We start from the raw sequence: 72,089 nt of genomic DNA, 5'->3' as shown, positions 1-72,089 counted from the left end.
AACAGAAACTTTTGCGCTCAGAAAAACAATTGTTAAAAATCACAGGAGCGTGATAAAATACCCATTCTTTTTGCAGAAGATTAATATACAAATTTCTCACGTGGTCCTAAGTTTTTCAGAATTTTTGGAGTTACAGAAGTATTAGAAATATCCAGATTACTACAGACTGTTCTGTTTTTGACAGATTCTGTTTTCTTTCGTTGTGTGCTTGTTTTGGTGATTCTATGGTTTTCTTTGATGAGTTTTTGCCATAGAAAAGTTGGAATACAGTAGAAATAATGCAAGAATAAAATATGAATTGGTTTGCCACAGTACTTATAGTACTGATTTGCTTTCTTATACTAACGGATCTCACGAAGGTTTTCTTGGAGTTTTGTGTGATTGAATTTTTCAAGTTTTGGGTTATCTTACGATGGATGAAGGAATAAGGAGTAAGAAGAGCCAAAGCTTGGGGATGCCCATGGAACCCCAAGTTATTATCCAAAGAGAAGCAAGCAACTAAGCTTGGGGATGCCCCGAGTGGCATCCCCTCTTTCTTCTAACGACCATTGGTATTTTATTCGAAGCAATATTTTTATCCGTCACATACTATGAGTTTTGCTTGGAGCGTCTTGTATGATATGAGTCTTTGCTTGTTTTGTCTTGCTTTTTGAGTCTTGAATGCTTGCTGGACACACCTATTTGAGAGAGCCAAAATTATGCCATGACTTGTTAGAATTGCTCTCTATTCTTCACTTAAAATTTTATGAGCTATGGATTTGCTCTAGTGCTTCACTTATATCTTTTTGAGCACGGTGTACTTAGTCATTTTTGAAGAAATTCTCTCTTGCTTCACTTAAATTAATTTGAGAGAAATAAATATTATGTTCATGATCTTCACTTATATTTGTTTGAGCTTATCAAAAGCAACACATGAAAATTAGTCCCAAAGTGATAGATATCCAAGAAGGATATAATAAAAACTTTCTTTAAGATCATTGGACAAAATAAACTTGATTCCTTGTAATAGTTTTGAGATATGATGATGTGATATGTGAGTCATGTTGATGAGTAATTATGCTTTAGTAAGAATATTGGTGTTAAGGATTGTGATTCCCTCTGCAAGCACGAAAGTCAATAGTCATGAAATGAAATTACATCCTACTTATGGTGCAGTATTGGGTGTTAATTATGCTTAATGCTTGCTTATGAGATTATTCGTTTCTTGGTTGGTCGCTTCTCAATCTTTTGCTAGCCTTCATTTTGCACTAAGTATGATCACTACTTGTGCACCCAAAAACCTTTAAACCAGTTTTGCCACATGAGTCTACTATATCTACCTATATGCAGTATTCTTTTGCCGTTCTAAGCAAATTTGTATGTACCATCTCTAATTTTCAAAATAAACTTCTCTTTTGTGTGTTTCTACCGCTCGCGAGGCTGTGAGGGTGGCTAATATTTTCCATGCTAGATGTGTTATTCTCACGATGAGTGTTTATTCACTTGTCTTGCACGAGAGTAAGGCAAAGGTATTAGGGATGCCCAGTCCCGAAATGAAAAATGAATTTACTTTATGTTGTCAAATAATAAATTCCTTGGAAAGTGTTGGTATGGAGGGCACCCGTGGATACGGTTAGCCATGGAAAGTGAAAGTATGGTGGAAAAAGGAATAAACTTTATTTTCTGTTTGGGAACCGCCTATGATATATCTAGCATGGAAAGTGTTGGGAACACTAAGTCGTTTTCGTTGGTGGGAAAGGAACACCACCCAAAATGGTTTTATGTCTAAGTTTTTCGCTTTGAGCTCTGGCACCTCTACAAATCCCTACTTCGCTCCGCGAAGGGCCTTTCTTTACTTTATGCAATTTTTATTTTGAATTTGAGTCTCCATCTTCTCTTATAAAAGCACCAACTAGGAGGCACTATGATCGTACTTGAGTATTGGGTGTAGTTAATATGCGAGTGTGTTTCATGAATGGATCAATGATTGAGCATGATGGGCTAGGGATAACTTATTTTGGCGTTGATATTTTGAAAGACATGGTTGCTTGTTGATATGCTTGAGTATTTAAGTCATCATGTCAAAACTAGACTATTGCTTTGAATCATATAAAAGTCCAAATGTCCATCCTATAAAGAAAAGAATATGAGATGACATGTTAGGCAGCATTCCACATCAAAAATTCTGTTTTTATCATTTACCTACTCGAGGACGCGCAGGAATTAAGCTTGGGGATGCTAATACGTCTCCAATGTATCTATAATTTTTTATTGTTCCATGATGTTATGTTATCATTATTGGGTGGTTTATAATCATTTTATAGTCATTTTATATCATTTTTTGGTACTAACCTATTGACATAGTGCCAAGTGCCAGTTGTTATTTTCTGCATTTTTTTTACACCGCAGGAAATCAATACCAAACGGAGTCCAAACGGAGCGAAACTTTTTGGAGATTTCTTTTGGACCAGAAGACATCCAGTGGGCCGGAGAAGCGCCTGGGGGTGCTCCGAGGGGAGCACAACCCACCAGGGTGCGCCTGGGGGCCCAGGTGCGCCCAGGTGGGTTGGGCCCACCTCAGGTGCCCCCTGGACCGCCTCTTTGCTCTATAAATACCCCAATATTCCAGAAACCCTAGGGGAGTCGACGAAAATCAATTCCAGCCGCCGCAGAGTCCGGAACCACTAGATCCAATCTAGACACCATTACAGAGGGGTTCACCACTTCCATTTGTGCCTCTCTGATGATGCGTGAGTAGTTCTTTGTAGACCTATGGGTCCGTAGTTAGTAGCTAGATGGCTTCCTCTCTCTCGTTTGATTCTCAATACAATGGTCTCTTGGAGATACATATGATGTGACCCTTTTTGCGGTGTGTTTGTTGGGATCGGATGAACTTTGAGTTTATGATCAGATCTATCTTTTTATCCATGAAAGTTATTTGAGTCTTCTTTGATCTCTTATATGCATGATTGCTTATAGCCTCGTATTTCTTCTCCGATAATTGTGTTTGGTTTGGCCAACTTTATCTATTTATCTTGCATTGGGAAGAGGTGCTTTGTAGTGGGTTCGATCTTACGGTGCTTGATCCCAGTGCCAGAAGGGCAACCGACACGTATGTATCGTTGCTACTAAATGATGGGGTCTATTTCTACATAAATGGATCTTTTCGACATCATGTCATCGTTCTTATTGCATTACTCCGTTTCTCCATGAACTTAATACACTAGATGCATGCTGGATAGCAGTCGATGTGTGGAGTAATAGTAGTAGATGCAGGCAGGAGTCGGTCTACTAATCTTGGACGTGATGCCTATATAATGATCATTGCCTGGTTATCGTCATGATTATTTGAAGTTCTATCAATTTCCCAACAGTAATTTGTTCACCCACCGTTTGCTATTTTTCTCGAGAGAAGCCACTAGTGAAACCTACGGCCCCCGAGTCTCTTCTTTAATATATTTGCCTTTGCGATATACTTTTCCATTCCTTTTATTTTCAGATCTATTAAACCAAAAATAAAAAATACCTTGCTACAATTTATTTTATTTGGCGTTCGACTATCAATATTTACTAGTCTCTCACGTCTGTTTGCCAATTTCTACAGCCATTACCCAAAAGGGATTGACAACCCCTTTTACACGTCGGGTTGCGAGTATTTGTTATTTGTGTGGAGGTGTTGTTTGCGTAGTGTTGCTTGGTTCTCCTACTGGTTTGATAACCTTGGTTTCATCAGTGAGGGAAATACCTACCGCTGCTGTGCTGCATCATCCCTTCCTCTTTGGGGAAATACCGACGTAGCTTCAAGACGCCATCAACCAGCTGCTTCAAGCTTCTTCATCTCCTCTGCAATAAACTGCTGCCTCTCCAAGGCCTACTTCCGGACTTTCTGCTTGACGGGTCGGGCATGTGGGCAGACAGCAAGGTGGTGCACTATTACCTCCCTGGGAACACCGGGGATATCAGATGATTGCCAGGCAAACATATCGATATTCGCCCGCAGGAAGGCAATGAGCGGGCTTTCCTATTTGTCATCGAGGGTGGCGCTGATGGTGAAAGTGCCATCAACGCCAGCCAGCCCTGCCGGGACCTTCTTCACTTGTGGAGCAGCAACCTTGGACCTTTTGTTGTTGGAACTCTCCGGCAAGTCATCAACGGGCGTAGCATACTCCGGAGAAGCATGCTTCGCGAATTCTTTGCCAGCATCCTTACTATCCTTCTTCTTTCCTCTATTCTCCTTGGCGGGAACTGCTGCTGCTGCTTCCACTGCCGCGACTGCGTCCCGGTACATCTTGTCCATGCAAATGATTGCGTCCTTCTCATCTGATGGGATGGAAATGACTCCCACTGGCCCAGGCATCTTCAAGGTGTTGTAGGCGTTGTGGGATTCCGCCATGAACTTAGCCAAGGCCGGGCGCCCAAGGATCCCATTGTACGGCAGGGGGAGGTCGACCCCATCGAACACAATCTTCTTAGTCCCATAGTTCAACTCCCCTCCAAACGTCACAGGCAACGTGATCTTTCCCTTAGGATGACTCCTGCCGGGATTAATTCCTTGAAACGTGCCAGTGACCTTCAATTGATCCTCTTCCATCTAGAGTTTGCTGAGAACCTTTGGGGAAATCAGATTCAACCCGGCCCCGCTGTCCAGCCACATTTTTGTGACCTTGAGGTTGCGAATTGTCGGAGAGACCAACAATGGCAAACATCCCACCGCAGTGGTGCGGTCAGGATGGTCCTCTTCGTCAAAGATGATGGGCGTGCGTGACCATTTGAGTGGTTTCCGGGCCTCTAGCACTGGTTCCACGGCATTGATCTCACGCGCCCACCATTTGAGTTGGCGGTGAGAGGTGTGCAGAGATGCACCCCCGCCAATGCACAGGGTGTCAGTGGCCTTCTGAAACTCCTGCTCTCTGGTTTCCTCTTCATCTCCTCCATCGCTCTCATCATCACAGGCTTCCTTCTCTCGATCTCTGGCGGGTTTTCCTTTGTTCTGGAAAGGTTTTCAGGGGCGATTTACTTCACCGCCTCGACCCTTACCTCCACTGACATTCTGACCCTTTTCCTTGTCATGCTTTTCATACTCTGCTCTCTGCCTCTTGATGAGCTGCTCAACCTGATAAACACTCTTGAAGGTCGTGGCCCTTGGTCCGATGAATCTTGCAGTATGGCACATCACCTTTCCCGGCCTTCTCGGCAGCCGCAGCCTCACGGTAGTCAGCGCACACGGCAGCTTCCTTGCCGGGGGCTTCGTTCTTAGCCTTCTTGCCGATACTAGGTGTACCCAATCCTTCAACAGACATTACTGTCTTATCCTTGCATCTCTTATTGTGCTTCTTGCTCTTCTTCTGACTGGTGGATTCATCATCATCCTCTGAATCGACATTGATGCAGTCCTCCTCCATCCGAGCAGCCTTATCCACCAAGGTGTAAAGCTCCTTCACAGTCTTGGGCAACCGCACGTTCATCTTAGAATGAATCTTGCGATTGCGCACATTGGATTGGAAGGCAGCTATCACAGCTGCTGGATGGATGTTCGGGATGTCCCTATGGACTCTGCTGAATCTCTGCAAATACTTCCGGAGAGTCTCTCGTTCTTTCTATTGGAGGAGCTGCAAATCGCTAGGCCGACCAGGTTCTTGATGGCCGCCAGTGAAGGCCCCAATGAACTCATGGCACAGGTCAGCCCATGATGAAATGGAGTTCTCCGGCAGGTGCATCAGCTAGGACCTCACATTGGACTTGAGGGCCAAAGGGAAGTAGTTGGCGAACACCTTCTCATCTCTTCCCCCGGCAGCTTGAACAGTGATGGTGTAGATGCTCAGAAACTCTGCCGGGTTTAGCCTCCCATCATACTTCTTAGGTATCTCTGGCTTGAACGTGCGGACGGACGGCCAACGGACTTGTCGCAGCTCACGAGTAAAGGCAGGGCATCCAACCCCGAAAGGTAGGCACCTCCCAATACCGAGCGCAGGCTCGTCGATGTCGGGACTGTCGCACCCATTGTTCCAGTGGTGGTCGTCGTGGCGTCGTTCAATGATAACGCACGTGTCTCCCCTCCGCCTGTCCTCTGGGGCACACTGTCAGCTTGGACGCGCTCGAGGGCCAGAAGAGGCCATCGAGGCGTCACTAGGTTCTTGATTGTGCTGCGCTCGCGCTGGCTACCGTGGCGGGGACTGCACCATGGGGGTGTCCCCTTCCGTACAACCAGCAACGCAAGCTGTCATTGTCGCTTGCGGAGGCCGTGGCGGTCTAGCTCGCTGCGAGCCCCCAGCCTCGGTGAAACCGAGCAGACTCTGGATGGTGGCACAGCACTCGTCCATCTGCTCGGCCCTGGTGGAAACCTCAGCAATAGTTGAGCCCACGCCATGGCCTCTGTAGTGGCACTTCGCATAGGTAAGGATGATGTAGATCGCACCGTCGCTCGGCTCCTGATGGTGCCAGCAGCGAGAGTGCCATGCCCTCGCTGTTGCGGGGCGGCCACCTGAATGGCGGGGTGGCGTGGCAAAGGTGCTTGAGGACCAGCGGCTACGTTGGGCGCAGTGGCATGGTCGACTTGCTCTGGGGGAGGTGCTCACGCTGCGGTCGCTCCCGTGATAGGGGCGGCTGGAGGGCGGCCATTCGCCCCGGACCGAGCGCCATCGCTGCGGCTGTGCCCGTCGACGAGAGGAAGGGGTGTGGACGGAGTGACCCCTTCACCCGTACCTCGTGGAGCGCGGCCGTCCAGGGGTTGCTAATGTTGTTCTCCTCCGGTGTCTCCCGCTCCTACTTCGGCTGTGGGAGAAGTGGTAACGGTGCCGCCCGCTCCAACCACATCCCCAGCAGCGTCCACATCCTCGCGCACCTCCGCCCCTCCCGTAGCATCGGTGGCTGTGGGTGGCGGAGCCTTCGAGGTGGACGGGTGAGCTGAAGCACTGGATTTCTTCTTGGGCGCCATGGTCGACGGTGTCGTCGAAGACGAAGATGGTGATAAAGATGATGTGTTGCACATGCTTTCAGGTTCGCGCAAGTGAGTCCCCCTACCTGGCGCGCCAAAGATGTTGTGGGAAACCACGGCCACCTATGGGACCAAGGGCCGCTTTGTTGGTTCGGCAGGGGGGATGTCACGTTGCACAAAGAGTAAAAGAACGTGGGGCAACACGGCAGAGATCACGCAGGCAATTTTACCAATGTTTGGGCCGCCGTGAGGCATAAAAGCCTACTCCTGCTTTGGTGGATTGATGGTGGAAGAATAGTGGTGGAGCGTAGTACACCTGCCCAGCAGGGACGGTAGTGGCTAGGCGCATATGAGTGTGTGGGTGTCCAATCTTCTAACCCTTTCTATGGTTGCCATGGGCTTCCTTTTATAGATTAAGGGGTCACCACGATGGCAGAACAGTCATTATGCACTGATAAGATAGCAAATAGTGCTATCATACCTAACTCTGCAAGCTGACAGGGCGCATTAAATGCACCGCTCAACGTCACATCTTTGCTTGCCCGGCAAGCCTTACCAGGCTTGTCTTGCCAGCTCCACGCCTACTTGCTTGACACGTCGTAGGACGGGTGTCACCTATAGGTATTCCTTGTAGAAAGAGGCCTCCATGTGGCGAATGGCTGCCACTTAATCACTTTGTGTCTTGACACCGCACTGATTGATAACGTGGGTCGTGGCGGAGTGGTTGGGTGAGGTGGTTTTGCCACCGCGAGTCCTGGCAGGCCTTGGCGGGATGTCTTGGACGTTTTCTTCTAGGGGTGACCCCGTCCTCGCCGAGCTCGCCTGCCCAGCAAGGGAGGCTTCCTAGTGGTATCTTGCTTCTCTTGCTTGATCTTGGTCCTCTTGATCTGCATGTTGGCTCTTCAAAGATCTTGGTCTCTTGCATTATGGCACTGCCTGGTGCTGTAATGTTGTTCCCATGCCTGTGCACGGTCTGGGCAACAGACCCAGGGTTTGTTGCACTGACAGAAACGTTTTCCTTGGAGCAACCGTGTGGGATGTATATACAAACGGAAACGTACTTCTTGGATTAGCTATGTGGGATGTATGTACTAACGGAAACATATTCCTTGGATTGACTGTGTGGAATGTGCATACGAACGGAAACGTTTAGCGGGGACTGACTGTGTGGGATGTACTTATGACCGGAAACGATTTCGCCTGTATAATTGTATTTTTAAGCACTATTGTATCTACAACTGTATTTGATCGCTCACGGGTCGCACATGACCTCATTTTGCCGAGTGTGTGTGCTAGGAGGGTATATCCCCGACGGTTTCTGGGTCGTGTGGGAAGGACCCCCTATCGCATTCACTCACTAGACGGCGGTTCAGTATGATGTCGCAGAAAGGGGTTAAAAACTGTTTGTATAGCACCTCGCTATACCAGTGCATTGATCTCTACCTTTTCGAGGGAATTGGATACACTGTTGATGCACTTCCGAACAACCCTTGGGTTGTTGGTGATGGTGGTAGCTATGCTCAATGAGCTTTTGCTAAAGACATGTTTGACATTAAGACTCTACACAGAGCTAGAACCGCAAGCGACTCCAGCAGGCCTAGACTTCATCAGCAGCCTCCCCGATGATATGTTGACAACCATCATCTCCCTCCTCCCAATCAAATATGGGCAGTCACCTTGCCCCAACCAGAGGCCTTAGAATGGGCATGTTCCGTTCCAACGACAAGGACCTAGCCAAGCTTGACGACTGGTTCCGATCCCCCGCCCTAGATCAGCTCGAGGAGCTCACTTTTGATGATGGGCATATGCAGTCGCAGCCAAAGTCCACACTCTGCCTCGCGCCCACGCTACACGTCGCCAAGTTCAGGAACTGCCATCCCCCCATTAATGATGTGCCCGCTCTTATTCTACCACGACTGAAGCACCTCGAGCTCGTCGTCGTCTGCCTCTAAAACGGTGACATGGAGCACCTACTCCGTGAATGTACTACACTTGAGTACCTTCGTCTTTAGGCGATCAATGGGTTGAGTACCTTCCACATCACATCCATGACTCTCCGGACTATTTATGTGTGTTCCTGGTGCGGCGAGAAGACATCACAAGATGTGTACCACGGTATGGTCATTGAGGACACACCTGCACTTGAGAGATTACTTGTAGTTGATCAAGAAGGTCCAACAAGTATCAATGTCATTTCTACGCCAAAATTGACAGTGGTGGGCTACTCGTCTAAAAAATACTCCGAACTTGTTATTGGATCCACACCCGTTCAGGTACAACAGCCGCCTTCTACCTCTCCTTCTACAAATTAACATTATTTCTATTTTTGAAGATGTTTGTTCGTCTGTCATTCAGAAAATGATTCCGAAAAGCTTCACCCTGAACCTGTGCACAGTGAAGGTCTTGGCACTAGAATCTATCGGCCCCAACCTGGAGCAAGTTGTCAGTTTCCTGAGATGCTTTCCGTGCCTGGAGAAGCTATATATCGAGGTGATGTTCCTTTCTTGTTAAATGTTAACCATAAGGGAGTTCAATTTGTGAGACCTTTTTCCAAGTTTACAATGACAATGTACTATGATTTCTGAAGGATTCTTTTGGAGGATTTCGTTACATACATGTCCCCCCCCCCCAATATTGGTTGCTTGATCCATATGGTTACAATCAATAAGCATTTCTCATTTGGATTCATCTGTACTAGTTTTCTTAGGGAACTTTTCATCCACTCCAACCTCTTGTGAAGAAGGCTACATTTTTCTAGAATGTAATCAAATGCCCATTGTAATCATGTCAGATCAAAGATGGCATGTTGGTGCATTTTACAAATCTTGCAGACCAAATAGGCCTGTAGTAATGTTCAAAACTGCATGTAGGCACTAACACGTTTTCTTGTTTTGCAGATAAGATTAGGCCCAGTGGTGGATAATGTGCTACAATATAACAATCACGTCGAATGCCTAGATTTGCATCTCTCAGAAATTACTTTGAACTCCTACCGAGGGACCTTACCGGAGATTATATTTGCCGGGTTCGTTGTTCTCAGAGCAAGGGTGCTGAAGGAAATGAGGTTTGCCCTACATTTATTTCGCAAAAATGAATGGTTTGTTGATCAGCGCCAGCGCCTGTGGCGGAATGGAATAGGCTCCAAAAATGCTGAATTTCATTTTGGAACTTCAGATGATAGAGTAATCGGAAGTCATCGTGTCAACCCCATACATGACTTCCCAGTGGCTGACCCCTTTGCAAAAATTGTGAGGTTTCGAAACCAGACTTAGAAGTGGTAATATTAGTTTGAACCTCTCTGATATCCATGTTCAGCGGATCAGCGCGAGCGTTTGCAGCTGATGAGCTGAATTTGATTTCTAATATCAGTTTGAACCTTGTAATCTTCAAATTTGAGCCATATAACTCTGGAATTTCAACCTTGTAATATTTCAAGCTTTTGTGGTACAATTGTTGAAATGGCATCGTATGAGACTCGTATATTTCAACCTTGTAATATTTCGAGCTATTTTGACCTTAATATGCAATGGTCTTAGATTTTATTAACCATTCTTGAATTTGTTTACCTTATCGATCTCACAGCACGCGAACTGTATAGCTAACTCGACTGCGATCTTCAACATTATTGCACACAGTTGGTTTCTTCCACCATGTGCCATGTAGAGCGTAGAATTAATTATCGCTCTCGAGTGTCCATCATCACCCTTCTGTGTAACTTTGACCTCATCACCCACGGGTAAACTTATGACCGAGGTCATTCACACACTTCGTTTTTACAAAGCTTTTTGCCAATAAACGCCCACGATTTGTCCCTCCTCTAGCCGACGCGTGGCCAAACTAGTCGGGCAGGAAGCTTGCGCTGTAAACAGCGTGGCGGCGCGGGAACAGGCTCACCGACGATACATTTGGCGCCTCTTCGAGCCCACGCGTGCTGTGCGGTGTTGTCAAACGTGCACTGGAATCCTCCGCTATGAACGCCGTGACAAGACGTGACGATTCCAGGCCGGCCGGCCCCCATTTATTACAGCGGCCATTTAACCCTTGTGTCTCTTCAACCTTTCGATCGCGCCCCACCATTGCAAGAAGCACACCCACCACGAGAAATTCTTAGAGGGTATCCTGCGCGGCTCTAATGGCGCTCCGAGAGGCTGCTGACGACGAGTAGCAGTTCACCATGCCTGCCGTGGTGGACACCCACAGAAGGTTCATGGACCTCTCGGTGGTGTACACCAACGACCCAGTCTGGGTGGAGCACTCCATCCACATCATGGAGCTGTTGCTTGCCGAGGAGAAGTACAAGGTGGTCGGGTTCGACCTCGACTACACCCGCGCTCGTGCCGGGTCTCGTCCCAAGGTCGCCGTCGCCCAGACGTGCGTGCGCCACCACGTCCTTGTCTACCACTACTGCCTGGCCACAGGCCTTGCAAGAATTTTGCCAGGTTTGTCAACAACCCCCACTACATGTTCGCTACAGTGGACATCACCAACAATGTAATGTCGCTCGAGAATTCGGGCATTGCCTGCCAGAATCCTATCGACATCCAGGGCCAATACAAGATCTGGGGCAACAAGGAGCATGAGAAGGACTCACTGGTTTACCCCGCTGAGGCCATCATCGACCCCTACTATAGAGACATGAAGGATTTGTGCAACAAGGAAAAGCGTGCCTGGCACTCGGCCTGGATGGAGAAACTCGACAGATCTCACGTCGTGTACGCGTCCAAGGAGGCGTACACGAGCTACGACATGTACAGGAGGATCGTTGACATGAGGAAGTGCCTCCTTCCCCAAAACGGCCAGGGATCCAGCCAGAAGTAGAGCAATGGCTAGCGTCGTCGCAACAATAAGTAGATGATTAGATCCTCGTTTCTCCTATTTTAGTATGCATGTAATTGCTTACTTTGGTGTGTGGAAATGTTATGGGTGTAGTCACTTGTGTAATTGTATGCTTAATTTGGTTATGCAATGCTATCTTTTTAAGTATATATGTTGATGCTCTGTAGACAGAGCGTAGATCTTGTGCGGACAAAGAAAATCACATCGCACACAGACTAAACAATGGAACCCGTCGGTGATGTTTTCATCAATCACTCACAATTGTATACCAGCAATCGTTTGCTCACAACACACACGGCTTGTTAGCAGCAATCATCTGTGTTGTTATCGGTCTTCGCACATGTTTATGATTACAAACCTGTTTGCCGCGTATCACACACATCTTGTTAAGTTGAACCATTTCTGTTCTCTTATCCTAAAGCAAACAGTTCAACCCAGTGAACCGCATGTCGTATATCGCACACACCTTGATCTGGTTGACCGTTTATTTTGTGTTGCCTAATCACAAACAGTTCATCCGAGTGAACCGTATGATGTACATCGCACACATCTTCATCTAGCTGCCCGTTTCTTTTGTTCCTCCTCATCACAAACAGTTAATTGAACTGAACCGTATGCCCTGCATCGCACACGCAACTAAAATCTGAACCATGTTTGATGCATCCTCCATCGCAAACAATTTTCACCTTTTTACGGGTTTTTTACACCACCGTTTGCGATTATTGCATCGCACACAGTTTCGTCAAAGGGTCTCTCGTCGTAGTGTCGCGTTAGCAGCATCCTGCAGTAGTGACATCATCATCTTCAAACTCATTCTAGCTAGCTAATCAGTCCTACTGCTCTCTCTCTCTCAGGTAAAATAGCATAAAACATGTGTAGCACTCCTGCTTCATCATATTGGAGAATGCAGATGAACCTGTCTCCTAATTGTGGGCCCCGCTTCTGATTGCTGCCCCTAGTGCTTCTCTGCTGCGATCCTTCACAATTTTGCTCCAATCTTTGACTATTAAGACTTGCTCGCTTCGAGAAATCCTGAATGCACTCATGTGCAATGTAGGATGGCTTGGCCATAAGCTAACCATTGTCATGCGACCTTTAGGCTCGATCCAATGAGGCACAACATTCATCGGGAGTCCCTATTGAAGAACATCGTAGTAACATACTTAGCAATGAAGTTTAGCTTAAAAAATAATGTATGCAAAAGATACACTGAGGATAAATAGTAAAAATCCTACCATCTTTCCTAAATAGATTTGACCGTAGTTCAATACGCACACTAGCTGTCGCACGTTTTGAGTACTAATATTTCGAAGTCCAGGAAAATAGCCTGTCTTAACAGTATCAAGATCCTCAAGCCATGAAACATAATGACTTATCTCCTCACAGTTTAGTTCAGCCCTAGGACAGTAGTAGGTGATGTCTACCAAGCGCCAGACATGTTTGCTTGAATGGAAATAAGCTGTCAATAGAAATTAGTTGTCAAGTATTTTTAAATAAACAATATTCAAGAGATAAATATGGTTGAGAAACTCACATAATGGTAGAACTGGAGGCGTCTGCACATCGACCCAGATGTCGATATTACCTTCAATTTCATCTTCCGAGCGAATATCAAAGGTGATAAGCATATCAGGATCAAATGCATAAGCCTTGCATAGTGCTCTCCAATTTTTGCATTCAAAATAGGTGTAGGTGTCTCCATTGTATAATTTTACGGCAAAAGTATAACCATGCTCGGTCCTCAAGTGAACTCTCTTTACCTCCATACTCTCCATAGTACTGAAACCAATCTTATCCAAAACATAAATTCTTGCATGGCAGGGGATACGCTAGTAGAATAGTAAAAAATTAAAATTATAAGTTGAAGCAAAAGAAGCAGAAGTCATGCTTAATTATGAAAAAATACTTGCCGTTGTGACTTACTGTATCCACTTCTAAGTTCTCATCCAGCATGATGCTGAAGCGCCTACCACCAGCTAGGTGAGGCCTGTCGCACAGGCTGCGCTCGTTTTTGCGAATTCCTTTTTGTCGTCAGACATTTCCTACGTTCATAGTAGAAACATTAATTGAAAATCGATTGAAGGCAACTACTAGGAAACTCAACACAAGCACTCGATATGCCCTACACTGTAGCACAAGTCATGCTAAAATTCATGAAAAAATTCGGCATGACCTTTGCTAAAGGTAGGACATATCGAGCGCCTGAAATTTGTCGGGACGGAAATGAGTCAACATTCCGGCAAAACATAGGCCACTCAAAGGCACATTGCAAACAAGAACACCAAGACATCCTCTATATTCAGAATGCATCATCATCAACATCAATGACATGGCAACTAGCACTAGCATTTTCGTCATCGACATTTACAACACATTATCATTTGGCTATTCTCACCTAGAGGTCTTAAGGGGTCGACGATGGGGACGACTGTGGGGATGAGGCAGGGGCAAATACTTGATTTCTACATAAAAAATATGAACAAAATATATTAACCACTTACTATAAATAAACTAATTCTATTAAGCACTTACTATAAATAAACTGGTTCTATTAAGAACTTACTATAAATAAACTAGTTCTATTAAGCACTTACTATAAATAACCTAGTTAGTTAACCTAGCTAGTTAACCAGTATAATTAACCTAATTAAACTAGTTAACCTAGCTAGCCAACCTAGTTAACCTAGCTAGTTTGAATTTTACTAATTTACTAAAAAAAATCTACTCTATGCAAGAACAGAGTGAGGAGAGATGAGGGAGGGAGGAGGGAGCAGGGGGTAGGGGGAGGGAGGAGGATCGGAGGAGGGAGGAAAGAGGAGGAGGGGAGGAGGGAGGGAGGAGAGAGGAGGAGGGGGAGTAGGGAGGGGTGGGAGAGGAGGGCTGGCGGAGGAGGGCTTGGCCAGAGGAGAGGAGGGAGGTGGGCTTGGCTGGAGGACGAGGGAGGAGGGTGGTGAGAGGACGAGGTAGAGGAGGGAGGAGGGCATACCGAGGAAGGAGGAGGGAGGACGACGTCGGCAATGCGGTGGCGACGGCAATGCGGCGGCGGCGGAGGCAGAGTGAGGCAGAGTGAGGGGAGGAAGAAGAAGGTCGGGCGGGGGGGATAGAACTTGGGATAAGGAACCCATAGCAGTAGCAATGGTTGGTGAAAAGCGCTACTGCTAAGTACAATAGCAGGAGCGCGCTTTTACCAAACGTGCTACTACTATACCTAGTCTGGCAGCCACCGCGTCCCAACTGTAGTAGTAGCGCTGTTTAGTAGAGACGCGCTAATGCTACGTGGATATCAGTAGCGTGGTTTCTCCTCGAGTGCTACTGGTAAGTAGCAGTAGCGCCTTATTTTAAAACTCGCCGCTGGTAAGGTTCTGTGTATAAGGTTTTCCCTAGTAGTGATGACTTCCAATTGCTCTGTCATATGCTCTTCCAATACGAAGTTTAGCTTTTTTGGAGCCTCTTCCATTTTGCAGTACCTGCCGGCTCTGATCAACATACCATTCATCTTTCCTAATTAAATGCATGTTCAACCTCAGTACCCTCAGCACCCTTGCTCTGGCAAGAAAGAACCCGGCGAGTGTAATCTCCGGTAAGGTCCCTCGGTAGGAGTTCAAAGTAATATTTGAGAGATGCAGATCCAGGCATTCGATGTGATTGTCGTTATAAACATTATCCACCTCCAGACCTATTATTATCTGCAAAAGAAGAGAACGTGTTAGTGCCTACAAGCAGTTTTGAACACTACTACACGCCTATTTGGTTTGTAGGATTTGTAAAATGCACCAACGTGCCATCTTAGATCTGACATGATTAACATGGGCATTTGATTACAAACTAGAAACATGTAGCCATCTTCACAAGAGGTTGGCTTGGATGAAGAACTCTCTAAGAAAACTAGTACAGATGAATCCAAAGGAGAAATGCTTATGGATTGTAACCATATGAATCAAGCAACCAATATGGGGTGGGGGGTGTATGTCCTGAAATCCTCCAAAATTCCTTCAGAAATCGTAGTACATTGTCATTGTAAACTTGGGAAAAGCTACAAAAAATTGAACTCCCTTATGGTTAACATTTAACAGGAGAGGAACATCACCTCGATATACAGCTTCTTCAGGAACGAAAAGCATCTCAGGCAACTGACAACTTGGTCCAGGTTGGGGCCGATAGATTCTAGTGCCAAGACCTTGACTGTGCCCAGAATCTGGGTGAAGCTTTGTTGGATGACAGATGAACATACATCTTCAAAACTATAAATAATGTTGATATCAAGAAGGTGAGGTATAAGGCGACTATTGTACCTGAAAGTAGTTGTATTTGACATACGAGTAGCCCACCGCTGTCAATTTCGGCACAGAAATGACATTGATTCTTGTTGGACCTTGTTGATCAACTACAAGTAATCTCCCAAGTGAAGGTGTGTCCTCAATGACCATATTGTGGTCCACCTTTTGTGATCTCTCGTTGCAGCACCAGCAACACACATAAATAGTACGGAGAGTCCTGGAGGTGATGTGGAAGGTACTCGACCAATTCATTGCCTGAAAGACGAAGGAACTCGTGTGCAATACAGCCGCAGAGCAGGCACTCCATGTCATCCTTTGGGATGCAGAAGGCGACGAGCTCGAGGTGCTTCAGACGTGGTAGAAAAAGAGAGGGCGCGTCATTAGGGGGAATGGCAGTTCATGAACTTGGCGAGGCGCAGCATGGGCATGAAGCGGAGCGCGGACGTTGGCAGCGAGCGCATATGCCCATCATTAAAACTGAGCTCCTCGAGCTGATCTATGGCGGGGGATCGTAACCACTCGTCATTCTTAGCTTGGTCCTTGCCATTGGAATGGAACTTACCCGTGATAAGGCCTCTGATTGGGCCATGGTGACTGCCGACAATCTGCGAGAAGACATCCAAGCTTTTGCGATAGCCATGGAAGAGCTCGTGGGTGTCGAGGAGGTCGAGAGGGGTGAGGAGCCATAGGGGGCACCACCACCAAGAAAGGGCGGTTGTCCTCGCCCCATATTTGATTGGGAGGAGGGATATGACGACTGTCAACATATCATCAGGGAGGTTGCTGATGAAGACTAGGCCTACTGGAGTCACTTGCGGTTCTTTCTCGACCCGCCTCCGCTTGTTGGCAGCCTCGTTCTCCACCTCATCGGCGGCGACGGAAACCTCTGTCTCCATATTCACAACGTGCTCCGGTGCTTCAGCAGCCCCGGCGTCGCCACTCCCTTCGATGGGGCGCTTCGGCGGCATCCTCATACACTGATGGCTTTGAGGACTAAGAGCGGCGTCGAGGATGCGGGCGGAGAGAGAGGATTGTGTGTGTGGCGAGGATGGGGTGCTGGCTTTGAAGACTGAGAGCAGCGTCGAGGATGTGGGCGCAGAGAGAGGATTCTGTGTGTGGCGAGGATGGGGGTGCCGGCTTTGAGGACTGAGAGCGGCATTGAGGATGCGGGTGGAGAAAGAGGATTCTGTGTGTGGCGAGGATGGGGGTTGCGGCCGCTCGGGCGCGCCATTAATATAGACCAGTGGGAGTGAGGCGGGCGGCGGTCAAAGGCTGTCTCGCTTCCTGGTGAGAACGACTGCTTAATCTATGAATGAAAATTTATGCTTAATTACTGAATTTTAGTTGCAAAAATTAGATAGTGCTAGTAATTTTTAGCTGCATTGAAGAGATACCGTATTCAATATGAACCATTTGCGTTGAAGAGATGCATCAAATCCTGCGTTGAACAGCTCGCACGCTTCCCGGTGAGCATGCGCATTGGAGGACAGCTTGCACGCCTCTCGGTCAGTCAAGCAATTGTCCGCACGGCACCTCCTATAGCCATTAAAACCAAGACATGTGGCGTTACGTGTATGGTTAACAGAACGCACATGATTTGAATTATACAAACGTTTGACATATTATAGTGGCAGCTATTTTTTCAAAATGCCTTTGTTGGCTGTTATTGGAGTGCACCTTCTCTCAAAATGGACACGAAAAATACCACAGCATGTCGAGTGCCATTCCATGATAGCATGCCAAGTTTCATGAATTTCAGACAAGTTTTGGATTTACTAGAATTTAAAAACAAAGTATCTCAACGTTTTGCCGGCAATCAACAGTGCCCCGGTGTTTGAAATTCATTCCCATTTCTTGCATGGGACCTAAGCATGCACCCAAGGACACATATTCGATTTTTCAACCGATTTATATGCAGTGGAGCATGTGCATTTTGTTCAAATTTGAATTATGCACATAAAATTCCTAGAAACCCCAGTTAATGTATAAAAATGTCCAACGAACCCCAAAAAATCCAAAATTTAACACAACACTCATGTTGTTCTATGTTGACACTAGAAATTTTTTGAAAGGAATAAAAGGTAACGGATATCGTTTCATCCCCAAAGGTGGCACGCTCCCTACCAAACCATCAGGCTTGTTGTGAGAAGCTCTGGTTTGTGAGAAGCTTACACCCAAACCTGCCCCAAATGGGACAAAAATTTTAACCCGACATGTTGATGCCGCTCCATGATAGCAGCCAAGTTTCATGAATTTCAGACGAGTTTTGGATTTACTAGATTTAAAAACCAGGTATCTCAATGTTTGCGGCCGAGTGATGGTGGCAGGGTGTTTGACATTCATTCCCATTTCTTGCATGGGACCTAAGCATGCAACCAAGGACACAGATTTGAATTTTCAACCAATTTATATGCATTAGAGCATGTGCATGTAGTTCAAATTTGAATTATGCACATAAATGCATTGAAAACTCAATTAATGTATAAAAATGTTGAAACGAACCCCGAAAATTCCAAAAATTGACACAACACTCTTGTTGTTCTATGTTGACACTAGAGAAAAAATTGAAATCAAGAAGAGGCACCGGATATCATTTCGTCCCCAAAGGTGAAACGTTCCCTACCAAAACTATCAGGCTTGTTATGAGAAGCTCTGGTTTGTGAGAAGCTTATACCCAAACCTGCCCCTAATGGGACAAAAAAAGTACCACGACATGTTGATGCCACTCCATGATAGCATGCCAAGTTTCATGTATTTCAGACAAGTTTTGGATTTGCTAGAATTTAAAAACCAGGTATCTCAATGTTTGCGGCCGAGTAACGGTGGCAGGGTGTTTGACATTCATTCTCATTTCTTGCATGGGACCTAAGCATGCAACCAACAACACAGATTTGATTTTCAACCAATTTATATGCATTAGAGCATGTGCATGTAGTTCAAATTTGAATCATGCACATAAATGCATAGAAAACTCAGTTAATGTATAAAAATGTCCAAACGAGCCCCGAAAAATTCCTAAAATTAACACAACACTCATGTTGTTCTATGTTGACACTAGAAGAAAATTGAACTCAAGAAGAGGCAACGGATATCGTTTCATCCAGAAACGTGAAACGCTCCCTAGCGTAACCATGAGGCTTGTTGTGAGAAGCTCTGGTTTGTGAGAAGCTTATATACCCAAACCTCCCCCAAATGGGACAATATTTCCACCACTGCTTGTTGGTGCCGTTCCATGCTAGCATGTCAAGTTTCATAAATTTCAGACGCATTTTTGATTTACTATAATTAAAAAACCATTTATCTCAATGTTAGCGGCCGAGCGACGGTGGCAAGGTGTTTGACATTCATTCTCATTTCTTGCATGTGACTTAAGCATGTAACCACGGACACACATACCAATTTCGAACAAATTTATATGCACTGGAGCATGTGCATGTACTTCAAATTTGAATTATGCACATGAATGCATAGAAAACTCAGTTAATGTATAAAAATGTCCAAGGGAACCCCAAAAAATCCCAAAAACTGACACAACACTCGTGTTGTTCTATGTTGACACGAGAAAAAATTTGAAATTAAGAAGAGGCAACAGATATCGTTTCGTCCCCCAAGGTGTCACGTTCCCTACCGAAACCATAAGACTTCTTGTGAGAGAAGCTCTGGTTTGTGAGAAGCTTATACCCAAACCTGCCCCAAATTGGACAATATTTTTACCATGAATTTCAGACGAGTTTTCGATTTACTAGAGTTTCAAAACCATGTATCTCAATGTTAGCGGCCGAGCGACAATGTCAAGGTGTTTGACATTCATTCTCATTTCTTGCAAGTGACCTAAGCTTGCAACCAAGGACAAACATTTGATTTTTCAACCCGTTTTTATGGACTGGAGCATGTGCATGTAGTTCAATTTTGAATTATGCACATAAATGCCTAGAAAACTCAGTTAACGTATAAAAATGTCCAAACGATGCCCGAAAAATCCAAAATTTAACACGACACTCCTGTTGCTCTATGTTGACACCAGGAAAAAAATTGAAAGGAAGAGGAGGCGACGAATATCATTTTGTCCATAAAGGTGACATGTTTCCCTAACGGAACCATGAGGCTTCTTCCGAGAAGCTCTGGTTTGTGAGAAGCTTATACCATAACCTGCCCCAAATTGGGCAATATTTTTTACCCCAGCATGTTGATGCCATTCCATGATAGCATGCCAATGTTCATGAATTTCAGACGTGTTTTGGATTTACTAGAACTACAAAAGCAAGTACCTCAATGTTTGCCGGAGAGCCACAATGCCGTGGTGTTCGAAATTCATCCCCATTTCTTGCATGCGACAAAAGCATAAACCCATGGACACATATATGATTTTACAACCCATGTTGGTGCACCAGAGAATGTGCATGTAGTTTAATTTTGAATTGTGCACCTGAAATGGCTAGAAAACCAATTTAATGTATAAAATGTCCAAACGAACCCTGAATAATTGCAATTCTTTTACGACACACATATAGTTGCATGTTCACTCCAGATAAAAGTTCTAGCAATTCAAACACCGTCCATTGCCGCTGTTACCCCATTATGTAATTCAAATCAAGATGAAAAATCAAGTAGATCCCACACAATTTATTATCACCAACCGTGTGAGATGCAGTATTAAATATCCTGGAACACCGTCTGCTGACACTTTACGCGCCAGTTTTTTCGCTGAAACGATTCAAAATTTCCAACTTCGGCGGAAATATCTACCTCCCCGCCCCCTCCCCCTTAGCAAAAGCCACATTTCCCCTGTTTCCGCCTTCCTTTCCAAGTTGAAACCTTCACTCCTTGCTTGCAGCGCCGCCTCCTCGCCGGCAACCCTCCACGCTGCTCGGCCTCGTCTATCCAGGCAGGTAATCCACACCCGACCCCCATCCTCCTCCTTCCACATCCCACATGCCCCGACCGCCGGCACGACACCTTCCACCCAAATTACCGACCCCTCCACCAAATAAGCGCCACCCTAAGCCATGGTGCACACAGCATAGCCAGGAGCTCAAGGAGCATTTGGCAGTGGGGAAGCAAATCGCGGCCGCACGCTCGGATGAGGTCGCGATGGTTGCCATTCGTGCCGACTGCCAGATCTTGGAGGAGCACCTCGCCGTCGAAGTCGCTGTCAATGCCTCGCGCGCCGATGCCGCGACGCGGTTGGCTGCTTTAAATGACAGTTTGTGGCGTTTTCTCGAGGCCACCCTCGGTGCCTTCGACGAAGACTACGCGGTGTTTTCTTAGCGTGCACGTGCTTACCTCAACTCGAGAGCCAATAGGTTGGTGCCGGAGCGGCTCAGGCAACTAACCACTACGACGAGGGCACCCACGATGCAGAGGCCTCGCCCTCTTCCATGTCCAAGGAGCCAATCATCATCGATATCTCTGAGAATGAGGAGTAGCTTGTCTTATTAGCTCACTATAAGGACCCATGTTCGGTTTGCTAGCTACTACCTTTCCTTAACAAATTCTAGTGAATTGTGCTATCTACTTTTACCATGCAATCTGTTGCTTGAGTGTATATGTTCTATATGTCGTGCAATGTGGTGCTCACTTATTAAGTGTTTGGTTAATTAGTTGTCGTGTTAAGTTAACTGTTTGGTTCGATTCTGCAAATGCGATGTTCAATTGTTCAGTGTGCAATTTTGTATTGTCTTCCATGTGAGAAATAAACCGATTTTTTTTACAAAATACATGAGAAACAAATACAATTGCTATATTTCCAAGTTGTTAAGCATGCTTGGTTTGGTTAACTGTCTGATCTTCTATTAGGAGTATGTTATATTGTGCAATGTGGTGCTCAGTTAACGTTTGGTTCACTTGTTGTGGTGTTTAGTTAACTGTTTGGTTCAATTCTGCAATGCGATGTTCAATTGTTGTGGGTGCATTCTGTTATTGTATACCATGTGAGGAATAAATTGAATTTGGCTGTACTAAATACGTGAGAAACAAATACAATTGCTATATTTCCAAGTTGTTAAGCATGCTTGGTTTGGTTAACTGTCTGATCTTCTATTAGGAGTATGTTATATTGTGCAATGTGGTGCTCAGTTAATGTTTGTTTCATTTGTTGTGGTGTTTAGTTAACTGCTTGGTTCAATTCTGTAATGCGACGTCCAATTGTCATGGGTAGAATTTTGTATTGTTGTGCATGTGAGGAATAAATCAAATTTGGCTGCACTTAATACATGAGAAACATATACAAGTGCTATATTTCCTAGTTCTTAATCATGCTTGGTTTGGATAAATGGGTTTTCCATGTGGCTTGGATTAATCTGATGAATCTGCAATGTGCTTATTTTTCATCAACATATTTTACTGCTAACATGCGAACCCTTACTTAACCTTATGACTAACTACCTTATATGTGTTGCAGGGAAACAATGGGAAGCACTGAGGTTTACAATCGAGGTTAGCATGTGCATGGTCCGTTGTCTAATAGCACATTATTGTGCAATTGCAGGAACCATTCTAATATTTAGGTTTTTAACAATTTGGTCTTGCACATGTAGGTCCTACTATCAGAGGTTTTGACCCACTGTTCACCCTTTTAGCATATGGGGACATGAGTTGTCCGTGAATATCAATCAAGTCAAGAAACTCATAAAGATTGTTAGGATAAAGAAATTTGTGACAAAAATCAACAAGATTTTTGTCTGCACAATTGAGTAGACATCAGTTCACTACAAGATGGTACTAACTATTTACCTTGCCTTTTTTATTCCTTTGCCCCATTTCCAAAATAGAGAAGATATTTATGCACATCCTTGTTTTCAGGCCTTTCCAAAGCAGTTCACTGATGATTACCTATCAAATCACCTCTATGGTCAGGAGGTGAGGAAGGTTTTCATACAACACCCATGGTTCAACATTTAAGTGTTCCTGAAGAGGACGAAGGATGGATGGTCAATCTGAAGGAAATATGCCCTAGAGGAAATAGTAAAGTTGTTATTTTATATTTCCTTATATCATGATAAATGTTTATTATTCATGCTGGAATTGTATTAACCGGAAACTTGATACATGTGTGGATACATAGACAAAACACAGTGTCCCTAGTAAGCCTCTACTAGACTAGCTCGTTAATCAAAGATGGTTAAGTTTCCTAACCATGGACATGTGTTGTCATTTGATGAACGGGGTCACATCATTAGGAGAATGATGTGATGGACATGACCCATCTGTTAGCTTAGCATGTTGATCGTTCAGTTTTATTGCTATAGCTTTCTTCATGACTTATACATATTCCTTTGACTATGAGATTATGCAACTCCCGGATACCGGAGGAATACCTTCTGTGCTATCAAACGTCACAACGTAACTGGGTGATTATAAAGACGATCTACAGGTATCTCCGAAGGTGTTTGTTGGGTTGGCATAGATCGAGATTAGAATTTGTCACTCCGAGTATCGGAGAGGTATCTCTGGGACCTCGGTAATGCACATCATCATAAGCCTTGGAAGCAATGTGACTAATGAGTTAGTTACGGGGTGATGCATTACGGAATGAGTAAAGAGACTTGCCGGTAATGAGATTCAACTAGGTATGAAGATACCACGATCGAATCTCGGGCAAGTAACATACCGATGACAAACGGAATTACGTATGTTGTCATTGCGGTACGGCCAATAAAGATCTTCATAGAATATGTGCGAGCCAATATGAGCATCCAGGTTCCGCTACTGGTTATTGACCGAAGAGGTGTCTCGGTCATGTCTACATAGTTCTCGAACCCGTAGGGTCTGCATGCTTAATGTTCGATGACGATTTCTATTATATGAGTTGTGGTGACCGAATGTTGTTCGGAGTCCTGGACGAGATCACGGACATGACGAGGAGTCTCGAAATGGCTGAGAGGTGAATATTCATATATAGGACGATAGTATTTGGACACCGGAAGTGTTCCAGGGGTACCGTGTTCGTATCGGGTCACCGGAAGGGGTTCCGGGCAACCCCCGGCAAGCTATATGGGCCTTATTGGGCCAAGGGCAGGACAGACCAGCCCCTAGTGGGCTGCTGCGCCCCCATATAGGCCAAATAGGAGGACAAGGAAGGAGGGGAAGAGAGAAAGGAAAGGGCAGGATTAGGCCTCCCCCTTCCTTCCCCTCTCCCCTCTCCCCTCTCTTTCCTTCCCCCTCCAATAGTTATGGAAGGGGGAGGCCGACTTGTGGGAGGCGCCCAAGTAGGATTACTCCTACTTGGGGTGCCCCTTGCTGGCTGTCTCCCTCTCCCACCTATATATATATATATATATATATATATATATATATATATATGTGTGTGTGTGTGTGTGTGTGTGTGTGTGTGTGTGTGGCACCGCTAGAACACACAAGATTGATTCCTAGCCGTGTGGCCATAGTTTACGCCTCCGGTCATATTCACGTAGTGCTTAGGCGAAGCCCTGCGTGTATTACTTCACCATCACCGTCACCACGCCGTCGTGCTGACGGAACTCTCCCTTGACACTTTGCTGGATCAAGAGTTCGAGGGAGGTCATCGAGCTAAACGTGTGCAGAACTCGGAGGTGTCGTACGTTCGGTGCTTGATCGGTTGGGTCGCGAAGACGTTCTACTACATCAACCGCGTTAAGCTAACGCTTCTGCTTTCGGTCTACGAGGTTATGTGGACACACTCTCCCCCTCTCATTGCTATGCATCTCCTAGATAGATCTTGCATGAGCGTAGGAATTTTTTGAAATTGCATGCTACGTTCCCCAACACAATCATCCACAGGCACTGGCCTAAAGTTGCAAAGACCTTCAACATGAATGAAGACTCAATATTCGACTTCTGCTTCAGCAGTTTTCCAGATGAGATGCATCTATCTATGTATCGTCTATGATGCTAATTTCGAAAGGTTCTAGATGTTGCATGTGAAACTTGGTGCTGGTATAGTTGTGTAATGGCGTAGCTGAGTGCTAAAGCTATATAATGTTGTACTCTGATGTATTTCAATTATGAAATCCTGCTTCCTTAATATGGAAATGAAATATATTATGTGCTTAATATGAATGTCAATTATATTAATAAATGGATTATTAATAATAGGGCAATTAGCCTGCTAATGGCCAATTAGCCTGCTAATTGGGTTTTTCTATTGCAAATGGTTATTGAGAAAACACCGTGGGCGATGACCTCAGGCAACGCACACAGTTTCTAGGAATAAACAGCATTGGATCAATGAACAATCACACACGACATTCTCTTGAAAACTGTTTGCGTTAGGCCACCTTGCGCAAACATTTTCCTTGGAGCAACTGTGTGGGATGTATATACGAACGGAAACGTTTAGCGTGGACTGACCGTGTAGGATGTACTTACGGATGGAAATGATTTCGCCTGTATAATTGTATTTTTTTAGCACTACTGTGCGTATAACCGTATTTGATCGCTCACTGGTCACACACGACCTCATTTTGCCAAGCGTGTGTGCCATGAAGGCATATCCCCGACGGTTTCTGGGTCGTGTGGGAAGGACCCCCCTATCGCAGTCACTTACTAGGTTATACAAGTGCCTTTAATTATGTCAGCTAATAGTTATACAAGTACCCAACATCAGGCATCATTGTTTGGGAATCTCATTAATTGAGGACAAATAAAGCAATTGAAAAGAGCAATTTAACTATGTCTGAAACAAACCCGCAATTCAACTGTTGAGTTGGCAGCATGCATATGCATGCCTCAATAACATCCATGGCCTGGCTACATTTACTATATAAAGGAACAAGTAATGTAATATTGTTTGCCCCCTATGAAGTATCTCGACTAGCATGTAATCAAGATCCTAGTAATGATAGGGAGGCTAATGATGTGAATATGCGTTTTGTTATCACATTTATGACATCGATAACTCTACCATAGCAGGAAGCAGTTTCACACTGTTCACTACTTTAAGATGTTTTAGATATTTAAATGTGTTTACATACATCCGATTTACAAAAAGTTAGAACATCATATAATAGTGAGCGGAGGGGGTTTTAATCAATGGGCAAATGACTAGGTTACAGGTGAAGAACCCTACGCAAGCACAATGTCAGACAAATAGGATGTCCTGGTAATTGTAATACAGTGACTTACCATAACTGGTTGAACAGGCTCAGCGCTGCTCCTCCTTCTCTTGCAAGGCTCCTTCCTAACATCCTGTACATGGAAATCCTCAACCTTATCTTCATTGCACCCCCACTACAAGGTGACACAAACTAGTTACTAGTCTCCTTGGAAGATAAATATGCATACTTTCTAGTCTGTGAACAACACAAAAGGATGATTTTATAACAAAACAACACCACATAATGAAACATGCCACATCTCTTGCACACAATGAAATGAGCATTTACTATGTGTGCACTGTGTAAAACTAGGCATACCTTCGAACTGGATCTCCAGGCACTCTTGGAGAGCCTACTTTAGTGTACACCCAAACCTTTATGTCACCTATGAGTTATACAAGCCCCCATTACAACAGCCATTAGTGTTTAAATCGTTGACAAGCTCTGTTAGGTCAAGAATAGCAAGTAACCAAAGCAAATAGTCCTAGTATGGCTGGTTGATACAAATAAGCAATTAAACAGATGTGTGAGCAAATCTTGCACAACACTGAATTACATATCAAGAAAAGAAGCATAGAAGGAGGCTTAAAACCATCACTTGACTTACACAATTTAAGGGGTATTTAAACATCATGTGCAACGTATGAACTAACATAAACATTGCATATTTCAGATTCTAAACTGAAATGCACATGTACGAGGTTAGAGCATCTCCAACAGCGGTGCCAAAAGACGCGCGCGCGCTAAACTGGCACTTTAGCGCGCGCGGACGTTTTCGCATGCTCCAGCGGAGGCGGCAAACTCATGCGCGTGGGAAACGATTGCGCGCGTGGGAAAAACGGGAGCTCGCACGCTAGATTTCACGCACCGCGTCTGGCGCGCCTATGAAATGCAGCGCCCTCTACCGCTCTCTCCTCGCTCCCTCTACTGCCTTCTCTCATCGCCGCTGACACGCCACCACCGCGCCACCATGCCGCCGCACCGACGGGGAGCTTTGGGCTACCGCGGCGTCCGCGTGCGTCCGTCCGGCACCTACTCCGCCAAGATTCGGTCCGGCGACGTGCGCCTCGGCCTCGGAACCTTCGACACACCCAGGAGGGCGCCCACGCGTACGACGCTGCAGCGTGGTGCGTCCGGCGGTCCCGTTGGGACATGAACTTCCCGGACGTGGCGACGCGGGAGCGGGCGCAGGAGTTGGCGCCTCCCCCGGGGCTTATCACCGACAAGGATCGTCGCGAGAACCAAAGGCGGGAGCGCCGTCTCAGCGTGGCCGAGATGTAGGAGGAAGCCATGGCGCTGTGGCGCCAACGCTTCCCGCAAGACGTCATCAACGAGCAACAGTTATTCGCCGAGAGGAGGGCGGAGAGGGAGGAGAGGAGGGTGGAGGGAGCCGCCTATCGCGAGGACAGGCGAATGCGGAAGGCGGCCCCTAAATTCAACATCGCGCTCGGAGATGCGTCGTCCTGGGACTCCAGCAACGACCGGTTCCTTGACGCCTACATTCAGACGTCGGAGGAGGACATCACCGAGGCAGAGTTTGAGTCAGAGGATGACGAGTAGTAGTGCTTTTTCGTTTTATCTATCTATCGTAGGAGGAGGCTGACTATCTATGCACTATCTATGTATCGTAGGAGGAGGTCTATTTGTACTATAGGAGCCAAATGTTTATCAAATCGTAGTACAAAAAAGAATAAATATAGTGCGTCTGCTGGAGCGGCTCGGGCGTGCTTTATTTTGCGGCGACTGCTGGAGCCAGCGCACCATCACGCGCAAAAGCTTGCTCACCCGGCGTTGTATACTTTTTTTAGCGCGCCGCGCGTTGCGCGCCTGTTGGAGATGCTCTTATGCCATGTATGATGCCTAAATGTACACTATAGCAGGCAGGAGAATTCATCATTGCATGCACAATTGAATTGCAGGTTAAGGGCCAGTTCTATTCCGACTTTTCAGAGCTTTTTGTCAAAATAAGCCATAAAAAATGTAAAGAAGTCGTCTTGAGTTATGGGCTTCGGCTTAACTTATTTCGCTTTGGGGGGTGCTTCGGGTTGAAGCTCACTAAAAATTGAAGGGAAGGGCAATAGAGAAATGACTCCGGTGTCTTCCTATATTACACTCAAAATGCCACTACTCACGCCCGCGTCACAGCTGACCCTCAAGTAAAAACAAACATGCAAGCCTTCATCGCCCTGCCCGCTTGCATCTCCTCTCCCCTTTCCCTCTACCTCGATCCCCTGCCTCCAGCGCTAGGGTTCCTCCAGCAAGCTCCCCTCACTCTCATGGTCTCCAACAGCTGCTCCGCTATGGTCCTTCCAACGCACTACTCCGGAGGTCGCCTCACAACTATGGTCGATGCCCCACTTCGGTAGAAGGCACCTCGTTCCCCCTCCCCTCCTCCCAAGCCGTGGTCTTGAGGTGCTATTGAAGGATGAGCTCATCCAACAAGGTGAGGATCTCCTCTGATTTTTTGCCAAATTTTCATTCTGATCCTCTATACAATGAATTGCTATGAGCTGTTGTTGCTCTATATGATGCATTGCTATGAGCTGCTCCTGCTTCTGCTATATGATGAATTGCTATGAGTTGCCACTGCTATATGATGAATTGCTATGAGCTGCTACTGCTATATGATGAGTTGCTATAAGCTGCTTCTGCTGCTACTACTATATGATGAGTTGCTATAAGCTGCTTCTGCTGCTACTATATGATGAATTGCTATGAGCCGCCGCTGCTGCTATATGATGAATTGCTATGAGCTGCTGCTGGTATATGATGAATTGCTAGCTGCTGCTGATGTATGATGAGTTGCTATGAGCTGCTTCTACTGCTATCTTATGCTTTCAGGTGGTGCTGCTATATGATAATAACTAGCCACTTGGACCATCGAATTTCAATAAACAATGGTTCTTCATTTAAACGTAGGTCTTGCATTCTTCATTTAAATTAGGCAATGGGATCTCTATGGAAGACAATGACCAATGTAGATTGTGCCAAGTAGATGGTATCTTTGTATTTGCATTTTGAACAAATATTGATGGTCTATTTTCCTATCATATTAATTACTGCACTGGGTTCAATTTGTGATGTAAGTCAAATTAATTTTCATATGGGCAGCAAAATGAGAAATATAATGCAATCTAGACTTTTCACTGATAATACCATAGATAAGCTGAAAAGGCAGGCAATGAAAAGAACTGGTTGGCTTATTATCTGGAGCTTATATTCAAAGGTCTTTATTTTCTTAGATAACTCGAAATAACTGTCGGTAAGAAACTTGGCCAACAAAATTGACATACAGATAACATGTCACGATGATTGCAATGGAGAGTGACCTACCATAGCACACTATATAGGCTCGCCGCTACCTCTCCTTTTTTGCGATGTTCCATGAAATTGCCACATACATCTTATACTTTTTCATTGCGTAACCCTATCTGCAAGTTGAAACGGCTAATTTCAGATATCTCTACATGATAATACATTGCATATCCCTTGCGCATATTTAAACCACCAATTAACGATTGTGTGCGTAGCATAAACTAGCCATGACTCTGTGTACTCGACTAGCAGGCACTCTAAGGGAGCCTAATGTAGTGCACTGGAATTCTTACATGCCATCTACGATTTTGTGTAATTTACTACCTCTGTTCCTAAATATATGTCTTTGTAGAGATTCTAGTATGGACCACATACAGATGTATATAGATGCATTTTCGAGTGTAGATTCACTCATTTTGCTCTGTATGTAGTCTATAGTGGAATCTCTAAAAAAACTTATATTTAGGAATGGAGTGAGTACCATGTATGACATCTACATCTCTAATTTAGCAGCCAGTAGTGGAAATCATTGTCTGCACAAAGGGATTACTGGTCAAAAATCCTAGCAAAGCACGCTGGCTGACACACAACAATACAAGAGAGAGAGAGAGAGAGAGAGAGAGAGAGAGAGAGAGAGACGCACTTACAAGACCATAGCAATGCCTCAGTCCAGGATCTTGGTTGGCCAAGCTGTTAGATCTAGAAGAAACATCAACCTTGTAGTTTTTGCCAGCTGCATAACATGTACGAGCGACCTGTTAGTATATTTGAAGTACATCAGGCAGGTGATGTTGGACGGGTTTAAAGGTGACAAGTGATATGTCTCCAACGTATCTATAATTTTTTATTCTTCCATGCTGTTATATTATCATTCTTGGATGTTTTACAATCATTTTATATCAATTTTTGGTACTAACCTATTGACATAGTGCCCAGCGCTAGTTGCTGTTTTCTGCATGTTTTTACATCGCAGGAAATCCATACCAAACGGAGTCCAAACTCAGCGAAATTTTTTGTGGTTTTTTTTTCACCAGAAAACATCCAATGGGCCAAAGAAGTACCGAAGAGGGAGCCCGAGGTGAGCACAATACACTAGGGCACGCCTGGACTTGTGCCCACCTCGGTGTCCTCCCGCACCGAGTCTTTGCTCTATAAATACCCCAATATTCCAGAAACCCTAGGGGAGTCGATGAAAATCAATTCCAGCCGCCGCAAGTTCCAAAACCACCAGATCCAATCTAGACACCATCATGGAGGGGTTCATCATGCCCATTGGTGCCTCTCCAATGATGCGTAAGTAGTTCATTGTAGACGTACGGGTCTGTAGTTAGTAGCTAGATGGCTTCCCCTCTCTCTCTCTTTTGATTCTCAATACAATGGTCTCTCTTGGAGATCCATATGATGTAACTCTTTTTGCGGTGTGTTGGTTGGGATCTATGGTTCTATAGTTTCCTTTGAAGAGTTTTTGCCATACAAAAGTTGGAATAAAGTAGATATAATGCAAGAATAAAATATGAATGGGTTGCAACAGTACATATAGTAGTGATTTGCTTTCTTATACTAACAGATCTCATGAAGGTTTTGTTGAGTTTTGTGTGATTGAAGTTTTCAAGTTTTTGGTGATATTGCGATGGATGAAGGAATAAGGAGTAAGAAGAGCCTAAGCTTGGGGATGCACATGGCATCCCAAGCTATTATCCAAAGAGAATCAAGCAACTAAGCTTGGGGATACCCGAGTGGCATCCCCTCTTTCTTCTAATGACCATCGGTATTTTGCTCAGAGCTATATTTTTATTCGTCACATGTTATGAGTTTTGCTTGGAGCGTCTTTTATGATATGAGTCTTTGATTTTTTTGCTTTTTGTTTTAAGTCTTGAATCCTTGCTGGACACACCTATTTGAGAGAGTCAAAATTATGCTATGACTTGTTAGAATTGCTCTCTATGCTTCACTTCAATCTTTATTAGCTACGGAATTGCTCTAGTGCTTCATTTATATCCTTTTGAGCACATTGTGCTTTGTTATTTTTGAAGAAATGCTCTCATGCTCCACTTAGATTTATTTGAGAGTTAGATTTTTTTTTAATAAATTCTCTCTTGCTTCACTTAAATTATTTTGAGAGAAAGAAATATGATGCTCATGATCTTCACTTATATTTGTTCGAGCTTATTAAAAGCAACATATGAAACTAATCCCAAATTGATAGATATCCAAGGAGGATATAATAAAAACTTTCATGAAGATCATTGGACAAAATAAACTTGATTCTTTGTAATAGTTTTGAGATATGATGATATGATATGTGGGTCATGTTGATGAGTAATTATGCTGTAGTAAGAATATTGGTGTTAAGGTTTGTGATTCTCTATGCAAGCACGAAAGTCAATAGTTATGAAATGAAATTATGTCCTACTTGTGGTGCATTATTCGGTGTTAATTATGCTCCATGCTCGCTTATGAGATTTTTCGTTTCTTGGTTGGTCGCTTCTCAATCTTTTGCTAGCCTTCATTTTGCACTAAGTATGATCACTACTTGTGCATCCAAAATTATTTAAACCAGTTTTGCCATATGAGTCCACTATACCTACCTATATGCGGTATTCTTTTGCCGTCCTGAGCAAATTTGTATGTGTCGTCTTTAATTTTCAAAATAAACTTCTCTTTTGTGTGCTCGTACCGCTCATGAAACGGTAGGGGGTGGCTAATATATTTCCATGCTATATGTGTTATTCTCACGATGAGTGTTTATTCACTTGTGATTGCATGATAGTACGGCAAAGGTATTAGGGATGCCCAGTCCCGAAATGAAAAATGAATTTACCTTGTGTTGTCAAATAATAAATTCCTCAGAAAGTGTTGGTATGGAAGGCACCCGTGGATACGGCTAGCCATGGAAAGTGAAAGTATGGTTGAAAAAGGAATAAACTTTATTTTCTGTTTGGGAACTGCCTATGATATATCTAGCATGGAAAGTATTGGGAACTACTCGGTCGTTTTTGCTGACAGGAAAAGCATGCCTTCCAAAATGTTTTTTTATCTCTATCTTTTTCGCTTTGAGTTCTGGCACCTCTACAAATCCCTACTTCCCTCCGCGAAGGGCCTTTCTTTTACTTTATGCAATTTTTATTTTTACTTGAGTCTCCATCTTCTCTTGTAAAGCACCAACTAAGGGACACTATGATCGTACTTGAGCATTGGGTGTAGCTAATATGCGAGTGTGTTTCATGAATGGATCAATGACTGCGCATGATGGGCTAGGGATAACTTGCTTTAGCGTTGATATTTTGAAAGACTTGGTTACTTGTTGATATGCTTGAGTATTAAAGTCCTCATGTCAAAACTAGACTATTGCTTTGAACCATATAAAAGTCCAAATGTCCATGCTATAAAGAAAACAATATGAGATGAATGTGTTAGGCAGCATTCCACATCAAAAATTCTGTTTTTATCATTTACCTACTCGAGGACGAGCAGGAATTAAGCTTGGGGATGCTGATACATCTCCAACGTATCTATAATTTTTTATTGTTCTCTGCTGTTATATTATCATTCTTGGATGTCTTATAATCATTTTATAATCATTTTTTGTACTAACCTATTAACATAGTGCCCAGTGCCAGTTGTTGTTTTCTGCATGTTTTTTACATCGCAGGAAATCAAGACCAAATGGAGTCCAAACGCAGCGAAACTTTTTGTGGATTTTTTTTGGACCAGAAGACATCCAGTGGGCCAAAGATGTATCGAACAGGGAGCCCAAGGTGAGGACAAGACACCAGGGCGCGCCTGGAGGCCCAGGCGCGCCCTGGTGGGTTGAGCCCACCTCGGTGGCCTCCCGCACCGCCTCTTTGCTCTATAAATACACCAATATTCCAGAAACCCTAGGGGAGTCGACAAAAATCAATTCCAGCCGCCGCAAGTTCCAAAACCACCAGATCCAATCTAGACACCATCATGGAGGGGTTCATCATGCCCATTGGTGCCTCTCCAATGATGCGTAAGTAGTTCATTGTAGACCTACGGGTCTGTAGTTAGTAGCTAGATGGCTTCCTCTCTCTCGTTTGGTTCTCAATACAGTGGTCTCACTTGGAGATCCATATGATGTAACTCTTTTAGCGGTGTGTTTGTTGGGATCCGATGAACTTTGATTTTATGATCAGATCTATGTTTTTATCCATGAAAGTTATCTGAGTCTTCTTTGATCTCTTATATGCATGATTGCTTATAGCCTCGTATTTCTTCTCCGATATTTGGGTTTTGTTTGGCCAACTTGATCTATTTACCTTGCAATGGGAAGAGGTGCTTTGTGACGGGTTCGATCTTACGGTGCTTGATCCCAGTGAGAGAAGGGGAACCGACACGTATGTATCGTTGCTATTAAGGATAACAAGATGGGGTATATTTCTACATAAATAGATCTTGTCTACGTCATGTCATCGTTCTTATTGCATTACTCCGTTTTACCATGAACTTAATACACTAGATGCATGCTGGATAGCGGTCGATGTGTGGAGTAATAGTAGTAGATGCAGGCAAGAGTCGGTCTACTAATCTTGGACGTGATGCCTATATAATGATCATTGCCTGGATATCGTCATGATTATTTGAAGTTCTATCAACTGCCCAACAGTAATTCGTTTACGCATCGTTTTCTATTTTCTCGAGAGAAGCCACTAGTGAAATCTACGGCCCCTAGGTCTCTTCTTTATTATATTTGCCTTTGCGATCTATTTTTATTTGCTTTTATTTTCAGATCTATTAATCCAAAAATACAAAAATACCTTGCTGCACTTTATTTTAATTTGCTTTTATTCGAGATCTATTTATCCAATCTATCATATTTTTTCCCGTCTACTTGCCAATTTCTGGCGCTGTTGCCCGAAAGGGATTGACAACCCCTTTTATACGTCGGGTTGAGAGTATTTGTTATTTGTGTGCAGCTGCCGTTCACGTAGTGTTGCATGGTTCTCCTACTGGTTCGATAACCTTGGTCTCATCACTGAGGGAAATACCTACCGTAGCTGTGGTGCATCATCCCTTCCTCTTTGGGAAAATACCGACGTAGTTCAAGCCGCATCAACAAGTACCTAGGCTGCGGCGAGTGCTTTCCATCTTGCTGGCCGGTGGGAATCAGGTTAGAAACGTCAAGGGTGATGACCTTGCGCTGGCTGCCGGGGTCCGGTAAGGAGATCTAGAACCGTGGAGTAGGGTGTTTGTGGAGGGGCTCCGGTAGGGTGGACTACGGTGTGGGCAAAGCAGGTTTGTGGACGTGGCTGAGGGCGTTGATGAAGCTGCTCCAGTCGTTTGGTTCAGGATGGTGACGACGATGCGGATCTACGACCGTGGACGGGGCATCAGAAGCTGCTCCGGTAGGTTAGACGAGGGTGCGACGAAGCGGATCTAAGGCCGTGGACTTGGGCGTTGGCAAAGCGACCCCGGTAGGGTTCAGAATGGTATAGGCGAAGCTACTCCGGTAGGGTTGAGGAAGGTGTCGGCGAAGAGGATCACAGGCCGTCGATGGGGGCGTCAGTGGGGCACCTCCAAAGGTGTGGACGAAGCGTCTCCGGTGGGGAGTACGAAAGGAGCAGTCTACTTGTTTCTAGGGGAGGTGGGAGGGGTAGATGCAGCCACAGAAGCAGATCCGGAGAGGTGGACGCCGCTGGCAGTGAATGGGCTCTGGTACGCCGGTAGATGAGCAGTTGATGTCTACTATGCAACTTTATTCTTGTAGACACGTTTTGGGCCTCCAAGCGTAGAGTTTTGTAGGACAGTAGCAATTTTCCCTCAAGTGGATGACCGTTTATCAATCCGTGGGAGCCGTAGGATGAAGATGGTCTCCCTCAAACAACCCTGCAACCAAATAATAAAAAGTGTCTTGTGTCCCCGACACACCAAATACAATGGTAATTTGTATAGGTGCACTAGTTCGGCGAAGAGATGGTCATACAAGTGTAGTAATGATAGTAGATATTGATCTTCGTAATAGTAACAATAAAAACAGCAAGGTAATTAGTAGCAAAAGTGAGCACAAACGGTATTGCAATGCTTGAAACTGAGGCCTAGGGTCCGTACTTTCGCTAGTGCAATCTCTCAACAATGCTAATATAATTGGATCATATAACCATCCCTCAAAGTGCGACGAAGAATCACTCCAAAGTTCCTATCTAGCGGAGAACATAAGAAGAAATTGCTTGTAGGGTACGAAACCACCTCGAAGCTATTCTTTCCGATCGATCTATCCAAGAGTTCGTACTAAAATAACACCAAATAATTTCAGATTCATAATACTCAATCCAACACAAGGAACCTCAAAGAGTGCCCCAAGATTTCTACCAGAGAAACAAAGACAAGAACGTGCAAACCCCTATGCATAGATTACCCCAATGTCACCTTGGGAATCCGCGAGTTGAATGCCAAAACATATATTAAGAGATTCAATACGATACCCCATTGTCACCACGAGTATTCATATGCAAGACATATATCAAGTGCTCTCAAATCCATAAAAGCATTCAATCCGATAAAACGAAATCTCAAAGGGAAAACTCAATTCACAACAAGATAGAAAGGGGAAAACACCATATGATCCTACTATATTAACAAAGCCCGCGATACATCAAGATCATGAAATCTCAAGAACAAGAGAGAGAGAGAGAGAGAGAGAGAGATTAAACACATAGCTACTAGTACAAACCCTCAGCCCCGAGGATGGACTACTCCCTCCTCATTGTGGTGGCCGCCGGGATGATGAAGATGGCTGCCGGTGATGATCTCCCCCTCCGGCAGGATGCCGGAATGGGGTCTAGATTGGTTTCTCGTGGCTATAGAGCCTTGCGGCGGTGGAACTTCTGATCTAGGGTAACACCGAGGGTTTTTGGAATTTTTGGGAATTTGTAGGGCGAAGAGGGGGTGCGGGAGGCTACCGAGGTGGGCACAGCCCACCTAGGCCCAGGCGCGCCCTGTTGGGTTGTGCTCCCCTCGGGGCACCCCCCAAGTGCTTCTCTTGCCCACTGGATGTCTTCTGGTCCATAAAAAATCCATAAAAAGTTTCGCGGTGTTTGGACTCCATTTGAAATTAATTTCCTCCGATGTAAAAAACAAGCAAAAACAGCAACTGGCACTGGGCACTGGGTCAATAGGTTAGTCCCAAAAATGATATAAAGTTGCTATAAAATGATTGTAAAACATCCAAGAATGATAATATAACGGCATGAATACTTCATAAATTATAGATACGTTGGAGACGTATCAGCAGTCTAGGGTTTCGAGAGGGGAGGGGTAGTAAGGCCGATGAAGTACGGATGGTGTGAAGTAAGATGCTCTGGTGCTGTGGAGTAGTCGTTTTTGCGGGAGGGGGAGAGGAAATGGGGGGGCGTGTGGTGGGGGGAACCAGAAGTTACCAACGCAGCCCCGACCTATTATGTAAATGAGGGTCGTATTGTAACTATTGTTCTTCGTGCACCAAGGACATAAGGGGAATTTCGCATGCTAAAGACTAGGTGGCGAAAATTTTAGAAGGAGGTGGGAGATTTTGCCGCCCGCGGGATCGTTCGTATCCAGTTTCAACTAATTTTGGACAAGTGCTAGCGGGAAGGTCATGCGAGACTGTGTACACGGGGCACACGTCAACACTTAAGAACTGGTATGAAGTCCACCCTAGAAAAAAAGACAATAACTCAGGATGATGCATCGATAACTTGGACGTTCACATGGGCGCGGCCAATTTTACGGGTGTAGAGGCGCGTTCACAAAAAAGGGATCAAAGGATCAGCCTATGTATTTCTCGTGTAAATATATAATTTAGTGCCATTGGTTATTATTTTAAAGATAATGCATTGACGTGTTAATTTTAATATAGAGGCAGAGAAAGAAAAGGATATTGTAGTCCCACAAAAGAAATGGATATTGTAGTCCGCTACTTAAAAGTGTTACCTCATATGATTACATGGCCTCCATTTCATAAAATGCGTACCCGTTGAATTCACATATGAATATTACATATATTACTTCATAATAGAACCTTAAATCATCCAAGACTAATGAATTTGAATGCAAAACAAACAATGGTGCATGTACATGCTAACTACAGTGGTTGTTTGAAGAAACATCACCCAAACTTTGGCACGCACAATTGGAAAGGACTATTTGGAAAAAATGTGATATGTGAGTGTACAATCTTTATAGCATTGAATCGATATTGTATCTTTGGCCATGATACGAAGTACATATTGATTTATGTTCAAGCGACGCACGTCCACGGTCGCTTGGTAGTGATACATCAATGAATTGTGCAATCTCTCTCACACGCATACATATCTCATTTCTCCATGGGCATCAGAATCACACACACGCACTTCATGTATTTCTCTCCCTCCGTCAAGGTTATAATTCATCTTTCTACCCCGTCCTACAAGTCTCTCACACAAAAACACACATGCTCTCTTTGTCGAACACGCCCACCCCTTTAATTCCGCCCACCCACCGCCACTAATGTCTCAAAGTATAACTATGTCTCGTACACATATGCATAAGGTTAACTCGAGTCCCGAAACCATATGAATACATACAATGGGATTCTAGCAGAGCACCTTTTGTTTTGAGATTTCGCTCACACCCCCCCACACACACACGCGCGCGCGCGCGCGCGCGCGCGCGCACACACACACCGCTTGTTTATCTCTGTGATGCTTTATGTATGCCTCGCACACATGCTATCTACCTAGCTATCCCTTAATATAGATATGTGATATGTATCACACAAACTCCTTCTCCCTATATCTAAGTGTCACTGGCATCCCCCCCCCCCCACACACACACACACCCACTTCCCGACACCGAAGGAGTAGGGTGACACCTCGATCTTGATACTAATCTATCTACTGGCTTCTCTCTCAAACACACACACACTCGCTAGTTGTGCCTCTGTGCCTACCGTGCGCACTCTCTCGATATGTCTTTCTCTCCCTCGCCCCTCCCCAGCCCCCCAACAATGACAGCTGAAGGGTGACAACTCGATCTTGATCTTAATATATCAATTGGCTTCTCTCTCAAACACACACACACTCACACACACACACACAAACACACACTAGTTGTGTCTCTGTGCCTCTCTCACACACAGTCGATACGTCTTTCTCCCCGTAGCCCCCTCGATATGTAGACTTATCGCCCACGCACAACTGTAGTGACGATGACGCTGAACCTAGTGTGCCTTGTTTTTACCGACCTCATGTGATAGTTTTCACCCTGTTTTCTGTTAATTAACAAGGCAACCTTTTCTTTGTTACTACTAGTGAATTTGAGATCATTCGGGGTAGACATAAAATATATCACTTCAACCCAATTATTGCAGTAACTATTTAAAAAGAAACTAGCAAGATGCCCGTGCGTTGCACGGAACATCAAGATGCATTGTATGAGTAGTTTATCTTGTGAGATAAAAGGATGAATGAGGGAAGGCCTTATTTGCAAATGTGGAGAGGGGTGTGGGTATCTTTTCACAAAATTGCCATAATTTCCTTCCTATCCTTCAGATATAAATCGGACGGCCTATATTGCAGGATGGCAGGCAGACCATCATCACCAACTCTGTTTTTTTATAAGAGTACTAGCAAGATGCCCGAGCGTTGCACGGAACATCAAGATGCATTTGTGTGAGTAGTTTATCTTGTGAGAGAAAATGATGAACGAGGGAAAGCCTTATTTGCAAATGTGGAGAGGGGTGTGGGTATCTTTTTGCAAAATTTCCATAGTTTCCTTCCTATCCGTCAGATATAAATCGGACGGCCTATATTGCAGGATGGCAGGCACACCATCATCACCAACTCTGTTTTTTATAAGAGTAGGTTATAATAATAAGAGTAGAGAGATAGATAGATATACATATAGATATATAGTATAGATATAGATATATCTCTTGCATCGTGCACAACGAACATCTGGTGGACTGGTTAGCGCTGGATGCTCGCAACACGATCACCCGAGTTCGAATTCTGTCTTAAACTTTAGATTTTTATATTTTTTAATATATACTTCTTTCACTACTTTACTAACAGTGGAACCCATAGAGTACTTAGAATACAAGATTAAGGATGGATTTGTTTCTTTTTAACTTTTTGTACGAATCTGTAGCCATCCTGCAAGTCATGTACACTATACATGCAATTAACTTTTTATAGAGGGAGAATCATACACGCAATTAACTCAAATGGATTGGATGTGATTCTATTATTTCCAGCATAAGAGCATCTCCAACAGCAACTGACAAATTTCCTCCCACTTCCTTCCGCGGAGGACGATTGAGGGTGTCCTGGATTAGGGGGTCCTCGGGTGTCCGGTCTTCGATATGGGCTGGACTGATGGGCCGTGAAGATAAAAACAGAAGATCATGCCTCGTGTCTGGATAGGACTCCTATATGCTTGGATGGCAAGTTTGGTGTCTGGATGTGTTATTTCCTTTCTCTGTAAACTGACTCTGTACAACCCTAGGCCCCTCCGATGTATATATAAACCGGAGGGTTTAGTCCGTAGAGGCTATTAGAAGAATCATAGGCAAGACAGATAGGGTTTAGCCATTACGATCTCGAGGTAGATCAACTCTTGTAACCCCTATACTCATCGAATACAATCAAGCAGGACATAGGGTCCTCCTTTAAGAGGGCCCGAACTTGGGTAAACATCGTGTCTCTACTGTCCCCTGTTACCATCGATCCTCAGGCACACATCTTGGGGCCCCCCTACCCGAGATCTGCCGGTTTTGACACCGACATTGGTGCTTTCATTGAGAGTTCCATTGTGTTGTCGACAGAAGGATCGATGGCTCACCTCATCATCAACGACGATGCTGTTTCCGGGGAGACCTTTCTACCTGGCCAACTCTTTGTGTTTGGCGGCTTCGTGCTACGTGCCAACTCGACCGGTCACCTTGAGCAGGTCGACAGCCACGCCCGTGGTCACCAGATTAGGTTTGGGAGCTTGAACTACATCGCTGATATCCGAGGAGACTTGATCTTCGAGGGGTTCACAGCCTCGGCCGCCGCTCCCCACCCATACGAAGGAGGCCCTTCGGATCCACCATAAAATTCCATTCGGGGGTCGACGCTTATGCCTGCCTCGGCCTTAGGCCCGGGGCGGACCACTTCGTCCGAAGACGGGAGGATAAACCCCGCCGGACTCTCTCCCATTATGGAGCCTCTAGCCGAAGACCCAGATGCGACCATACAGTCAGCGGACCCGGAGTCAAACGGGACTCTTGCCGTCATCAGAAAATCGGACACGCCTCTGGACAACAACTCCGAACTCTCGAGAGCTGCGTCCATCAGGCTCGATTAAGTGGTTATCACCAAACCTAGATCCGCAGACCCTCAGACGCCTGTCCAGCTTTCGTTATTAAACGAAACGTTGGACCTAATACGATCTCTCGCCATCACGGAAGTATCACCTCCGAACTACACCCAGCTCGAACTGGGGGCTGAGAGCAGGGAATTTTACGTCCCACCCACCACCCACTTAATAGCCACTGTCGAGGAGTTAACCGACATGCTAGACTACGCCTCCAAAGACATTGACGGCATGGACGACGATGCGGCAGCCGAACCAGGTCAAAACCCACCTATCACAGGGCGTTGGACAGCCACTTCTACTTACGATGTATACATGGTGGACACGCCTGAGAAGAAGGACGACGATGGCACTCAAAACCCAGATGAGGATAAGCCTGCCGATGAACCACCAAAACGCCGACGTCAGCGGCGCCGCTCATGATCGCGTCGGGCAAGGTTAAGCAATACCGGCACTAGAGATAATGACACTCCGGACAACGCCGAAGACTCCGACCACCCCGTTGAGCCTGCGCTCGAGCAGGATGAGTGGGAAGAGGGTCAAGTCAACCCCGATGAACTTGCCGATCATGAGGATTGGGATGATAGTAACTATTTACCGGCCTCCGAAGAGGATGTTAGCCTCGGTAATGAAGATTTCATCATCCCAGAGGAACCCCTCGAAGAAGAACGCTTCAAGCAATGGCTCATCGCCATTGCACGGAGCCTGAAAAAGAAATAGTAGCATATTCAAGCCGAACAGGGTACGCTCAACGATAGATGGACCAAGGTCCTAGCCGTAGAAGAAGGATATGGCTTTGAGCACCAAACAAAAAGTTATCCCAAACGCAGGCTACTGCCCCAATTCGATGATGAGGCCCTTTAGCCAATACCGTCAAAATACAATCATGCCGATTAACTGGACTGACCACCACATGGACGGGATAAAACGGCCAATTATGCCGAATACCAGCCTGCGCCCCCTCGCCGTAGAGCTAGGGAGACGGCGGCTCCGGGCTACACGTATGACCTACGTCAGGACCTAACCAATAGAGCCGACCAGACCAGATAAATCTATGGATCAAGAGGACGTGCTCCAGCACGAGATGACGGCCATCAGGCCTGACACGACAAACATAACCAAACCCGGGGTCAGCCACGAACACAGATGTCATCTGAACTCTGTCATGATGTCGCCCGATATAGAGGTGCCACACACCCCATGTGCTTTACTGACGAGGTAATGCAGCACCAGTTTCCGGAAGGGTTTAAACCCGTAAACATCGAGCCTTACGATGGAACGACAGATCCCGTTGTATGGATTGAAGATTTTCTGCTCCAGATTCACATGGCTCGCGGAGATGATCTCCACGCCATCAAATACCTCCCTCTAAAGCTAAAAGGACCAGCACAGCACTGGTTGAATAGCCTCCCACATAACTCCATTAGCGGCTGGGAGGAATTAGAGGACGCTTTTTGGGACAACTTTCAGGGCACTTATGTCCGGCCACCGGACGCTGATGACCTGAGTCACATAGTCCAGCAACCCGAAGAGTCATCCTGCAAACTTTGGACTCGGTTCTTAATTAAAAAGAACCAAATCATCGACTGTACGGATGCTGAAGCCTTAGCGGCATTTCAACACAGCGTCCCTGATGAATGGCTCGCCTGACACCTCGGTCAGGAAAAGCCGAAGACTATGACAGCTCTTACTGCACTTATAGCCCGCTTCTGTGCGGGCGAAGATAGCTAGTTGGCTCATAGAAGCAACAGTACCAGCGACCCCGTCACCTCTGAGGCCAGGGATGGCACTGGAAGGCCACGACGCGGCAAAAATAAGCGTCGGAAAAACAACGAAGAAATAGAGGATACGGCAGTAAACGGCAGATTCAGTGGCTCAAAATCGGGTCAAGGGAAGAAACCGTTCAAAGGAAATAGAGACGGTCCATCCAATTTGGACAAAATACTGGATACGCCTTGCCAGATTCATGGCACCCCTGACAAGCTTGCCAACCACACCAATAGAAACTGCTGGGTTTTTAAACAGGCCGGTAAATTAAATACCGAACACAAGGGGAAAGGACCTCAAAGCGAGGACGATGATGAGCCCCGCCCTCCGAACACCGGGGGACATAAGAAGTTTCCCCCCAAGGTGAAAATAGTGAAAATGATATATGTCACTTACATCCCCAAGAGGGAGCACAAATGCGCATTAAGGGACATCTACGCCGTAGAGCCTGTCGCCCCAAAATTCAACCCATGGTCGGCTTGTCCGATTACCTTTGATCGTAGGGACCACCCAACCAGTATCCATCACGGACGTTCGGCGGCCCTGGTGCTCAATCCCATCATGGACGGATACTATCTCACTAGAGTCCTTATGGACGGTGGCAACAGTCTCAACTTGATCTATCAAGATATTGTTCGTAAGATGGGTATCGATCTGTCAAGAATCAAGCCTAGTAACACTACCTTTAAAGGAGTGATACCCGGCGTGGAGGCCCGCTGCACGGGCTCCTTCACACTGGAAGTAGTATTCGGCTTCCCAGACAACTTTCGAAGCAAAGAATTAATCTTTGACATCGTCCCTCTCCGAGTGGTTACCATGCACTGCTTGGACGAACTGCGTTCGCCCGCTTTAATGCAGTCCCGCACTATGCTTATTTGAAGCTCAAAATGCCCGGACCGCGTGGCGTCATCACAGTAAATGGAAATATGGAGCGCTCCCTCTGTACTGAGGAGCACACCGCGGCCCTAGCAGCCGAGGTACAGGGCGGCCTCATTAAGCCGAATACTCATCGGTCATCAAGACACATGACACCGTTAAGTGAGTCCGATCCGCATTACAGAGTGATAGCTCGGCGGATCCGGAGCTTGAATAGCAGTTTAGCCTCCGCCGATCGCCCCATAAGGTTGTGACATATGTGTCGCACGTACATAATTACGCACTTAAAATACCTTGGGCAGCGCCGGAGGCACACTGCAGAACATGTCTATAGTACGGCTTGACCCTATTCGGACATTAATATTTTCCCACTGCAGGTTCGTTAAAAACCTGCCTACTCTACGGTTGTACAAGGGCTCTTTTCTAGGTCCTTCCTTCTTGCAGAAGACCATCGACTCCTCCTCTCAAAGGATTTCTCACCAAGGAGAAACGACGCAGACGTGCGGCAGGGCATCATTGAAATCTTCAAACCACTACTTTTAGGCCCTGTGTAAAACTTTCCCTTGTGTAAACTCTCGACATGTAAAATGGCCTCGATATTCATGGCAGTCTCTGTAAAAACACGGTTCGACGTATTAATCAGGGTATAAAGGAAACAGTTGATCTCCACTTTTGTTTGGAATTCACTTTATTTTTATGTTATCATCTCTATTCCCTCCCTACTTCAGACTGCCACATGTGCTTTAGTCTGGCCTTACCACCGGGGGCTGTATTCGGCCCTGCACACCTCAAGTCCGAACACCTATAGGGAACTCTTCGGCATCTCGAATATTGCATTATATGCATCGGCTCCGAAACATGTCTTTGGTCTATAGTTGGGTTGCCCGGCTCCTGTGCTTACCACCTTACGTTTCGCTCGTTCGACTAAGGTAGTAACGGGAGAACTACTGCGATTGTATTTCCGGTTTGTCCGGTCAAGTACCTCAGTAGAGAAAGCCGAAAACTGACTGTCATGATAGGCGAGAGCTAGTCGTCAATTCGGCGACTTAGTATTATACTACAGATCGTTAGCGATTCACCCCGTCTGTGGTCGCGCGTCGACAAGCCGCTTAACCAGGCCGAAGTAGCTGCTAGGAATCGGCTCGGCCGGCCAAAGTTGGACTATTAAGTCCTTCATAGCCAGGCCAGCCACCCTATGAAGCTCCATCAGCTTCTTCAGCTGGTCGTTCAGAAGTGGCGGGTGTTCCGGCGTGAGATATTGCGACTAGAACAGCTTCTCTGTCGAGTCCCCCTCCTTGGCTCGGAAGAACTGTGCGGCATCGGCGACACTCTTCGGAAGATCCACAAACGCGCCTAGAGAACTCCACACTCATGTGAGCAAAGTGTACCTCTGACCTCCAAAGATACTTTGCAAAAGAAAGGCCTTACCAACCGCTATCTGCCTCGCTTGCTGGATCTCTTCGCGAGCGCGCCGGGACTCGCTCCACGCCTCTTTGGCATCAGGGAGAGCCTTGGCAAGCTGAGAGGACTGGGCCGAAGTCTTCTGCTCCAAAGTCTCGCACTTACAGATGGCATCCTTCAGCTCTTGCTCAACTTCAGCCACCCGAGCTTCATGCCGGCGGCGGGCAACCTGCTCGGCCTCTAGTTTAGAAGCCGCTTTATCGGCGGCTGCCTTATTCGCCTCCGCCTCTTTCTTGGCCTGTGCGAGGGCGCCTTTAAGGGTCTCGACCTCGGTCGCGCTGGCTGTGATCATAATTGAAGCATTCCATGAGTTAACCATTAAATATACATATTTCTGAAATACAATCATACTCCTTTCTAAACATTATACTCATACCTTGCGTTTCATCGAACCGCTCATTAATGCGGTCTATTTCCTCATCGGCCACCTGAAGCTTCCGATTGAGTTCGGAAACTTCTGCAGCCTGGGCGGTTGCCGCCAACAGGGAAGCCTGTTACAATAACAGCACAGTATGTTACTCTCCAGATACTATGTGGATCCTCTGTCCGGTTTCTTTCAAACCGGACAGAGCCTCAGGGGCTACTGTCTGTATACAGGTATATTCCTCTATATGACAAGTCTTTAGAACATTACGTCGCATACCTCAAAGCCTGTCAGTAGGCTGTGGAAGGCTTAGTTCAGTCCGCTCTTAGCAGATTGAACCTCCTCCACGATGGAAGCACGCTGCAGTGCTTCCTCCAAAGCGTTGGGCGCCTCCGGATTAGTGGAGGTCGCTGATGGAGCTGATGCTCCTCCCCCTCTTTCGAAGGGGGCTGCTTATCCAATCCCGGAGCAGTGTTGGTCTTCGTAATGGTGTTCGGTTGGGGCCCGGATTGTTGGGGGTCCATCGTCGATTGCCATAGGGGTCACCTCCTGATCGATTGTAAGTACAGCAGGGTTTTACGCCCAAACTGCGAGTGTCGTGTTCTCCTCAGGGACTAGTCGACCAGCGACTATGCTCGGCTAAATCTAGGTAACACAATATGGGGTGATGAAAGCAGAATATTAAATCTAGACTAACTAAGACCATCAACAAAGGAAATGACACAGAAGCAAAGGAAGATGAAGATTATCTTCACTTTGTCTTTTTGGTACTTTCATATTATTTTAGAAACTAAAATGATAACATCAATGACAAGGGAAGTCAAAAGACATAGACATATATATCTAGCAAGCATATGACAGAAAGAAGAAACTAGATTATGGGACAACATGAAAATGTTTTATATCACAAGCATATATGTCACAGGTACATAGGTAATACAGAGACTAGTTATTTAAATGGGTTCAAACACATACAAAGTTAACTAGTACAAAGAACTAGTACACAAGGTGAACACACACATATACTAGAATGTTACCAAATCACCGAGCAAGATTTCAATGACAATTATTTCTCACAGCCTAAAGTAATACAAGTCAAGCATTATTACAAGTACCAAACTGAACAAATAACAGTCACTCACATTTATCAAAACTGAACATTACAGAAATGAGAGAGAGAGAGAGAGAGAGAGAGAGAGAGAGAGAGAGAGAGAGAGAGAGAGAGAAGCAAGATAGGGAAAGGAGCAGCAGCAGGGGGCGTGAGGAGAGAGCAGCAGCAGTTGGGCCGTTGGAGAGAGACTAGCAGCAAAGCACAGGTTGTAGAAGAGTAGCAGTAGCAGTTGTAACCAGAGGGCAGCAACAGCGCTAAGGGAGACGCGACGGAGAGGAGGCAGCCGCAGCAGCAATGGGAAGAAGAAGGGCTTCACGTCCTTGGTCAGTCGATGGGTATGGAGCAACAGCAAGGATCACAGGGAATGGCAGAAGAGTTCAGATTGGAGGAGAGGAGCTGCAAAGGTTCGGGAAGACGACAGCAGGGGTGCAGCGAGGGGAGAGGTGGTGAACTCGTGATGGTGCTGGATGGTGTTGGAGGAAGGAGGCGTTGGTGGAGGCGGAGTGGATGGATGGCTGGGTGGCACACCGCCACGCCGGCCTGGCCGCGGCGGCGGCCGGTGGTGAAGGAGGGGTGAGGGAGAGAGAAGTGTGCCAGGACCCCGTTGCAAAGAGGTGCGGCTAGGGATTTTGATCCCTCCCTGATCTGCCATTTTGCACTTTTGCCCTGCTTCTTCTCTTCTTTTGCCTAAAGTAGATCCCTTTCTTCTTTAGTTTTGGCCCTCCGATTCTTTCATTCTTCATACTCAAGTCCAACCTTCTCTTCTATTAGCCCTCGGTCTTGTATCCTCTTTCTTTGTAGGCAAAATCTTCAAGTTTATAGTGCCTTGTCGCACTTTTCTTCAAAATAAACAAACGACTAGTCACAATCTCTTTTATGATTATCAATAGAATATTCGACAATTCTCAGCAAGAATAGATGGACACATCTCAAGAAATGGTGAATTTTTGTGTCAAAATTATATGTATGAAATGTGCTTATGAAGTTCCCCCACACTAAAATCTTTGCTTGTCCTCAAGCAAAGGTATATGACAAGAGCAAGAATATGAACAGTGAGCTGAGTAAAGAATGTCCTGGTAAAATAAATCCCCAAACAAGGCATGTTTCGGACTTAGCTAGTGAAAATTAATGGTTAAGAGTGCTATAAAGCAATAGGATACTACTAGTAAAGTCAATCATTTTAAACTTTTACAGTGATAAAAGTGGATCAACAAGTTCAAATGCTGATTGTGCCAAAAGGTTCCTAGAGAGAGCATGATCCCGAGAAACAATTACTGTCAGGAACACAACATTGTGGTCGAACCACTTATTGAATTTGAAGGAAGCAATGATAATATTTTGTCGGTCTCACCAAAAGAACATACCACCGATCCCGAGAACATGGTATACACCTGGCTCGACCAATTATTAGTATTTTTTTGTTTGTCTCCACAAAGGAACATATCACCGATCCAGAGAACATGGTATACAACTGGTTCGACAATTACATTTTTATTATTAATTATTGCCCAAGCTAACCCGATTTCACATGCCACCGATCCAGGGAACATGACATGCTACTGTCAGTAGTCAGACTTATTTATTCATTATTACTTATTTAACAAATGAATACAAAAAGGAAACAAGAATCATCACTCATCCAAGTCTGGTTCACATACTACCAATCCAGGGAACATAGCATGCTAGTCCATAGTGGTGAGTGATTGCTCTGAGTGGGAACACATTAGGCACAAACTCATCATCTGACACTTAATGATCTAGATGTATCAAGATAAAAGCAAAAAATGATTAAGTTTTCTAGTGTACTAGGGATTTGAGCACTCAAAACTAATAGCCTTCACTACTTTCAGCAAAGCAAGCATTGTGTAGATCACTAGTTTACAAGGCATTCAACAATCAGTTAACATTTTCACATCAAGCATCATATGCCAAAGGTAAAATTTCAACTTGACAACAAGTAATAACTGGCTCAAGCAACCCAACTAGTAATTGAATTCAGCATGTATTTATGATATTCAGAATGGGTCATGAAACAACTCACCGGGCTTTGATGGTCTCGCACAATCACTCTCTGAGCTGCAGCTCTTCTCCTTTTGCTTGCACTTGCAAACTCCAGCTTCTCTCTTCCATATGTGTGCCCCATTGCTTCTCCTCATCACCATGCTCTGACTCCACCGGGATCCCAAGGGATGTCACCCCGAACCTGGTCAGCATGTAGTAAACGGTGCAGTAGCAAAAACCTGGAAAGGCATACAACAAAAGAGACAATGCAAGTGATAGGGTTGATGCCCTCTAAATCATCAATAGAGTACCCAATTACATAAGAATAGCTATAAAGCACATGTTTAGGATGGTAGAAATCAGTAAGCTCAATGCTAGCATGAAGATGATATGAATCATTAAGCTCCAGGCTACCATGAGAATGACATGTTTCATTAAGCATGGGTCTAGCATGAGGAAAATAAGTGTAATCGTAACAAATGTGGGCAATGCCATGAACAGGGTATATATCATCATATCCAAGCAAATACTTTCTCAAATCTACCTTAATTCACGGTATCATGTAATGCAAGGTAGAAGCAAATAAGTCATAGGGACGCATGTCATCAAGAGGATTAGATAAACCTGCTACATCACGCTCTTGTATGAAAATTGGCAAATGAATTTCTGGTTCTTCAAGTTCATCTACAACAACTTATTTTGCTTCTTCAAGAGTAGTAGATGATGAGTCTTCAAGTTGATCACTTGGTTTTTCGAGCTCTGGATCATCCTGTTCCTTGTCTTCAAGTATTTCTTCTTCAAGTTGAGGTCTCTCTTCCTCTGGATCTTCTATGGTGCTGTACCAGCAACACCTAATTGAGTCTGAAGTGTCCCCACCTGTGAATATTCACTAACATGATCTGGTAGGGGTGCTGAGATCACTACCTCGCTGTCTTTCTGAGTAATGTTCTCCTCATCACCATCACTGCTAAGTTTCAACAGTGACACCGATGACTTCCACCAGTCATGCAGCTCAGCAACACGTTGGATCTTCTCAGGATATTGAAGTATCAGCTCTTTTAAATTTGACTCAACCTCTTGTATCTCTCTCCTTGGAATGTCTCCGACTTGCTTAATTGTATGTGCAGGAGTTGGGATCTCATCTTTACTATTCTTCTCTGAGATAACTCTCTCTAACTGTGATAGAGGCAACCACTGGTGGAGCTAATGATTTCTTCTTGACAAATAGTCCAGATACAGTTGTAACACAAGTGTGGGCAATTGGTTGCACGACTAAATTCCACCAGTCACATAGCTGACTAACACAAGTGAATTTCTCCATATCTTGCTGTCTCAACTTAGCGTCAATCAGAGTAGGTTCCTCATAAACATCTTCTTGCAACTTTGACTCGTTTTGAACAGTTTCATTGCCATGAGGTATTCGATCTGCTACCGTGGTATCCATCTGATCTACAGTGGTTGCATCATCTTGGAAAATATCATAATCATCATCAAGGATAATTGAAGTAAGATCAATGTTTCTATATGGAGGCTCTAATTCAGTTCTGAAATGTTGTTGTCCCCGGAATGAAACATGCTGGTTTTGAATATTAGGCACCATGGATGATTTCTGTTCACTTATGGAACAAACAGCTCCTGATTGCACACAGCTTGCAACCTTCAGATTTGAACTAGGCCTTTCATAACTCCATTGCATTTGGTGGAAGGCAATGCTCTCAATGAGAATAATTGCACCCTCAACGGTCCTGTTCATGATTGTTCCACCAGCTGACATATCAATAAGATTTCTTGAAGCATGTGTCAGCCCTCTATAGAATATCTGTAGCACTAACCAATCCTTTTGCCCATGATTAGGACATTTTCCAAGCAAATACTTATATCTCTCCCAAGCTGCATACAAGCTCTCACTTCCATCTTGCGCAAAATTGAGGATCTGGTCACGAATTGTAGCTTGCTTGTAAAGTGGAAAATATCACCCCAAGTGTATGATCTTGATGGCAAATAATAGTACCAGTCCTTAGCAGCATCTCTGAGAGAGAATGTGAACAACATACACTTGATAGCATCTTGGGAAACGCCATGGTACTTGACTGTATTGGCATACTCCAGGACATTACAAATTGCTCATGAGGGTCTTCATTGGGTAATCCTCTAAACTGATTCTGCAAGACGAGAGCAATAAGTCCAGGCCTCAACTCAAAATTTCCAGCCTCAATAGATGGCCAAATTGGCCCTGTCATCGTGTCCAAACTACTTGGCAACCAAAGATCACGTACTAAAGCCATATGTTCAAGTGCAAATGTCAATCAGCCTACAAATAGTAAGATATCCTACACACGCTCACAAACATCAAACACTGGTGAGAGGGTTAGTACCCTAGTAAGCCGAAGCAACAAAAAGTAAAAAGGTAAAAGAAACAAAGACATAAATTTGACTGGAAATTTAAACAAAAACTATACTAAGCCTAGTCTATAGCTTCACACAATCGCTCGATGCTAGTCCCTGGCAACGGCGCCAAAATGATCGATTGTAAGTACAGCGAGGTTTTACGCCCAAACTGCGAGTGTCGTGTTCTCCTCGGGGACTAGTCGACCAACGACTATGCTCGGCTAAATCTAGGTAACACAATATGGGGTGATGAAAGCAGAATATTAAATCTAGACTAACTAAGATCATCAACAAAGGAAATAACACAGAAGCAAAGTAAGATGAAGATTATCTTCACTTTGTCTTTTTGGTATTTTCATATTATCTTAAAAACTAAAATGATAACATCAATGACAAGGGAAGTCAAAAGACATAGACATATATATCTAGCAAGCATATGACAGAAAGAAGAAACTAGATTATGGGACAACATGAAAATGTTTTATATCACAAGCATATATGTCACAGGTACATAGGTACTACAGAGACTAGTTATTTAAATGGGTTCAAACACATACAAAGTTAACTAGTACACAAGGTGAACACACACATATACTAGAATGTTACTAAATCACAGAGCAAGATTTCAATGACAATTATTTCTCACAGCCTAAAGTAATACAAGTCAAGCATTATTACAAGTACCAAACTGAACAAATAACAGTCACTCACATTTATCAAAACTGAACATTACATAGTACTGAACATTACATAAATGAGAGAGAGAGAAGCAAGATTGGGAAAGGAGCAGCAGCAGGGGGCGTGAGGAGAGAGCAGCAGCAGTTGGGACGTTGGCGAGAGAGTAGCAGCAGAGACAGGTTGTAGACGAGTAGCAGTAGTAGTTGTAGCCAGAGGAGCAGCAGCAGCGCTAAGGGAGACGCGATGGAGAGGAGGCAGCCGCCACAGCAAGGGGGAGAAGAGGGGCTTCAGGTCCTTGGTCAGTCGATGGGTATGGAGCAACAGCAAGGATCACAGGGAATGGCAGAAGAGTTCAGATCGGAGGAGAGGAGCAGCAAAGGTTCGGGAAGACGACAGCAGGGGTGCAGCGAGGGGAGAGGTGGTGAACTCGTGATGGTGCTGGATGGTGTTGGAGGAAGGAGGCGTTGGTGGAGGTGGAGTGAATGGATGGCTGGGTGGTGCACCGCCACGCCGGCCTGGCCGCGGCGGCGGCCGGTGGTGGAGAAGGAAGGGTGAGGGAGAGAGATGTGTGCCAGGACCCCGTTGCAAAGAGGTGCGGCTAGGGATTTTGATCCCCTCCCTGATCTGCCATTTTGCACTTTTGCCCTGCTTCTTCTCTTCTTTTGCCTCAAGTAGATCCCTTTCTTCTTTAGTTTTGGCCCTCTGTTTCTTTAATTCCTCATACTCAAGTCCCCCCTTCTCTTCTATTAGCCTCGGTCTTGTATCCTCTTTCTTTGTAGGCAAAATCTTCAAGTTTATAGTGCCTTGTCGCACTTTTCTGCAAAATAAACAAACCACTAGTCACAATCTCTTTTATAATTACCAATCGAATATTCGATAATTCTCAGCAAGAATAGATGGACACATCTCAAGAAATGGTGAATTTGTGTGTCAAAATTATATATATGAAATGTGCTTATCACCTCCCCTAGGTCTTCGGCGACCGAGGTGTTAACCTCGGGCGCCTTCTCACGGCCTCGTCCCCCCCCCTCAGCCAGGAGAGGTCCTTCGGGACAACACTTCGGTGTCCTCCATGACGATAGGCGAGGGGGCTCGTGGCGGCGTCTCACTCTCCACCATCTCGGGCGGCAGAGAATTCCCCTCCGATAAAGGAGTTTGTGGGAGCTCGCGGGGATGGCTGAAAAGAAAATAACAAATTTACTTTTATAATGGAAAAGGGAAGACCGAAGATAAACGGTGAGTATCTGAATACTTACGATTCAACCAGGGGCTTCACCCTGGGAGGTTTTTTGCGGACTAGTTCGGACTCTGAGTCTGAATTGTCCTGGAGGATCACTTTCCCTCTCTTGGGCGCCTCCCCCTCCGGGTCTTCGGAGGCCGCCCTCTTCTTCTTCCTCCTCTTTCGAGGGGAGTCGCTTTCCACCTCCTCCTCTTCTTCTTCCTCGTCTCCCTCGTGGGAAGAGAGGGCTTCGGTCTCTCCGGACACTGCGTCCGAAGGACCTTTGTGGCGGGGGGCGCCCTTGGCCTCCTTGCCTTTCTTCTTCTTGGCCTTCTTCTCCAGCGCCTGATATGGCGCTGAGACCAGCATCTTTGTTAGCTGGGGTGTGGCCGGGTTCTCAGGTAGCGGTGTTGGACAGTTGATCCGCTCCGCCTTCGCCGTCCAGCCCTATACGGAAAACAGGTATATTATAAACTTTGTTATATCTGAAGTATTGACTGGATGGGTCTTCGGACGGATTATGCTCACCGCTGAGGCCGGATTCTCGATGTCAAGTCCGATGACCTCGATCTTCTACGGCCAGTTTTTCTAGGCCTTGAAGAGCTGCTTCCATATATCTTCGTGTGTGGTACCGAATAAGTGCTTCAAGGTCCGGGGCTCCTCCAGATTGAACTCCCACATGGGGGAGACCCGGAGTAGGCAGGGAAGGGTGAGGCGGACGAGCATCACCTGAATCACGTTTGTGAGACTGGTGTTTTCGCCCAGCATGCTGGAGATGCGTTTTTGTAGCATCTGCACTTTCGGTTTGGACCCACAATCAAGGCCCTTGGGAGGACCAGATCTGAAATCAGGTGTGGCCGCCCAGTTGGCGTCGCGGGGTTCGGTGTTGTAGAACCACTCTTGCTGCCACACCTTGACTGTCTCCACGAATGCCCCTTTGGGCCAGACGACATTGGGGAGCTTGCTTACCATGGCCCCGCCATAGTCCGCATGCTGTTCGTCGACCACCTTCGGCTTCAGATTGAAGACCTTGAGCCACAGGCCGAAGTGTGGGGGGATGTGGAGAAGGGCCTCGCACACGACGAAGAACGCCGATATGTGGTGGAAGGAATTTGGGGCTAGATCATGGAAATCTAACCCGTAGTAGAACATGAGACCTCGGACGAAGGGGTGGAGGGGAAACCCTAGCCCCCAGAGGAAATTAGGGATGAATACAACCCTCTCACCAGGCTCCGGAGTAGGGATCACCTGATCTTTGTCACGAAGCCTATGCGCGATATCCGCGGACAGATAGCCCGCGCTCCGGAGATCCTTGATGTTCTTCTCGGTGACGGGGGAGGTCTCCCACTTGCCCTTGGAGCCGGACCCATCCATTGCTGGGGAGGGTGGCTGCAGTGGGAAAGATTGGAGTTTTGGCCGCTTGAGCTTAGAGGTGGGAAGGCAGGAGCTAGAAGAAGGCGTGGAGAAAAAAGGAGAGATCTTTATCCTCTTATAGATGGTAAAAATACCAAACGTCCCCCTCTCGAGCCATAAATCTCGCCTGTTCCCAACGAGATCGTGCGTAAGGCGCGGTTGGGTTACCCAAACCACATTGATGTGAATCTCGTAATGAGCAGGCACGATCTTTGCTTTGATAAGACGTGCCAATGGAGGCTAAGCCTCGAAACGCGAACCGGGGGGCGTGAAAACGGTTCGAAACGTTAAAGAGTCAAGTGTGACGCTTCGCCGAAAAAGTTGTCGGTAAAAAGACACTGTATCAATTTTCACTTATTGGCTTCGTGGCTAAGGGTTGTATTGATAGTGCAGAGCCGGACACAGTTTTTCTATGAAGGGAGCTAACTCAAAATATTCAGGAGAAGGAACCCGCCTTGTAATGCCGAAGATGATCTGTGTGTCGAACACATCGTCATCGAAGACTGGTTCAGGGGCTATTGAGGGAGTCCTGGATTAGGGGGTCCTCGGGTGTCCGGTCGATTCGATATGGGCCGGACTGATGGTCCGTGAAGATAAAAACAGAAGATCATGCCCCGTATCCGGATAAGACTCTTATATGCTTGGACGGCAAGTTTTGTGTCCGGATGTGTTATTTCCTTTCTCTGTAAACTGACTATGTACAACCCTAGGCCCCTTCGGTGTATATATAAACCGGAGGGTTTAGTCCGTAGAGGCTATAAGAAGAATCATAGGCTAGACAGCTCTGGTTTAGCTATTACGATCTCGAGGTAGATCAACTCTTGTAACCCCTATACTCATCGAATACAATCAAGCAGGACGTAGGGTTTTACCTCCTTTAAGAGGGCCCGAACCTGGGTAAACATTGTGTCTCTACTGTCCCTTGTTACCATCGATTCTCAGACACACATCTTGGGACACCCTACCGGAGATCTGCCGGTTTTGACACCGACAACGACATCCAACACCAGCGGCATACATTTTCACAAGTCTAACCGACCAGAGGAAATTCATGCAAACACGGACTGATTTCATATAAGCATGAAGGATTTCGTATAAAAAGCCGGATCTTCATATAAACATGACGGATTTCATTACATTTACATGAACTAAGCGGTGCCAATCTGGCTCTCGTGGTATAATTAATACCTAATCTAAATGGCCGCCCGCGGATCCCTTTGTCTTCCTCATGTCCGGCAGACACTTGCCGGGTCGTCGAAGGTCCTCGCAAGAGACGAAGCAGCCAAGAAACCACATGTATACGAGTCGTGGCCTCGGTGGTGGCCTTCATGGGACCCAAGTGGCGGCGACCTCCTATGTTCTACTTCTCCTCAATGATGGCGGCAGACACGGAGAAACTGGCCACCGACTCATTGCTCTCCGCGCACCTGGCTTCTGTCTCTGCCTGCATGGCACTGCCGCAGTCATGGGAGGCGCGCCCACAGATATGGGAGGGACGACCACCACAGACACAGGAGGCGCGGCCGCAAACACTGGTGGCGCAGTACGACGCGGCAACGACGACGCCCGTGCCGCCGTGCCGGCGTGGAGCAACTCGCCACTCCTCATTGAGCTGATCTTGAGCGGTGAGTTGCTGAACCACGCGCCGGCTTGGGGCGACAACTGGCTCCGTCGGGCCAAGCGAGGTAGGTGAAGTACCAAGCGGCCTCGCTCGTATCCGGAGGGCTCGGTGGGCCACCTAGCTAGGTAGTATGCCGGAGAATGGCTCCTCGGAAACCATCGGAAGAGTGGAGAAAATGGTGAAGTAGGAGATGGGGGAGCGGCGTAGGGGTGCGATTCTTGCCCGATGTCTGGCCTCATTTAAATAGATGGTGGATGGTAGGAGCTTGGCCGGTGCCTGGCGTCGTTTAAACTGAGGGCAGACAGGAGGAGCTCGGCCTGCGTTGCATTTAATTCCGGCCCGCTCTTGAACGGACGTGTGGCCGGAGTAGGTTTCTTGGTTTGCATGCGGGTTTAACGGAGGCGTTTGATGGAGGCGAGGAGGCATGTTCAGCCGGGCGTGCAGTGGCGGCGCAATACTATTTGATTTGACAACTACTAGTAAACCAGAACAGTTCGTGATATGGCTTTAATGCAGACGAGGGAGAGGGTAGCGCTTCCTGAATTTTTGAACGGCCAATGATGCATCCTCCTTCAATTAGCATCGCGAATGCATAAGGGAAGTAATGGGAGGAGGATGGGGAAAAGAGGCAGCACGATGTGAATGCTACGCAGTTTGCACTCATATAAAGGCGCCCCTCCATTCCAATGCATCTACCACATCCTACGCACCTAAGCACCTATAGTAAGCACAAAAGTGCTCACTCCAGACACATGGCGGCGATGCGCGCGAGCGGCCAGCGGCTGTGCCAGATGGTCCACGACGCCGGCCTACGGCATGGCACCGAGGACCGTCTCCAGACGGTGTTAGCGACCGGCTGGGTCATGGCCATCGTCGACGCCAGCTATGACTCTCAGTTGGACCAGATGATCGTTGCCACCATCAACAAGTTCACCGTCGCCAAGAAGCTTGCGGACAACATCATAGTACTCCTCCAGCCCGCGCGCCCTGGCTCCTCATTGTCTGCCACCCTAATCGGCCTCCATGGCGAGAACCTCTTTCAAGCACTGGTGGCCCTGCAACTGCCCGCCGATGCAACGAAGAATGTCCACCTGGAGTTCGCGCTCGTCGCGAGGCGCCTCGCCCTGCAAGAATTCTTCAACCTACACATCCACGTGTACGAGGAATCGTGTACATAGTTATCTACAAGGGCAGTGACGATGCTACGACGTTGGCCTTCATCAACCGGCTGGAAGCCTTGGACTCCTTTGTTGAGAAGCACCTTGACCTCGCCACAAAAGCCGCCGCTCCTAAGTCGTCGGTCGGTGGCCCGGCACACAGAGTCGAGGAGGAGGAGGTCGTATGTTGATGGATGCATCTTTATTCTTGCCTCCTATAACCACCACTGCGATCGCATCATCGTGGCCTTAATTCTTATTGTGTTATTTCATTCTCGTTCCAGTCAATATAGACATGTGTGATCCCTTTGTTCACATTTCGAGGCAATTATATGCATCACTATAACTAGTACTCCATCCGTCAATTTATAAGTTGTGCTTACCTTCTCCATCAACTTCGTAATTTACGTTCGATACTTGACCTGACCTATGAACTACTCCTAAATTCAAAAACCGAGACCGAACCTATAAATTCAAAACTACTCGTGCAGCACGCGTGTCACGTTCGCAAGTTCAAAACGAGAAACTGGAACACGTACATGAAGCATGTCCCTCCCCCATCGCATATCACACTGTCGTTCCGCCCCCCGGTCAACGCGCATGGGCTAGGCTTTATATCACTACAACATGTGGGACCGCATGTGACCAAACTGACGATGCGCCTACCTAGCTACTACCCTGCTTATATGGTGGGAAAAGCCCCGCCCTAGCGTTTCCAATCATTATTTCTATCTATCTATCATGCCAAGGAGCAGAACCAAATGTTACAATTTATACATGTTTCTCTACTCCCATAAAAGACTCAATTGGTGATGGTGGTGTATCCGCCATCCGTCATTTCTGACCATTAGATCTGCATCTAACGGTTGTGAGGTAAGTTGTGGCATTTTTGCAACAATAGCCCACTTCTCTGCTCCAATGTATAGGAAACCCATTATTATCTGGAAAGCAACCACATCCCTCCCTCACCTCATCAAAATAGCCTGAGAAATATATTTTGAGTGAAAAGTAATATATTTTTAGTGGTATATATGTATATCAAAACAAGAGTATTTTATTTCAAGTTTGTGAACAAGTACTATTCTACTTTGGATCCGTTGCAATGCACGGGCACATTGCTAGTAAAAGAAAAAGGCCTACCGCGTTCGCGTCGCACCCCCACATGCCCAGGAATCAGGAGTACTCCACGGCCCGTCCGGCACGCCACATACCTAGGGAAGTCGTGTTGCCTAGCATTTTCATTTTGATGTGGGACCACAGTTGAGAAAACCGACTGTCAGCAAACCGCACCCCGCCCGCCGCATTGGAAAACAGAAATGAGGAGGGGAAGATCTAGCTGTAGCACGGAAGCCAAGAAATTTGGTGTCAGATGGGACCCGTTGATAGACACTCCATACTACACCTACTACGCATTTTGTGCTACTACTACTACTACCTCTATAAAACTAGGTACGTGCACGACACAACATCGTAGGAACAAAAAATGGGAAGATCTTGTTTTGGGTGATTTATCTTTATTTCAGTCAACGTAGTATGAATTGATATGATGTGAGGGGCACCCATGAAGCCATGTGGCACGTTTGGAGGTCTTATTTAGATCTTCTTGTGTGGATCAATCATACTATCGTGCTAGTCGTTCGAGAAGAACGTGTATGGGTACTTATAGTAGATCCGAATCGCAGCCACCTGAACCATTGGTTCAACATCAATCAATGGTTCATATCGTGTACGTGCAAATACACGCACTTACTCCGAAAAAATAATGAATATAGAATGTATAATACATATACCGCATATCGGGTTTCTCTAAAGTCAAACTTTGTATACTTTCAACAATTTGTAGGAAAAAGTATTAACATATACACCACCAAATATATAGCATTTGATTCATCATTTCTTTTATTTCCACATCATGTAAATTAGTTAGTGTAAATGTTCATATTGTTTTCACCAAATTCGGTCAAGCTTTATAAAATTTGGCTGCAGGCAAAGCTATATATGTGCGGAGTAAATTACAAACAGAGGGAGTGGAATAGATATAGATATAACTATACAAATAAAAATATAGTAATATAGTCTATAGATATAAATAAGGCTACTACCCTTTTTCTACGTTACAACTCGCGTTGTTGTGTACACATTGTTTTGTTTTCGCTATAATTTGCATTTGAGGGGTGTGTGTAGGACTACCACCTTTTGTTCAGTACCAGCAACCCCACCATTATCCTTAATTACTTCATATTGGCAATTACGATTGCATTATCTTAGTTCTAGCCGATTCTATGGTTGCTTGCAGGAACTCCATCTCCTTATTAAGGTTGATTTTGTGCATATGACAAGATCATCGTTCATCGAATACTTGTTTAGTAACGATTGTCAATTTGTATCACCAGGTACGATATAGCTGGATCATCAACGTCAAAATCCACCAAGTTGATACTTATCCCACTCCCATTGAATGTGGGTACCCCGACCTACACAGGCGAAGCCACCGGTTACACGTGCACAGTGATCCAAAGGATCAATGCTCACTGTACACAACAGACTGAATATCAAGAGTTTACAACCATCACATACCGGCTTACACAAATAGGACCATTATGGTCAAGTCTTGAGTATATCATTGTAGCGGAAATCTTCGTCGAAACTTGGACCCATGTCATCTGCCTTAACCCTACAGGCATTCTGACTGGAAAGCGTCCTAGCTTGCATGTTCGTCACCAAAGAACTCTTCATCAAATACCTGTTCTTCCAAACCTGGCCAAGTAAATAGCCAGGGACAAGCCAGTGAGTACGTTTGAATGTACTCGCAAGCAACCCAAGAGTGATAACAGAATAATTATGCAAGGCTCTACTGCTAAATTGGCATTTTTGCGAAAAGCTAGTTTTTCTCATGCAAGTCTGATCAGCATTTATCAAGGACATGAATGCGTCTGCAACAAGTATCAGGAGGTTACAGACATCACCATAGAGAAAGAGTTATGAACAACTCATGCTCAAGCTCATCGTGGCTTCCTCACAAATCATATAAACAATATTACCAAACCGTGTTGTTTGTCAGAAGCATATGGACGTAGTCTAAGCAGCACCACCCAACTGTCCTTGACCGTGGACACGACTATTTGAATAGTTTGACACTTTGCAAAGGTTGCACACTTTACCCACAAGATACGGGGAACTTCCATGTCTCCCACGACCCGCGGTACCTCAAGTACTCGGGGTAAGCACTGGATCACTACCTTTCCCTAGCCGTGACTAACATAGAGTCCACTCGATTGGTAACATCCCTGTGCCAAACATTGTCACATAATAAATTTTGTGGAGTCATGCTCCCATAGTCATCACATAACACAAGCACGGGGTACCAACGGTGTGCCATGTGCCCTGTGAAAACAGTCATGGCCGCCTATCCAAGCACGACCCCGTCCCGAGAGTGACCATGCCACTCCCATCACTAGTAATGCGGGCATCCATGTTAGCACGAACTAGGTAATCAATAATGCCCTTTCCCATATAAGGGTAGAGTGGTTGCGCATGTTTGCTTGGGACGGTCGACAAATATTAAATCTAATCCATCTCTGTAAACAACACTTTCATCAAGCCTCGGTACACTACTTCTCCACCAAGTAGTGACCTAGTTCATCATCATCTCCCAGGGGCATTAGTGGCACCCACTGGGGCTATTTGCAAGTATGTCAAACTACACTTGTTTCTTTCCATGCAGATCCCTACCCCATTTGGCTTAGCCAACTATTATAACACCTATCTACTTCCCACCAACATGACTCTAAGCAAGGGTAGAGTCATGAACAATGCAAGTGTCAACGGAGTATGCAACAGAGGCAAGCCTAGCAAGGTTGCCATTCAAGATATCATGCATTTGATGAAACAACGGGAAATGCTACTATGATGTAAAAGGGTTCATCATGGTCAAAGGGCTGCTTGCCTGGCTCCGCAAAGGTCTTTAATCCTTCCGGTCCATCTCCGAGTATTCCGTCTACTTCGTCAACTAACGTCATAAACAATCACAATAAGCAGCACAACAAGGCAAAAATAAAAGTGCTCTAAAAATGTGAGCTGTACTTTTCTAAGATACCTCTGGTCATATGAAAAAATGACCAAAGTGGTTTCATTGGAATTGGATCCATGGATATTTCTGAACATTTCAATATGATGGAAGCAAGGGGTTTATGGATTCACAAGAAGTGTATAGAAACATTATTTTGAAAAATGAGACAAGGCACCCATTTAACAAGGAATGATTTTAGAAGCACTTAGGAGTTGGTTTCACTGGATTTGGAGTTGAAATGAATTTCCTCGGAATTTGCAAAGTTGGCCATACATGGAGAAATGGACCAATATTTGATGTGGCATAGAAAGTATTCAGAAAAATGTTCAAAACCTGAGTTATGAATATATAAGTATCTAGGAATTTGAATCATGGCATTTGGATCAAAAATGGGCATTCTGTAATTTTCTAAAGTTCATCACAAAAATGGAAAAAATGGGATTTGATAAATATTTGTGAATAAAAACTCTCTGGAAAAATATGAAAATTGCACCATGTTATAGAGCATGTATTTATGAACTACCAGAAATTTGAATCATCAAATTTGGAGTCCATTTGAATTTTTTATGGATTTTTGAAGTCCACTTGAGAAAGAAAAAGAAGAAGGGAATCTACCTTATAACGCGCACTAGGCGTTGGATAGCCACTGGACCAGCCCAGTGGCTCAGTCGCGCACAGGCAGAGGGGGACACCGAAGGCGTGTTCTAGGAGTGCGCCTCCGCTCGGAGGAAGTGGATTTTGCCCGGCCCGTTTCCACTTAAACGGCGAGGCCTGCCCGCTGGGTCGCTAACACGCGGGGCCCAACACTTAGGACATCACCTACCTCCCACCCGAACAGAGTAGAGGCAGGGGAGGTGAGGCCGAGCGGGCGCCGGCGCTCTCCCGGGCGGCATGGGCCACCTCCGGAGGCACTTGGCACACCGGTGGACTTAGCGTGACGCGGCGCACCCCTCCATGTGTTGCACGCATGCGTCGGTGCTCGGAGTTGAACAGAGCTTCGGGTGCAGCGGATGGCGGCGGCGGGCTTGCTGGTGGCGCCCGTTTCGGCTATGGAGGAGGGGTCCTAGGGTGTTGGAGAGGTCCATGGAAGCTTGGGGGGGTGCAGACAGGTTCAGAGGAGGAAGGAAGGCCGAGGCAGCTCGAATTTGAGCGTGGGCCCGAGGCGGCAATGGCGGCACAGGAGGAGGAAGAAGGCACGGGAGGAGGAGTGGGTCAGTCCGGGAGGTTGCTGCGGAAGATAGAGAGTGAATGCCGCAAGAGAGAGTGCTCGAGGAGGCCTTATATAGAAGGAGGCTGATACGTCTCCAACGTATCTATATTTTTTTATTGTTCCATCCTGTTATATTATCATTCTTGGATGTTTTACAATCATTTTATAGCAACATTATATCATTTTTTGGGACTAACCTGTTGACATAGTGCCCAGTGCCAGTTGCTGATTTTTTGCTTTTTTTTTACTTTGCAGGAAATCAATATCAAACGGAGTCCAAACACTGCGAAACTTTTTGGAGAATTTTTATGGACAAGAACACCCAAGATGGGCCAGAGAAGTACTAGAGGGGTGCCCCGAGGGGGGCACAACCCACCTGGGCGCGCCTGGGGGCCCAGGCGCGCCCTGGTGGGTTGTGCCCACCTCAGTGGCCTCCAGCATCGCCTCTTCGCCCTATAAATTGTCAAATATTCCAAAAACCCTCGGGGAGACCCTAGATCAGAAGTTCCGCCGCCGCAAGCCTCTATAGCCATGAGAAACCAATCTAGTCCCTGTTTCGGCACCCTGCCGGATGGGGGAATCATCACCAGTGGCCATCTTCATCATCCCGTCGGCCACCATGATGAGGAGGGAGTAGTCCACCCTCAGGGCTGAGGGTTTGTACCAGTAGCTATGTGTTTAATCTCTCTCTCTCTCTCTCTCTCTCTCGTGTTCTCGAGATGGTACGATCTTGATGTATCGCGGGCTTTGTTAATATAGTTGGATCATATGGTGTTTCCCCCTCTCTATCTTGTTGTGATGAATTGTGTTTTCCCTTTGAGATTTTGTTTTATTGGACTGAATACTTTTATGGATTTGAGAACACTTTATGTATGTCTTGCTATGAATACCCATGGCGACAACGGCGTATCGTATTAATTCACTTGATATATGTTTTGGCACTCAACTCGCGAATTCCCGTGGTGACATTGGGGTAATCTATGCATAGCGGTTGATGCACGTTCTTGTCTTTGTTTCTCTGGTAGAAATCTTGGGGCACTCTTTGAGTTTCTTTGTGTTGGATTGAGTATTATGAATCTAAAATTATTTGGTGTTATTTTAGTATGAACTCTTGGATAGATCGATCGGAAAGAATAGCTTCGAGGTGGTTTCATGCCCTACAAACAATTTCTTCTTATGTTCTCTGCCAGATAGGAACTTTGGAGTGATTCTTCATTGCACTTTGAGGGATGGTTATATGATCCAATTATATTAGCATTGTTGAGAGATTGCACTAGCGAAAGTACGGACCCTAGGCCTCATTTTCAAGCATTGCAATACCATTTCTGCTCAGTTTTATCAATTGCTACCTTGCTGTTTTTATTGTTCTTATTACGAAAATCAATATCTACTATCCATATTACACTTGTATCACCATCTCTTCGCTGAAGTAGTGCACCTATACAAATTACCATTGTATTTGGTGTGTTGGGGACACAAGAGACTTTTTATTATTTGGTTGCAGGGTTGTTTGAGAGAGACCATCTTCATCCTACACCTTCCACGGGTTGATAAACCTTAGGTCATCCACTTGAGGGAAAATTGCTACTATCCTACAAAACTCTGCGCTTGGACGCCCAACACGTGTCTACAAGAATAAAGTTGCATATTAGACATCAAGCTCTTTTCTGGCGCCGTTGCTGGGGAGGTTAGTGCTTGAAGATATATCTTTAGATCTTGCAATTGAATCTTATAGTTCCTTGTTTTATCACTAGTTTGGTTCATCAAAAGATAACTAAAAAAATGGAATTGAGGTTGCATCATATTATTCATCTTTATAATGTCTTTCGTGAAAATGATTGAAAGGAAAATTGTGCTCAAGAATAGAAGAAGAATTCTGTTAAAAAAATTGGCATAAAATATTTGAATGATGAGCATGGTTGCAATGTTGCTAGTATGAATTCTTTGAATAACAATGATGCTAATGATATGCAAAGCCATAAGCTTGGGGATGCTATGTTCGATGAAGATGATATTTTTAGTCCCCCAAGATTTGATGTGCAAATTTTTTATAATGATTGCATGCCTCCTATTTATGATGATTATGTTGATGAAAGTGGGCTTGGAAGAGTGTCAACTCTAGTAACGATGATCCCACTATTTTGGAGGGTGTTGAATCTTATTCCAATAATTATGAAAGTGGATTTGGAGAGGTCATGACTTTATTTAATGATGAATCCACTATTTTGGAAGAGGTTTCAATTGATTACGAAAACAAAGTTGCTATCTTTTATGATTATGGTGATGACATGTATGCTATATTGAATAATGATAACCATGAAACTTGTCATCATGATTTTAAGTTTCAATGACATGATAGTTATTTTGTTGAGTTTGCTCCCACTACTACTCATGAGAATAAATTTTCTTATGTCGAGAGTAATAGAATTTCTATGCTTGTGGATCATGAAAAGAATGCTTTATGTGATAGTTATATTGTTGAATTCATTCATGATGCTACTGAAAATTATTATGAGAGAGGAACATATGCTTCAAGTTTCCTCTCTATGTGTTGAAAATCTTGAAGTTATGCTTGTTTTGCCTGCCTATGCTAGTTGATTCTTGTTCCCACAAGTTGTTTGCTCACAAAATCCCTATGCATAGTAAGTGGGTTAGACTTAAATGTGCTAGTCAGATGCTTCATGATGCTCTCTTTGTGTTTCAATTCTTATCTTTTACGTGAGCATCATTGAAATCATCATGCCTAGCTAAAAGGCATAAAAGAAAAGCGCTTGTTGGGAGACAACCCAACATTTACCCCTCTGTTTTTGTGTGTTAACATGATTAAGCTACTATACTAATCATGTTTTATTGCTTTTATTTCAATTAAGTGCCAAGTAAAGCCTTTGGGATAGTGTGGATGATAGTTGACTTGACTCTGTGCAAAAACAGAAACTTTTGCGCTCAGTCCAAGAATTTTTAAAATTCACCGGAACATGCTTTTGATCTGAATTTTTTACAGGTGATAAATATACAAATCACATATGTTGTCCTAGTTTTTCAGAATTTTTGGAGTAGCAGAAGTATGGTTGGAGTACAGATTACTACAGACTGTTCTGTTTTTGACAGATTCTGTTTTCAATGCATAGTTTTCTTGTTTTCTAGTTTCTATGGCTTATATTGCTCAATATAAATTGTAGAAATGATAGGGTACATTAGGCATTGTGTGAGAACAATTATGAATCTTGTCTTTGAGAGTACCAAAGTGAATGGTTTGTTGTTTATCATACTAACCTATCTCACAAAGTTCCTTTAAGTTTTGTGTGATTGAAGTTTTCAAGTTTTAGGTGAGATATCGATATGAGGAGAATAAGGAGCGACAAGACCCTAAGCTTGCGGATTCCCAAGGCACCCCAAGGTAATATTCATGGAAGATCCAAGCAACTAAGCTTGGGGATGCCCCGGAAGGCATCCCCTCATTCGTCTCCAACATTATCGGTAACCTCACTTGGAGCTATGTTTTCATTCGTCACATGATATGTGTTTTGCTTGGAGCATCATTTTCTTTTATTAGGATTTTCTTGCTGTTATTTGGAATAAAGTTTTATATCTTTTACTTCAATAAAAATGTCAAGTATAGCCTTTGCATGCTTATTTTGCAAGTCTACGGGTTGCTGTTTCAAAATAGAAAATTTATCGTTGTTGTAAAAATTCCCTAGAAAAGTAAGAATGTGATAAAATGTTGAAACTTTTTGCACAATAAGATATGATAAATTTTCCACAGTGTGGTAAATTTTTAGAATTTTTTGAGTTACATAAGTATTGATATTCGTGCATCCTTTACAGGCTGTCCTGTTTTGGTAGATTGTTGTTATGTTTGCGTTGTTTGCACATGTTTGCTTGTTTAATGATTCTATTTGAGGATAGGAGTATTAAATATGCAAAGGAATTTTTTATGCAATGTTAAATAATAATTTTAGTGATTTTCTATTGTAGAGAATGATAAGGTTTTGCATTAATTTATACTAACTTATCTCACGAGTTCTTGTTGAGTTTTGTGTGGATGAAGTTTTCAAGATTTAGGGAAACTGTGATATAAAAGGAATTAAGGAGACACAAAAGCTCAAGCTTGGGGATGCCCAAGGCACCCCCAAGATAATATTCCAAGAAGTCTCAAGCATCTAAGTTTGGGGATGCCCCGGTAGGCATCCCACCTTTCTTCTTCAACAATTATCGGTTAGTATCGGTTGAGCCTAAGTTTTTGCTTCTTCACATGAGTTGTGCTATTCTTGGAATGCGATTTTGTTTTGTTTTGCTTGCTGTTTTAATAAAATACTTAGAGCTGAATTTTTAAATAAGATAGAGTCCTCAAATAGCTACCTATTTACTTAACTAGTCGCTTGATCTTCACTTATATCTTTTTGGAGTAGTTTGTCATTCACTCTCATGCTTCACTTAGATTATTTTGAGAGATGAAATTTTTTTATTCTCGTGTACTTCACTTAAATTTATTTGAGCTTGTCAAAAGCAATTGCAACATATGAAACTAGTCCCAAAGTGATAGATATTCAAGAGGGATATAGTAAAAACTTTCATGAAGATCATTGGACAAATTAAACTTGATTCTTTGTAATAGTTTGGAGATATGATGATAGTGATATGTGAGTCATGTTGGTGAGTAATTATGATTTAGTAGGAATATTGATGTTAAGGTTTGTGATTCCATATGCAAGCACAAAAGTCAATAGTTATGCAATGAAATTACATCCTACTTGTGGTGCATTAATCGGTGTTAGTTATGCTTAATGCTCGCTTATGAGATTTTTCGTTTCTTGGTTGGATGCTTCTCAACCTTTTTGCTAGCCTTCACTTGTACTAAGTAGGAATTCTACTTGTGCATCCAAAATCCTTAAACCCAGCTTTGCCATATGAGTCCACTATACCTACCTATATCTGGTATTCTCATGCCGTTCTAAGCAAATTTGTATGTGCCATCTCTACAATTTCAAAATAATTTCCTTTTTGTGTGCTCGTACTGCTGAGAAGCGGTAGGGGGTGGCCAATATTTTCCATGCTAGATGTGTTATTCCCAAGATGAGTGTTTATTCACTTGCACGAGAGTACGGCAAAGGTATTAAGGATGCCCAGTCCCGAAATGAAAAAGCAGTTTACTTTATGTTGTCAAATAATAAATTCCTTGGAAAGTGTTGGTATGGAGGGCACTCGTCGATAAGGCTAGCCATGGATTGTGAAAAAATGGTGGAAAAAGGAATAAGCTTTATTTTCTGTTTGGGAACCGCCTATGATATATCTAGCATGGAAAGTGTTGGGAATTTCTCGGTCATTTTCATTGACGGAAAAAGTATGCCTCCCAAAATCTTTTATCTCTCAATTTAAGCTTTGAGCTCTGGCACCTCTACAATTCCTTACTTCCCTCTGCGAAGGGCCTTTCTATTTACTTTATGCAATTTTTATTTGAGTCTCCATCTTCTCTTATAAGCACGAACTAAGGGGGACTATGATCGTACTTGAGCATTGGATGTAGCTAATATGCGAGTGTGTTTCATGAATGGATCAATGATTGAGCATGATGGGCTAGGGATAACTTGCTTTAGTGTTGATATTTTGAAAGACATGGTTGCTTGTTGATATGCTTGAGTATTGAAATCTTGATGTCAAAACTAGACTATTGCTTTGAACCATATAAAAGTCCATATGTCCATGCTACACAAGAAAAGAATGTGATGAACATGATAGGCAACATTCCACATAAAAAATTCTATTTTTATCATTTACCTACTCGAGGACGAGCAAGAATTAAGCTTGGGGATGCTGATACGTCTCCAACGTATCTATAATTTTTTATTGTTCCATGCTGTTATATTATCATTCTTGGATGTTTTACAATCATTTTATAGCAAGTTTACATCATTTTTGGGACTAACCTATTAACATAGTTCCCAGCGCCAGTTGTTGTTTTTGCTTGTTTTTACTTTGCAGGAAATCAATATCAAACAGTGTCCAAACATCGCGAAACTTTTTGGAGAATTTTTATGCACGAGAACACCCAAGATGGGCCAGAGAAGTACCAGAGGAGTGCCCAAGGGGGGCACAACCCACCTGGGCGCGCCTGGGGGCCCAAGCGTGCCCTGGTGGGTTGCGCCCACCTAGGTGGCCTCCCGCACCGCCTCTTCGCCCTATAAATTGTCAAATATTCCAAAAACCCCCGGGGAGACCCTAGATTAGAAGTTCTGCTACCACAAGCTCTATAGCCACGAGAAACCAATCTAGACCCCGTTGCGGCACCCTGCCAGAGGGGAGAATCATCACCAGTGGCCATCTTCATCATCCCGTCAGCCATCATGATGAGGAGGGAGTAGTACACCCTCGGGGTTGAGGATTTGTACCAGTAGCTATGTGTTTAATCTCTCTCTCTCTCTCGTGTTCTTGAGATGGACGATCTTGATGTATCGCGGGCTTTGTTAATATAGTTGGATCATATGGTGTTTTCCCTCTCTATCTTGTTGTGATGAATTGAGTTTTCCCTTTGAGATTTCGTTTTATCGGATTGAATACTATTATGGAGTTTCTGTTTACTCCACTGGGTAAACTAAGTGAGCGTGAGATCGGACTGAGACGATGGGCGACTCGGGCGACTGCGACGCCCCGCGCGGCGACACGCCTGCCTCGTCGCCGTCCGCCCTCCTCGCCGAGGCCTCCGGCGACCCCGCTGCCCTCCCTCCTCGTCTGCTCCTTCCCCCCATCCCCTGGACCCCATGGTCGGGTGGTCTGGGCGGACCTGGCGGAAGACGATGGCCGCGCCGCGGGCCGGCCGGTGGAGTGCCGCGACCGCGTCCCCCCGCCCGCCCCGACTCGCCCGCCGTTGCCCCGCTCCGCTGACGGCCTTACTCCCGGGGGTGGGAGTTCGGCTGCCCGGGTGCGGGCTCGGCCCCTCCGCCAGTTGTCACGTTCCCCTCCGGTGGCCGCGGGGAAAGGCGACGCCTTTGGTGCGGGGGCTGGCCGTCGCCGCCGGTGCTCCTACGGTTGGGGTGTGGCCGGCCGGACGGAGCTCGGCCCTGCCCAAGCATCCTGGAGGCCCTCCGGTAGGCTCGCCCTGGATCGTCCGGCTGCTCCGGCGCCGTCGAGGGTCGCCGGCGCCCCGTAGCTCTCCCAGCGCTCCCCTTTCCGCCCCTTCATTGCATTTTTCGGTTCGTCCCAACTCTGCTGCACACCCTCTTCCCGCCGTCTCGACGCACCATGCCCTCCGAGCCGGTCATCCGCCGCGCTCTCCTCGCTGGCGGCGGCTGGAGGAACCCTAGCCGGGTGCGGGGTTTCCGCCTCTGGACTGGGCGTACCCGTATCGGGCCCGGGGTGACTTTTGGGCCTGCTTCCCACCCCCAGGTGGCCGGCCCATCTGGGCGGCCTGTGGTGTGTGGGCTGGCCCAGCCCCCTGGCTGCGGCGTCTCGGCCTTGGCCCAGCTCCCCCCGCTCGGGGGCGGATTTGGCTTCCACCAGGGTTTCCCCTCCAGCCGCAATCCACCCCCGCCCCCGTCCGGGTCGCCCGCTCCCTCGCTCCCCTCCTCCCAACCCCGTCGCCGCCGGCACCACCCTCTCCCCCTGCGATGCCGCAGCCCCTCCACATGGCCCGCGACTGGGGCGATGATGCCGGGCGCCCCAAGCGGCCCCTGGATGAGCCCCGGCAGGCTGGCCGCGCCTCTCCTGAGGGCCAGTGCCCTGAGGCCGACCTCCGTCGCCAGCTGGCCTCCCGCGACGCCCGCCGCTCTCCTGCTCGCGCGGCTCGCCGCTCCCCCTCCCGTGACTCCCGCCGCTCCCCTCCCCGCGACTCCCGACGCTCGCCGCCGCGAGACTCGCGGCGCTCGCCGGCCCGCGTGGATGGCCGCCTCTCTCCGGTGCGGGCTGATGGCCGGCGCTCCCCCGCTCGGGAGAGCCGCCGCGACCGCTCCCACTCCCCCTCCCTCGCGCGTTGCCACGGTCGCTCTCCGTCGCCCTCTCGGCCCCTGCCCAACGACGCCGCCACCACTCGCCGGTACCAGCCCCCCCAAAACCAACCGAGCATGCCTCCGGGAAATGGTGGCTCCAGGGCTCGCAGGCGCCAAGGCGCCATGAAGAAGAAGAAGAGGGGTCCCGCCCGACCCCTACCTGCCGTGGCTCAGACACCCGTGTTCTCGACCACGCCCAACTCCGGTGCTCCCTGCGATCTGCCTCCGTGCTTCAATTGTGGACTTGTCCGCCACTACCAGGTCGAGTGCCCCAACCCGCCGATGTGCTACCTCTGCAAGGAGTCGGGCCATCCCGCGGCTCTATGCCCGGACCGCCCGGTGACGGAGGAGCTCATGATGTACGGCCACGACATTGAGGGTCTTGGCTTCTTCCACATCGAGGTGGAGGACGTCCCCCCTCCATCTCTGTCGCTCCTGGCGGTCGTGAACTCAACCACCTCTGCCGTCGCGTCTGGGATTGGCAGGTGACCCCGACCTCGGACAGCTCCTTCACCGTGGTCTTCCCCGACGCCTTGAGCCTGGGCCTCTGCACCCGTAGCGACGACATCACCCTCGCCCCCAACAAGCTCGTCGTCAACATCTCTAAGCCCCTGATGGACCCTAAGGCAGTTGCCGTGCTGGACACAGCATGGATCCTCATAGCTAGCCTCCCCGACATCGCCCGCTCTGAGAAGGTGATCCGCAGTATGTCCAAGATCCTGGGCAAGGTGGTGGTGGTGGATGAGCTCTCCCTCCGCAAAGAGGAGGAGGTCCGTGTCAAGGTCAAGTGCCTCGACTCCTCCACTCTCCTCCGTGCCACCGTCCGGGTTTTCTTCAACGACCAGGGATTCGACCTCAAGATCTACTCCGAGCCTTCCAACCACATCGGCCGCCCTCGACACCTCGCTGATGGCCACTTTGATGGGGGTGGCACGGACAACCGCGACTCCCACTACCACCGTCCGCGCCCCTCCCGTTATGAGGACCCGGAGGACGAGATGAGCGCTCTGGCCGCAGCCGCTCCCCCTCGCGAGACCCATCCGACCCCCCACCAGGGCGCGGGGGTGCATGTGTGGGTCGGTCGCGTGGGTTGGCCTCCTTCGCCTTGGTCGCCCCGCCGCGCTGCCTATCTCCTCTCCCTCCTCTTCGGCCGAGCTTAGTGACATCTCCAGTGTCAGCCTCATCGTCCTCCAGGCATCTTCGCCGCGTTCGCCCTGCTCCTTCTCCGCGACCGTCCCGCCACCTCCGTCCCCGGCGGTGCCATCTCTGCTGCTGACGGCCTCGCCGAAGTCGGTGCCTCCCCCCTTCGGGTCTCCCCCGGCGGACCCCCCTGGGGAGGCCGTGCCGCCGTCCCCCGCCTCTCCCCCGGCTCCTGCTCCCGTCCTGGAGGACGACGCGCCGGCCCCAGACCCGCCCTCTCCTGCCTGGGCGGTGTCTGGTGCTCTGCTGGAGCCTCCGGTGCCTGCGTCCCCGACTCGTCTGCTCCTCGTGGCCACCGTCACGGTGGTGACCCATGTTGCCCCCACCCACCTCGGTCGGTGTCGTACGCCCGTCGGGCTCGGGCTTCGTCGATTCCGGTGACTGCCTCCCGCCGCAGTGCTCGTCTCGACGCGGACCACCCGGCTGGCTTCCCGGCGCCGTCCATCTCCGAGCGGGTTGAGATCCGGGCTGCGGCCCAGAACCTCGAGACAGGTGGGACCGACATCCCCTCCAGTTCTTCCAGCTATTCGTTCTCTGCGCTTGAAGCGATCCCGCTCGGTCGTCTTGCCAAGGTGGCCCTAGACTCGGCTGTAGTTTTCAGGGGGGAAGTTGGTCCCCCCTTAGAGAAGATTGCAGCTATCCAGGCCCACGAGATCCTTGACGGGAAACTCGCCGAGACCTAGGCCCGTACCCTCCGCACACCGGCGCCCCAGCCTCCCGCAGGGATGCCAGTCGAGGAAATCCGTGGCCGCACCCGCTCCCGCACTGCCGCTCTCAGAGCCCGCAGTGCTTCCACCGTCCTGGGGTCAAGCAGCCCCTCAATG

The 72,089-nt window shown here is 46.1% G+C and overlaps 1 long non-coding RNA gene across 1 annotated transcript; it reads right to left on the bottom strand.

The window, feature by feature from the left end:
- Positions 1 to 46,095: 46,095 nt before the first annotated feature.
- On the bottom strand, positions 46,096 to 51,978 carry LOC120962957 (uncharacterized). Its single transcript, XR_005754314.3, has 2 exons — positions 48,372 to 51,978; positions 46,096 to 47,169 (listed from the first exon to the last, which is right to left on the bottom strand). It is a non-coding gene; the product is annotated as an uncharacterized lncRNA (long non-coding RNA).
- Positions 51,979 to 72,089: the final 20,111 nt, after the last annotated feature.

Source organism: Aegilops tauschii, chromosome 4 (genome assembly GCF_002575655.3).
Source record: "Aegilops tauschii subsp. strangulata cultivar AL8/78 chromosome 4, Aet v6.0, whole genome shotgun sequence".
Lineage (NCBI taxonomy): Eukaryota > Viridiplantae > Streptophyta > Magnoliopsida > Poales > Poaceae > Aegilops > Aegilops tauschii.
This window is presented reverse-complemented; position numbering and strand designations above follow the sequence as displayed.